Source organism: Wyeomyia smithii, chromosome 2, assembly GCF_029784165.1.
Source record: "Wyeomyia smithii strain HCP4-BCI-WySm-NY-G18 chromosome 2, ASM2978416v1, whole genome shotgun sequence".
NCBI lineage: Eukaryota > Metazoa > Arthropoda > Insecta > Diptera > Culicidae > Wyeomyia > Wyeomyia smithii.
This window is the reverse complement of record NC_073695.1, coordinates 23,764,620-23,836,708: the sequence shown is the minus strand read 5'-3', so window position 1 is coordinate 23,836,708 and position 72,089 is coordinate 23,764,620. Positions and strand designations below refer to the sequence as shown.

At 38.3% G+C, this 72,089-nt stretch overlaps 4 protein-coding genes across 4 annotated transcripts in view; 3 read left to right on the top strand and 1 right to left on the bottom strand.

The window, feature by feature from the left end:
- Nucleotides 1–6,917, top strand: part of LOC129719526 (all trans-polyprenyl-diphosphate synthase PDSS2-like) — a 17,839-nt gene extending 10,922 nt beyond the window's left edge. Inside the window, exons 2-4 of the mRNA XM_055670920.1 lie at nucleotides 5,003–5,329; nucleotides 5,394–5,803; nucleotides 5,864–6,917. Of these exons, the coding sequence (XP_055526895.1) occupies nucleotides 5,003–5,329; nucleotides 5,394–5,803; nucleotides 5,864–6,135 (1,009 nt within the window). The 3' untranslated portion in view covers nucleotides 6,136–6,917. The remainder of the gene's footprint in view (nucleotides 1–5,002; nucleotides 5,330–5,393; nucleotides 5,804–5,863) is intronic.
- Nucleotides 6,918–37,499: 30,582 nt separating this feature from the next.
- On the top strand, nucleotides 37,500–55,484 carry LOC129724630 (all trans-polyprenyl-diphosphate synthase PDSS2-like). The gene is made up of 4 exons (XM_055679678.1): nucleotides 37,500–38,084; nucleotides 54,339–54,665; nucleotides 54,725–55,137; nucleotides 55,199–55,484. Exons 1-4 carry the CDS (start codon nucleotides 37,753–37,755, stop codon nucleotides 55,468–55,470), a joined length of 1,344 nt encoding a protein of 447 aa, XP_055535653.1. The 5' UTR covers nucleotides 37,500–37,752; the 3' UTR covers nucleotides 55,471–55,484.
- A 23-nt stretch (nucleotides 55,485–55,507) lies between these two features.
- LOC129724628 (all trans-polyprenyl-diphosphate synthase PDSS2) lies at nucleotides 55,508–59,959 on the top strand. The gene is made up of 4 exons (XM_055679677.1): nucleotides 55,508–55,916; nucleotides 57,679–58,293; nucleotides 58,579–59,312; nucleotides 59,369–59,959. The coding sequence occupies exons 2-4, from the start codon at nucleotides 57,947–57,949 to the stop codon at nucleotides 59,638–59,640; spliced, it is 1,353 nt and encodes a 450-aa protein (XP_055535652.1). The 5' UTR covers nucleotides 55,508–55,916; nucleotides 57,679–57,946; the 3' UTR covers nucleotides 59,641–59,959.
- Nucleotides 59,960–60,116: 157 nt separating this feature from the next.
- Nucleotides 60,117–61,398, bottom strand: LOC129719525 (histone-lysine N-methyltransferase MECOM). The gene is made up of 2 exons (XM_055670919.1): nucleotides 60,887–61,398; nucleotides 60,117–60,826 (listed from the first exon to the last, which is right to left on the bottom strand). Exons 1-2 carry the CDS (start codon nucleotides 61,380–61,382, stop codon nucleotides 60,117–60,119), a joined length of 1,206 nt encoding a protein of 401 aa, XP_055526894.1. The 5' UTR covers nucleotides 61,383–61,398.
- Between the last annotated feature and the right edge of the window lie 10,691 nt (nucleotides 61,399–72,089).

Here is a 72,089-nt window from a genome sequence, read left to right as displayed (position 1 = left end):
ATACTTAAAATAAGGAGATTTTGTCTCATTTTTGGTTCTTCAGTTGAACAGATGTGCTTCTGTTTATTTATACACAGACTTCGCAGCCGACTATTTAGTGTACAGGATAATTGCGGGGCTAGTGCTACGATCCTACTGACACTAACAGTCTCTCCCGAGACGAGACTCGAACCTACAACGACTGGCTTGTTAGGCTAGCATCGTACCTCGAGACCATCTGGGAGATTAGCATCTTCTTACCCATCTTAAAAAAACAGATCTTAAATCGGACAAAAACTGAGTTCAAAAACGGAAGACGGTTTTGGCATGGTTTTAGTATGTTTCACAAAACAAAAAAAAAATATCGAGTATGTCTGAGCATTATTGCTAATGCCTTGATATCTAAAAGTGATAGTTGAATTTTGTCCTATATTGAGTAAAAAAGTCTCAGGAATCGATTGGTGGGTGTCTGATCCACATAAAATGTCAGCAACATATCAATTTTGCCCCAATTCCCATATTTGGGGCGAAACCGACATGTTGCTGACATTTTACGTAGATCAGACACCTACCAATCGATTTCTTAGACTTTTTTACTCAATATAAGGTATAATTTGACTACCACTTTTAGATACTAGCGCATTACCATCAATGCTAGGACATACTCGATATTATTTTGTTTCGTGAAATATACTAAGGCCATGCCAAAACCGTTTTCGTAGAATCACCGTTTTGAACTCAGTTTTTGTCCGATTTTAGATCTGCTTTTCTGTTATTGTTTTGGGTAAGACGATGCTAATATGTGGACAAACTCTTAGAATTTCGATGTTTGGTCTTAGAACAAAATGGTGTCAAAATAACATCGAAAATTTCCTATTTCTCGAAAATTCAAAATGGTGCCATTGTTGCCCCTTGAGTTAAAATATGTTCAAACTAGGGGAAATTTATTTTTGCATCAAACTTCATCAAAAAATCATATATAGAAGCCAAGGCAAAAAAAATGTTGCACTGTGTTATCAATCAATGTTTTAAGCAGTGTTGTTTGTCTCGCTCGTAAGCAGCATACAACACCTCATGTGAGGTTCTCGGTGTCGCCGCTTTCACACAGTATAGAATTCTCCATTCAAGCTATTTCTCGTTCTTTCCTGCTTTCTTTCTTACTCCCGAGATCATATGCACACACTTTCACACTCTTCTCGTGTGTACTCGTGTATACCTACTCCCCAACTCGCGAGAATGAACAGCCGAAGACAATTCTCGCGTAATTTTCCAAGGGGACCTAAGTAACAATGACAGATTCTCTCCTCTCTCACTTTGTTTCGTTAATTACGTCGTCATTATATATATTTTCTATGCTTTCTTCCCCTTAATCGAGAGTTAGTGATACTGTCTTGCTTATTTGCATTGAGTGTTATGAAATATGAAAAAAAAACATTATTACTGATCAAAGAGAAAGTAAACAAAGAGAGACTCTCAATGCTAGATAGGTCGCTTTGAAAATTTACGCGAGAATTGTTTCAAGATGCTTTGCGATGGTTGCAGAGGGACAAAAAATGATAGGGTATTGGACTACTTCGGCAACGGTTCGCTTCGGCTGGTTTTCATTAGACTGCTGTGAAAAAAACTTACCGAAGCAGTCCGATACGTTGCCCCCAGGCCTTAGACGCGCCTATGCTTTTGCACTGGGTTGTATGTGACTTTTTTGTGGCTCCATTTCCATTTCGAACCCACTGTGGTTCCAATATTTTGCTTGTTATTTTTCGGTCATAGAAAAATGGCGTCTTTTCATAGGCCTGGTTGCCCCACTGTCGGCTGTCGGTGCATGTCGGGAAGAAAGCATACCGTTTCGAGCACAGTTTCTCAAGCACTCTTCCAAGTCAAGCAATTTTGGTCGAGTACTCCTACTCACTAGCAGGAACTCGCGTACTATTTTACAGTAGCTGAGAAGCAATACGGAAGAGTTTGTTTGTGTCGGTGCGTGCTTGCTGCCACTCAGGGGAATGCAAAAGACTTGAGAAGCGTAGCATATGTCTCGTTCTCAAGCAGAAAAGAGAAAAAAGGTTTTGCTTCTCGCTCGATTTGCAACGCTGGTTTTAGGTAGTTCCAAATTTGAAGGGTTTGTTTCAAAATTATCTTCAAATCTAAAAAGATCATTCCACCAGAGCACAAAGCGGTTGATATGGGAAGTATGGGTAGTATTACCCACTCAGAAAATATGCCTGTGGATACTTACCCACACGGAATTAACGGACAATACCAAAAAAATGTATTATTTTCTATGTTCGAAATATTGCCACGCAAGAAATTAACACTATATATTTTGTATTTTGCACCAACCTGAATAACTTTTATTTTCGACATTTTTTTATTGTTGATTACGGTTCCAACAAAAATCGATCCTTCATTTTTTACTTTCTAAAGTTTTGTCTCCTTGAAAAAATTTCCTGTCAAAATTTGAGCTCGGGAAGTAGAGCCTCAACGCGGTCTAAGTTTTAGTTTTTTGACCGTCTTTTTCACAAAGAACCACTCATCTAGCATCAATCATAGTGAGCCATGCGTCAGCAGAAAAAAATTGACTCGAACTATAAATGTGATGGCGAAAACAGTGAAGTTACTCCGTTCAGAAGTGTGCGCGTTTAAAGAACGGGGCGGCAAAGGGACGCCGGATACGTTCGTTCCGGCATCTAGAACATCTTGGTACTACTTAACAACAATCAAAGCATCGAAAAAAAGCCTGGTTCCGGACGGCCGACGACCCTGAGCGACATCAAATTCCAAAGGATGCTGAAGAAGAAGACCGGACAAAAGTGGCTAAATAGCTGCGTGCGCCAAACAGTGAAATAGTACCTGGCGTTCGCATCCACTGGCCCCGGAGCTACAGTTAATGTCGCAACGGCAGCGACTGAATAAGATGGTTAAGTCGATTTTCCCAGCGAATCACAATGTGATGGTGGTGATGGATGTCGAGACCTATCTCACCCTGGATGGCAACGACTGGTAGGGCACTTCGTATATTGCTTCACCCACGAAGGAGGTCAGCTCCGAGGTGAAGTTCATTTCACACTCGTTTGCAACTTCCCCAAGAAGATGCTGCTGTGGCTGATGTGGTACCCACGTTGGCGATCTCGTCCAACGTCCTCCAGCTGAAAAAAGCCATTTTTCAATGTAAATCTCACTACAGAACAAAATTCGAAAATTAATTTTTTTCTCATACATTCCATTGGCACTCTATTGTTGATGCGCTGTTGATTTTTTGAAAACAAATTTTCAGCTATCAGTAGGTCGCCCTCCTCTATGGCTACGCCTCTGTCACCCCGAACCATTTTACTCCTCACTACCCACTCGGGATAATAGTGTGACGCCGGCCCTACCAGAGCAATAGAGTTTTGTAAACCTAATACATAAATATACCTAAAACGTGAATATTATAATTTTCATCTTCAAGTTACAATAACAATTTTTGTGTTTATTGTGTTTCGATAAATTGATCCTTCCAAGAAGATTTATTTTGCACCTCGATCCCCTTAAGACTTAATTGACGCATTTCTCTTCGGTTGTGGCGATAAACGGAATCCAACGAAATGTAATATATATGATAATTTTTGAAACATTATGCCAACAGATTTGTTTATTATGAAATGAAAAAAATAATACATCAGAATCAAAGCTGGTTTATTCAAATAACTGAATATTTGAATTTTAATTATTTTATATTTCAATGATCATAAAAATCCGTCTTCTGCGTCTCTAGTACACACTACAGCATCGAACGTTCCTGTTTTTTTTATATCCTACACATTGTATAATACCTCTTCCACTACTTACATAGTTTATCAACGATTAGACACGTTATAGTGGTCATAATTTAGCCTGTCCGATTTGGTCAGCTCTTACGAACGAATTGCATGCAGCATGTTTTGTCAGATTGCTTTTTTATGCCACAAAATTCCCATCAAAATTCGGGGCCAAGACAAATCGGCGTCGTAACGTAACACTGAGGGGACAGAGTGGACAACATTATTCAATATCTTTACTAACTTTAGGTTGTGTTTTGAATAGCCAAGTTTACAAATTGCATTGTTTACTGAAGAGAAAATTACATTATTTTGGTTCCGCTGCTGAAGTTAGACAATGTTCAGCTTTCCGGCCAGTCTCGCCAGCAGCAAATTTGGTTTGATAACTACCAAACAGATCCGTGACCGACAAAAAGTAGCGAGCGTTTCGTCTTTCACTACTACCCACAGTGCTGCAATGGACCTGTGCTAATGACTATACGCGTTATTGAAGCACAGCGTTGTGTGTGCGTTGTTTGAAAGTGTCCAAACGGTGATTGAGAAAAAAAACTACTGACCTCAAGGAGATCCTCCTCATGAACACCGAAATGCTCAATGGAATAATAAGTAGTGTTGTGTTGTGAATAAAGTTCGTTACAGCTTCGAATAAGCAGCGTATGCTTCCGCATAGTTGACACAATTGAGACCCAGTTGGATTGAAATCAATTCACTTAACAGAATAATTGACTGTTCGACAAGGCGATTTTATTCATTTCTAACAAAAAAAAGTCGATGAAACCTATTCTCTTCCTTTGTTGGTTCTAATGTGATTTTTTTTCTACACGAAGCTTGAATGCGTGCAAGACTTCAAATTATATAGGGCTGCTGCAGTTGGCATATCAAGTAAAGACTATGCAGTATGCCTTTTACTTTCAATTAATCGTATTCTAGGAACCTGTTTGGCATATATTGGCAAACTGTTCTTCGACGCGTAAACCGTAGGCGACGAAACTTGTTTTGCGTGAATAGGCAAATCAATTCGCAACCAACATCTGAATAGCGAAACAGCATGTTGCTTTGACTAAACGGTAGAATATTCTCTGCTAAATGATAAACAAGTTTTGCTATTCAGGTGAAGGCGAGACAAATATATCTTATCCGTTTACTACAATGTTTTGCTAAAAAACTAATCATAGAAATAATTCACTTCTACTGATCATCGCGACATGAACTTCCAACTCCTTTTCCAGATCCCTCATCTACAATGACAAAAGTCAGCAGGCTTGGGGACTGATTATTCTGTTGATTTCCAAAGCGGCCGGACACACGGCATCGGTGCCAGAAACAGACCATGACCTTAGCGTAGGGGTGTTGCACTCTCAGCGCGCCCTGGCGGAGGTTACGGAAATGATTCGCAGCTCTCAGCTAATTCATCAGGGCATTATCAACCTGCAGTCGATGGATAACGCCGGAAACGATCTGAGTGGAGACAGTGACATGATTTTCGGGAATAAAATTGCTCTGCTGGGGGGCGATTACCTGTTGGCTCATGCCAGTAAACAAATTGCCAGTTTGAGGTTGAGTCTAGAACAGTGCGTAAACCTTGAATCTTGATATTAAACTGTTTTTGTTTTTCTTCAGGAATCAAGATTTAAACATGTTAATGACATCTGCCTATCGAGATCTGGCTGAGTCGGCCTTCATTGGGGAGAGTGACGATCAGAATAACCCGCTGCCCTCAAAACCACAAACACCTCCCGGAACGATTACCCCGGAATGTACGTTGGATGAGTTAGATTTTGGGGATGTGCAAAACAACCAGGAACCAATGAAAATAGATGGAATTATAGGACACCCTGAGAAGGAATGGTCACTCAGGCATGTTTTGGGAGGTGGCAGTCTGCTGGGAAAAAGTTGCCACGGAGCGCTGATGCTGGCCGGACATCCCGAAGAACTACAAAAACAAGGATATCTGTTTGGTAAGCATATGTCTTTGGCGTGGCAAGCATCCATTGAGATGCAACCGTTTCTAATGAATCAGCTTCCGTTAGGTGAGTAAACGTTTTACACTAACAATCCATTGAGAGTTATAAAAATTTGTTCCGCCGTAGGAGCACAATTCAGTCTGGTATCCGCCCCGGTTCTGTTCCACTTGGAGTATGATCCAAGCATTTACGCAATCATCGAAAAGGGGCGCAACTCGGTGGAGGATGTTGACTACAATGCGCTGCACAAAGAAGTTTGCCGAGGACCGGGACTAGAGCGAACCAGAAACCTCCAGAAGAAGCATAGCCTGGCCGCTATGAACGTTCTGGATCGATTTCCTTCAACCGATGCCCAAACGGCACTGCAAAACATCATCCTTGCGATGCAGCAGTTGTAAATATTAGTGAGTAAACAGTATAGGTCGACAGGTGAGGAAACTAAAACCAGTAATTTATGATAATTTTGAATCCATAAACACATAGTATAGTTTACTTTACCCACTGTTTGTTTCCGTTAAAAAAATATTGTACAGGGTCGTAATTCCATACTCGAAATCGACTAAAACAAAAAATATCTCCACTATATTGGCCAAACTTGCAAACAAATATCCGGATGTATTTGCCAAATATGGCATCTACAGTAATACTTGTTATGTTTTTTTGCTTATCCAACATCCTGGTACGAAACAAGAGATAACGCGTGAAGAAGAGAACAAGTGTGAGAAGATTTTATATCAATACTATAATGTACATTAAGTAGGAATAGAAAATATCTAAACACTATCTGTATATTACTGTAAATTAGATTATTATTTTATTTCTCCAGAATTCTCATTCTACCTCCGTTGCCTCAAAATTCTAATAATACTGAGCTGTAGTTTGTCTTTCGCTTACCTTTGGTTTTTTGTCCGCTTTGTATTGATTGCTTTGTTATGTTTTCATAGTTTTATCACCCTGTATTCGATCTAAATTATTACGATTGCCTCTTCATATTTTCTGTGCTTGGTTTTGTTTGATCTTTCTTTGTTGTACACGATTAACGTTTTTTCCGTTCTGTCTCATCGCATTTGATCGTTTTATTGATTTTCATTATGTTTAAATTCTTGTTTTCGCTGAAATTTCTAACTTACGATTTAAGCACGTTTAAACATTTTCTATCTACAATTTGCTGTATTGTTCCTTTGTTTGCTTTTTTATCTACTTGTTTTTCTCAGGACGCTTAGTGTTATTATTTATACATCAGTGTATCAGATAAATCGCTAGTCTATCCATGAATATTTGTTTTTTTTTTTTTCCTTTTTAATACAGTTTTATCGCTTTTATTTGGTCTATTCACATATTTTATCATTTTTTTGCTTTATTTCATGCTCGAATCTTTGATTACTACCTATAGTTTTTACAGTTGAACTCCTTTAAATTTGTCTATAAATACACTCCGCTATTTTAATCTTGTTTTCTACTTTGCTAAATATTACTACCGCTCTCTTGTTTTTTTTTCTAATTTTTTCCTCTTGATTGCTTCTCGTTGTTATATTAGTTTGTTGAGTTTATTTGTTCTATGTGTTTTCTGTTTTTTCTGCGTTTTTTTATTCGATATTTATTTTCTCTAATTTTTTAAATATTTTAGTTTCATTTTTGGTTCATTCTATTACTATTAGTGTAATGTTGATTTGAGTTGAGGGCTCTCTTTTAATATGTTCCATTTGTTCTTCATTGAACGTATAATTTACTTTGAATTTCAGCGTTGTTTTCATTTTTATCTTCTGTTTAATTTCTGCTTAACCGGGTTTCTTTGCCATTCCCTCTTGGTTTTGTTAATTTTCTTTCTGCTTGCGTTATATATTTTTATTATTTGAACACAGTTTTTAATCACTCCTTGTTTTGATTATTTACATCTTTTATCTCCAATTTTGAATTATTTCCATGCTCCAGTGTTTGGTTGATATCTGTTGCTTTTTTGTCGATTTAACATCTTAATTTTCTTTCTATTCTATCTATTCCTTCATGCTCTTTTTTTGATATTTCAAATTCGAATTTTTCTTCTTGCTTATTTCTTATTGTTATAGCTGTGTTTTATTTTATTTGTTATTTGTTTGGCCTATGCCTCTTTTCATAATATTTCTATTTCTTAATATTCTGGGAGTTTAATACTTATTTTGCTACTTTTCTTTCACGAGTTCCATAATGTCGGTTTCTAGGGGCTATCATTTTCGATTTCCTTCAAATCTCTAACCGAATCTTCTTCGAAATTTTTTATTTGTTGATTTCTACTCATCCTAACTTTTCTTTCATTCGTCATTGTTTACTCTCTGCTTGCACTACTCGTTTCAGTTTATTCACATTATTATCTTATTTTTATGTCTCTATTCACAAACTATACTCATTTGGGTTTCTATCTGTGGTTGACTGTATTGAACAACTTCAATTTTATTTTTCTTTCGTTTGTTTCAGTCACAACACTGTGTAACTTTTCCTTTTAATTTCACCTCTATCTTTCTTTGAGGTTTTTTTCTCTTTTTCAAAATTTAATTACTTTATTTCCTGTATGGACTTCCTCACTGCGAACAGCATCGTTCATTGTAAAATCATTGTGAAAATTTAATACTTACTTTGTTACTCTTCTTTTGCTATTCTATTTTTGATTTCTTTCAACTGTCTCCTAATGAATCAACTGATTTCTTTTTAATAATTGTTCCTGTCTTTCTGTTAGGCTTTCGTTTTGTTGGTTTCTATAATGTCTATGTTAGTTAGCATCTTCTCTTTGATTGTTTTCAACTTATTTCTACTAAATCTATTCAAATATTTTTATCTTTATTTCTTACTTTCATTCGCTACTGTTTCATTGTTTACTTTCTGCTTGCTCTTTTAGTTTCCCGCTCCATCTCTTTGTATTTTTGTTTCCTATTTTAGTATTTAATACTCACCTTGTTACATTTCTCTCGCTATTCTTCCTCTGAATTCCTTCTATTTTTTTATTGCATCAACTGTTTGTTTTAATTCTTTTTCTTTCTGACTCTCTTTTGGCATTTATTTTTTTTCTTCTGTTTTATCAAACTTCTCTTAGTGATATTTTTCAAACTTGTTTTGGTTGGTTTTGAAATGATTTTTTCAATAATTATTTTTTTAAATTTTTTTCAAAGTTTAACATTTTTTTATTTGGGTTTTTTTTTAATTTTATTCAATATTCATCTTTTCTTTAATATTTTTGGAATTTTAACTATGCTTGACTATTTCTAGTGTGTCTGTTTCAGTTAGAATTTTCCCTTTGATTTATTTCAACTTTTCTATACAAAATCTACTCTAATTTTTTATCTCTATTTATTTCTGTTCATCCGAATTTTCCTTTTCATCACTACAGTTTTTTTACTTTTTGCTTGCTCTATTAGTTTCCGACTCTATCTCTTTGTAATCTTGTTTCTTATTTTAGTGTTAAATACACACCTTGTTACACTTCTCTCGCTATTCTTTCTTTGATTCCCTCATTTTTTTTCTGTTGAATCAACTTTTTTTTTGTTTCTGTCTTTCTTTGGCAATATTTCAGTTGCTTTGAAAATGTTTTTTGTTCAATAGTTAATTTTTTCATTGTGCAATATTTTTTTAAAAGATTTTTGTTCCAAATTTATTCGATATTTAACCTTTTTTCAATATTTTTGGATTTTTAACTTTCCTTAACTATTTCTAAGATGTCTGTTTAGTTAGGATCGTCTCTTTGATTTATTTCAATTTTTCTCTACTGAATCTACTTAATTTTTTATCTTTATTTATTTCTGCTTATCCGAATTCTCCTTCCATTCACTACTGTTTAATTGCTTACTTTTTGCTTGCTCTTTTTAAGTTCTATCTCTATGTATTTTTGTTTCCTAGTTTAGTATTTTAAACTCACTAAAAAAGAAACAACTTTTCTTTTTCCTATCTTTCCTTGATTTGCTTCAACTTTCCTTTACTGAACCAACTGTAATTGTTTTAAATCTTCTCTTCCTGTATCTCTGTTGACATTTGATTATTTCAACTTGTTTTATCTAGTGTTATTTTGCGATAATTTTTAAACTTGTTTTGATTGCTTTTCAAATAGGTTTTGTACATTTTTTTCAATATTTTTTGAGTTTTAATTTTCCTTGAACATTTCCACAAGGTCTGCTTAAATTATGCTCTTTTTCTTAATTTCTTCCAACTCTTCTCTCTTTTTCATTGCCTTTTTACTTTCTTATTTAAGGTGAAATCTCATTGAATCCAAAAATGGTCGACTTCGAGTCACCACTTCGAATTTTCAAAAGCACAAGACTCAGAAATACTCATTGCGTTCCCTATGAAAATTCTATTTTATGTTTGCTTTACCACAGCAAACATAAAATAGCATTTTCACAGGGAACGAATTCACTATTTCCGAGTCTTGTGCTTTCGAAAATTCGAAGTCGGCCATTTTTGGATTCAATGGGGTTTCACCTTAATATTTCAAAAATTCTTTCTCAGTATCAAATACTTTCTTCGTGACTCTTCTTTCGCTATTCTCTTTTTGATTTAGTTCAACTGTCTTCAACTCTACTGAATCAAGTTTAGTTGTTTCAAATCTTCTGTTTCCGTCTCTCTTTTCACATTCATTTTTTAAAATTTTAATCAATTACAATCGTTATTTATTTAGTTTTTTTTTCATTCGGAGACCATTTTTAATTTACTCTTCATCCTTTGCCAATATCTCATCAATTCGATAATGTTTTCCTCAATTGGTTCTTATTATGAACTTTCTTGTCCTCTATATTCTCTTCTCTCTTTTTACCTAATTGCTCTCTCCATTATTTCTTGTTTCTCTTTATATAATGTTATGCGCAAATGACTCTCTTCTTACTTTTCGTTTAATAATTATGTTTGTTTCGATTAACTCTGTGGTATTATTTCTATTTTGTATCCAGTAATTTTTTTATTAATAATGAATTTCAACACTATTCCCTTTAAATCTTCATACTTGTCAAAAAGTGAAACTATTTTCCTTTTTTATATCTAATCCGTTAATGTATTTTGATTATATTTATTTATTTCTTAGTTACGCTTCTGGATAATTTTCTATTTTTGCCTAAACTTCGCATGATATTCAGTCTAATAGAAACATTCTCTATAAGGCGAAAATCTAATACATACTGTTTTTTTTTTCTTCATATGTCTGTGCCATGCTACTCTACTAGTTATACTTTTATACAATTTATTCTGTTTTTTTTTTATATTATCTCATTTCATCTTCTGTTCTATTATTCGCTATTTTCGTTGATTTCTTGTTGCTTTCATTTAAGTCTTTTTCTTTTTTTGTTAGATTTAAATCGAAATAATATTTATCGTTCTTCCACCACCATTGACTTAAAAAGACAACTTCAGTTTGCATCTGTTTCCATTTTGATCACGTTTTTATTTCTTTCATATTTTATTTTGTTTAAATTCTATGTCAGTTACTTTATAAACTACTTCTACTTTATTTATCACTTTTATCATATTTGTCTCCATTTCTGTTTTCGACCTGTTTCCTGTATGCTGTTTTTATATTGTTTTAATTTGAGCTCTGATTGATTCTCATTTGCTCTTTGAATATTTTTGAATGTTTATATCTGCCCTCCGCATTTTTTTAATGTTTAGTTGCATGTATTCGCAGTTGAATTTCTTTGTTTTTTTCTTTACTCCCCATTTACTATCGATTTATTCTGGATCATTTTTCTCTTTGTTTATTTTTTTCGCTCAAGTTTTTTGTCGAATTTTGTTTTTTGGTTTTTTTCAAAGTTCAATTTTATTTTTTTTTAAATTCTTAATGTATACTGACTTCTTAATTATTGTTATCACCTTTATTTCTTCGATTGGTTTCCGTAATGGTATTGGATTTCTTCTAAGGCCCAGTTCATTTCCCATTTTTACTCTTTTTACTAATCTTTTTCACTGGCTGTCTGGCTAGTTTTAATCTTTATAATAACTTTTACTAAATAAATAACGGCTACCTCTACGTCATTTTTTCCCTTCTCGTATTTAAAATATCCCTTTATCCGCGTTGAAATATGTTTTGTCACTCTTTGTTTTAGAAAGTTCTGCTTAAACATGTTTAATTTTCTATCTTCCTCTGCAATCTGTTGAATTTATATTTTTTTATTGTTTTTTCTTCTGATATCTCTACATTTTATTATTTTTTCTGCTACATTTCCTTCTCGGAATCCTTTCTTTTTCCTTTTTTTCATCGTTTTTTCATATGTTTATTTTTTTTTTCATTTGTATATGTTATTTTTAATAAATATATGTATATGTTATATCTGATAACTTTTATTACGGGTATTTTTTTATTATTTCAGAACTCCTTTTATCATATTCACGATTCAAATGCAAATATTTAAACTGTGAACATGGCAACTTTGTCCTTCCACAATAATTAATCTCGGGAGTAGCTTTGTGCGAACGACCTTGACTGGTTCTTGTGCTTTTAGCCGGTATTGCATGAGCATGAGCATGATTGACCGCCCGCGGTTGCTACTCCTTTATTGCCAGATCAGCTGTTATTACACAGAGAACCAATAGATGATGCTTGGGATTAACATTCATACTCAATGTGTAAAAACTGGTGACCTTAATCTTTATATTAGGCAATACCAGCGCCGGCCGCATCCGAATGCAGGTCAAAGAAGGAGTGTGTATAGGAATATGTTGACGTGATACTCGCTTTATTGGAAGCCGAGAACACCTCTGCACTTCCACGAGAAATCACTGGGATGTTGGAGAAAAGGGTAAGGTTTGCAGCAGATTTCGTTTTGGTAAACGATGCGCTGAGTTCTAATACCGGGTTCATAATACCAAATATCGCGCGTACGAGTTCATTATATCTTTTACGGAAATCATAACGCGATCCGAACTCATTCCGGTTGATGATGTAACACCGCAAATATAATGCGCACGCAAGGATACCGGACCTATAACCTATTCAAGACAGACTCAAATATTCGAAAATCTGTTTATGAAGTCATTATGCAACTACCGAAACGTATCTCTCATTAATTTATCTAAGCTGATTACACAATGTTACGAAGCAACCAGATATGCATTAACCGAAAACAAGAAAAAAGTAAATATATAGGCCCTCAACACATACTGCAAGCGGTCAGCAAGAGAACTTCAAAAACGGCCTATTTGCTTGGCCATCGCCGTTTGAAACGAACGAAAAAAGAAAGAAAAAGAAGGATGTGTGCGTTGACAGACGAGTCGCGTATAATCCTGATATGAATTGCAAATAATTGCGATATTTGGTGGCGATTAATTACGATGTTTTGTCGCGATTAATTATTTACGATATTAATCGAACGAACGGAACCTACTCCGAATCACTGCATGCTGAAATAGAACCTACGGGTGGACAGTCTGCGAATAAATGGTTCGGTACACCTCGGCAGTCACAACACACCGAAAATCCATAGTTGAGCAAAGCTCACCTGGGCCGAAAACACGTTTACCCCGGAAAGTTATGCGCGACCGCTCTATTCCCTCTTACCGACGCATACGCGGAGACACGGTATTTCGCGTTGATTACCACATACTCCTTGAATAATGAAGCGAAGATACCTACTGAGTATGAAAAACTGGCAAAGTTTCATGCATTCATAGCTAAAAAATTTAAAAAATGCAAATATGCATATCTAACAAGACCGAGCACTAATTAGATTCAACAAAATGCCAAAACAATCGCAATCAAAATTTTTTTGCCATGCTGACCGACAAGATTTCTACTTAATTAAATTGAAAATTGTCTATGTGTTTCAGTATTTACTCAAAAGCTAGAAAAATCATAAAACAAAGGCATAAAACTGCTCAAAATGAAAGCAGAGAAAAAAAAAACAAAAAAAAAACATTGCTTCCCTTTTGCCATGCAAATCAAACAAAAAACACAGGCAAAACGTCACTAACACTAATACTTATCCTTTAATTCCCGCGTCCTCTCTAAACCATCATGCTAGTGCGAGAAAGTGCCGCACGCAAGAGCAACGGTCATCCTGCACTCGCACTTCTCTCGCTTTTCCTTGTTCACCTTGCACTTACTCACACACACTTATGACAAGGCAAGGGCTAGCGGGAAACGTGCTCCGCCACTGAAAAAGAAATGCAGCTCTCACAAATTAGCCACAAAATTGCACGAATCTTTCACGGATTTCAACATTGACGTCACTCTCACCGATAATACGAAACCGCCACATTTCGTATTACCTTTTACTCCACCCTTTGCACTTAAAATATAACGATTACGCGACGGGAAGGCTAAATAAAATACGTCGACATTATTGCACTAGCCCCAACCGTACTCGACAACCCTCGGAACACTTCATCGCGATTCAAATCAATAACTCTAGCCATAATAATCTTAAAACCCAACAACAACAAATCAAAAACTCGGAATTCACACCGAAACAACAGCAGCCTTCATTCAATAAACGTAGACACATTCCTTTTCCAGATATAAAATATATAACTTATAAAAACTTGAAAAAACGATGAAAAATTCCGACGAGAAACATTTTCACGTCCGTTCTTGATCACAGCTTGCTTCGATCTATCCTTGTGCTTTTAGCCGGTATTATGAGAGACAAACAAAATTGTTGATTCAAAGATCGGACGTGCTGTACTGACCTTCGATTGCTTACTCACTCCATCCAAAAACGACGAACCTATTCTCTGATATTATATACCACTTTGTACCCAAGCTGTTTGTGTATAAACAATAAAATAAGGTTCGAAGTCTCCATAGTTTTTGATTTTTTTCAATCCTGCGAAAAAAGAATTAATAATCAAAGTTAGTTTCGACCTATTGAATCGTCTGATGTAAAGTGCATCATTCAAACCTTAAGAAAGGAAAAAGTATTTATTTCGATCGCCTTTAACAGACCCAGGAGCGAATCCAATCCTTCTTAGGCATTCAACCAATATTGCGTTGCAAGTCGCTACATTAAAATTCAAGTATCAACATTTTTCATAATTGTCAATGAATGAACAAATAACCTAACTATACAACGTCACGCATCAACCGCTTAAAGGCACAAATAGAACAATTCCGCTGAACACAGCCCGTATTCGAAAGAGAAATTGCAAATTTGCATTCAAAAGTGGCGTTTCTTCAGTGCGGTGGCTTGAAAAAATAATTCAACAATGACAGCATGACTGAAAGCGTAACGCGTATGGTAGATATTATTATGACCAAGCGTCCCCATGTGTGGCATTGTACGTAAAAAGCACTTTCAGGTCCGTTCAGCTCGGAACTGGAATTTTGTATTGTTTACTTGTAACGTATACACTTTATTTATGGATAAAGCCGGTTAAAAAACAACAACAAGCACATGTCAAAATAAGTTGAGGTCTTTGAAGTGAATGATAGCACATTTGCAGGCCATCAATCAAAAATAAATTTATGACTCACTGACCATAAAACGAGTAATTTTTATTTTTGCACCGTTGAAGATTTATAGGATAACTGTTACGATATAGGACTTTTGAAGTAGAATACTTCTCTCAGGAAGTTCGGCTACATAGGGATGTGAAATGAAAATCTAAAACCGAAAAATGTGAAAAATATGTCCAATTTCAAATGCTAATAAATCGGTTAGTATTTGATGGATTTCCTTCGTGCTTGCAGCAATAGATTGGAAAATCTTCTAAGATTCTTCCCAAAAGAAGATAATTGTAATTTTATTATTTACACTATTGTACTATTGAAAATAGTCAAGCCTTGCCAAACCAAAAAATCCGACCTCTGATTGGTCGTTATATGATTGCTTCCCAAGCACGGTCGACAGAATCATATACCTTGCAATTCAAAACATGCTATTTGGCCTATATAAGAGCCTGTTTCAGCCGAAGCCGCTCATTATAGTTCTAGACAGCGACAACAGCAGTCGTCCTCCCTTAGCAACAGCACTAACAGTGCAGTGGATACCAGCGATGGCGAAAAGCGGCCACAGCTGTGGCGTAGCAATGGATAGCGCACTAGTTGCAGCGGATTCCAGAAACGATAGCAACTGGGCCAGCTAATGCAGGGACAGTGGATACCAATGGCAGCGTATAGCGGCTACAACTGTGGCATGGCTATGGATAGCGAACTAGTTGCAGCGGATCTCAGCATCGATAGCGGCTGATGCAGTGAGGCACTTTAGTGAAATGCAGTCTCTGTGCGATAGTGGGCACTAGTAAATGCATTCAATGAAAAGTTGACTTATTTTGACAACACGTGAGCCGTCTAGTTTTGAGTATTAAATCAGCTTTTCACTGTTTATTTTATCACAAGGAATAGTTAATTCACACTGTCAGTGATAACGCGAAATGTGATCGGCATCTTATCCGATACTGACAGTTTCTAATAAGAAGCGTTGCTTCAATATAAAGAGGCTGTCAGTGGTCAATGCAATTATAGCACTGCAAAGTTAGCTCTCGCGCTTATAAAAATAATAAAATTTGTCACAACGTGGGGTACATAGCTGCTAGAAATAAAGAGACAGTCTCTTCCCCATCGAAACGCGAAACGGTTCGGAGCTTCAATAAACGTTGATCTCCTCAGTAGTTAGTTTAATTTAAATCCTGTGTGGTGCTTAACGAGAGCAAAGCCGAAAACCCCGATTCTGCTTTGAACAGATACTAAAATGAACAACAAATTGTCCTTTTCAGAATGAAATAAAAACTTGAGTTAAAATTTTCTAATGAGTTAATTCACATTTTTTAATTTGTAAACATTATAATTTTACTTTAACGTACTGAATTATCTTTTCGTTCAGTGATGAACACGACAGCCGAAACATTCATTATCGGCATAAAAATCAATTTTTCGCATAATCAAAATTTAAAAACAAGCCCCAATAGCAAGCAACTTACTATATTATTGAAAATGGCCAATCCTTGTTGAAGCGCAAAATTCGATTGATCTGGTTGGTCGTTAACATGATTGCTTCCCAAGCACAGTTGACAGAAACATAGACCTTGCAATTTAAAATGTGCTCTTTGTCAGTATAAGAGAAAGGATGGGAAATATCGGCTGATATGGCTATCGATAGTTATCGATGATTTCTTACTAATATCGATAACAATCGATAAGTTTAGCATCTCTCCCTTAGCAGCAGCACTAGCAGTGCAGTGGATACCAGCGATGGCGGAAAATGGCAACAGCTGTGGCGTAGCAATGCATAGCACACTAGTTGCAGCGGATCTCAGCATCGATAGCGGCTGATGCAGTGAGGCACTTTAGTGAAATGCAGTCTCTGTGCGATAGTGGGCACTAGTGAATGCATTCAATGAAAAGTTGACTTATTTTGACAACACGTGAGCCGTCTAGTTTTGAGTGTTAAATCAGCATTTCACTGTTTACTTCATCACAACGAATACTTTGTTCACACTGTCAGTGATAACGCAAAGATGTAATCGGCATCTTATCCGATACTAAATTGAACAACAAAATGTCCTTTCCAGGATGAAATTAAAACCTGATGAATAAATTTTATCTCAAAATTTAAAAATTGTCAAGCCCTAACCATAACAAGTAACTAACTATATTATTGAAAATAGTCAATCCTTGTTGAAGCGCAAAATTCGATTGATCTGATTAGTCAACGTTTATTGACTAGAAAAAATGACTGACAGCCGGGTTATCTTTCTTGAAAAAGTATTCTACTTCATCCTTGCGGTCGTGGCTTTGCACACAACCCTCCTGTTTTTTTTTCGAAACTCCTCTGAAAGTTATGTTAGTACGAAATCTTCCAGACCACCAACAATGTAGAAGAGATAACCAATTAACTGCCCTGGTCCGGCGGTGCTGTTCGCTGTCCCACATGGGTCGTGCAAAAATACAAACATTATTAAGTGGTAGCATAATTGATGACTGGTTTTTAGGTTTTTTGTGCGAGCGTGAACACCTGGATGCTGGTGAGTCCGAACGAAGAAAACGACCGAAATCGAAAAAAGCACTGCTTTCAACCCGTGTAAGTTTACGACTGATTTTGGAGAAGAGTTGCTCGATAGTCAGAAGTTCAGAATTGAGTTGCGAATATACACTTTTGGTTTTAAACAATTATAGTTGAAGAATTTTTCACTTAACTTTACTAATTCTCATTAAAAGCTGACAGTGTGCGCGACTGGAAAAGTGGAAGCTAATTTTAATGCTGGTGTGCGCGTTAAACACTTTTTCACTTTGCAAATAATCAATTCAAGGATTATCTATGAAGTGAACATAATATGAAAACCTAAATTAATCCACCTAGCGGTCAGACCCAGCCTTTCTCATTTAAACTTATTATTTGTAAAAATAGATTTACATGAACGCTGCAATCCAATAAAGGAATATTCACTCTTTGGGTACTAAAATATTGATGTTGTAACTAAAGTATAAAATTTGAAATTTGAATTAAATTCAATCATCAGCAATATCAGAAACGTTTAAATTGAACGATAACATATTTAAATTATGTTGAGGTCACATATATTGATTAAAGCAGGTATAGTTTTGAATAGTCTCTTAATTTCTTTACTTTTCATAACTTCTGAACCACATATCAAATTGTTATGAAGTTTATCATTTGTAAGTTTGAGAGATGACTCGTTCGTATGACACAAGTTATGTTCAAATAAGTCATGTAATCTTTGAGATAATAGACTTTCGTTATTTTATTAACAATTTAATACAAAACGGTTGCTTAAGTTCGATCATAATCAAATGAAAAGGGAACGTATGAAGCAGCCAAACTTTGAAACCACGTGTTCAATCATAATTCATCAGTTAACCCTTAACTAGCCCGTTCATCTGATATCAATATTGTTCAAATCGGTTGTGTAGTTTCTAAGATAATGAAGTTTCGTGATTTTCACATTTCGATACATTACAGACGAAGTTACAATCCGATTACAGCAAAATGCAATAGGGTGTTATGAGGCAGCTAGACCTTTCATTTGATACTAATTCTGTGGGAATCGGGTCAACCATCTCTGAGAAAAGTGAGTGAGTCCAGGAATATGTTTCTTTCAATAGCTAGATTTCACATTTTTAAACATAACAGGCAAAGTAATAATCCGTTTGCAAAAAAAAAATCATTAGGGTCTTATGGGGCAACAAGACCTTCCATATGACACTGATTTAATGCAAATCTGTCCAGCCATCTCTGAGAAACATGAGTGAGATTTAATAGTATCCAGAACACGTTTCTTTCCATAACTTCTGAGCCACAAAATTCAAAAGTTAAGGGTTTTTAGGTAGCCCGTTCATTTGAAACCAATTTTGTTCAAATCGATTGTGCAGTTTCTGAGATATTGATGTTTCGTGATTTTTACATTTTGATACATAACCTCTAAACTAGAAATCTGATTACAATAAAATTCAATAGGATCTTAAAGGGCAACTAGACCTTTCATTTGCAATTAATTTCATTGAAATCGGTTCAGCCATCGCTGAGAAAAGTGAGTGAGAAAAAAAGTTTCCAGTGATCGTTAGGAGAAAGTCAATATGTTTACTTTCATTATGTGATTTCACATTTTTATGAACAACGGACAAAGTTACTATCCGATTGCAATAAAATTCAATAGCAACCTATGGGGCAACTAGACCTTTAATTTGACACTAATTTTGTGAAAATCGGTTCAACTATCTCTGAGAAAAATGAGTGAGTTTAAACAACCTTAGGATAACTTTTCTTTACATAGCTTTTGAACCATATGTTCAACCATAACGAAATTTGAAAGTTAAGGATTCTGGAGACAGCCCGATCATTTGAAACCAGTTTCATTGAAATCGGTTGTGTGGTTTCTGAGATATTGATGTTTCGTGATTTTTACATTTTGATACATAACCTCTAAACTAAAAATCCGATTACAATGAAATTCAATAGCAACCTATGGCGCAACTAGACCTCTCATTTGCAATTAATTTCATGAAAATCGGTCCAGCCATCTCTGAGAAAAGTGAGTGAGAAAAAAAAGTTGCACATACATACACACACACACACACACACACATACATACACACATACATATATACAGAAAATGCTCAGTTCGTCGAAAGGGGTCGAGTGGTATATGACATTCGGCCGTTGGGACCACTTTTATACCTTTGGTTTTTCCAGTGATTGCTATACCTTTCTAGGAGAAAGGCAAAAAGCGCCTTTTCTGTCTCTACTATTAATATGCAGTGGGTAGTATAGGAGCCGTTGCGGAACAGAGTGGTCTATGTGCCATCGAGTAAATTGTTCAGGAGAAGCAATTTTCGAAAAATCTCTGAATAAAATTCTGTTCAACGGATTCTTTCAAACAAAATGTTCTAATATAAAGGTTAGGAAGTGGTTTAACATTGGGATACATAAAATTAACAGTTTCTTTGCGAAATCGGTGATTTTATCTCACCAATGTACATAGACCACTCTGACTTCATATATATATTAGGGTGGGGAGTCGTTATATGGAAAAAAACGAAACTTGATAGTAGAAAGCCAGAACCAAGTTTTTTTTTCGTCTATTCAGGGCCCCAAACAGTCCTGAATTTTTTGGAAGTCGATTGGTCTCCGCTTGGCGCATTGTATTTCAAATTTGTATGGAAAAACAAACTTTTTTGCATTTTCCATTCTAAAGAGCTCAAAATGGCTCAAACCATAGGTTTCATAACTTCAAACGGTAGGTTTTTTGATGCCTAACAACTTGGCCGAAGACACTGAAGAGCTAGGGTGTGCCAAAAAAATACAAGAGCTGTTCAAAGTTGAGTATGTCGAAATTTATGTTGCAAATCATTTTTTCTGCCAACACTGCCAGTGTACCGGCGTCAGTCAGATTTCCATCAGAAGTAACCTCTGAAACACGCAGGCTTTCGAATACACCAACTCCTTTAACATTTTCGCCTTATGAAATAATATGCCAGAGCTATCAAGTTAGCTGATGAAAATATCGCAATCGTTCGCTGGGGAAAACTGTTTGGTGCTCAATGTCCTACTGTGCTGTTTCGCAGTATTGATCCTAGGTTCGCTATTATATCGTTGCTCTTTTTGAACGGAGGTAGGAAGAATCGATCAGAGTAACATCTGATAACAATTTGTGTCGATTGAAAGGATAAACTCTGCTCACAAGTGTGTAGTGTCATTTTTTGCTCTGCCAGCTACTGTGCTAACCATGATGCAATGTAATCTGGTTTTGTAATTTCGCGTTGACGGTGTTTCTTTAGTTTTTACAAGCGAACAAGAAAGAAGGAAATATTTTTGCTCATCACGCACATTTTGATAACTACATATGTAGATGCGAATAGCCTTCAAAATCTCTTAACATCATGTAGATGCGAATAGCCTTCAAAATATCTTAACACCGTCAACGCGAAACGTTATAATATCAATCTTAATTAGTAGTCCAGCTATGCCAGCTGCATTATTTAGGCAAAGCAAACGAAATCCTACGACACCCGAGAGCAATTTTATTCTATAAAGGATTCGTTCGGAACCACAATTTGATTTTAAATTTTTACTCCGTCGAGAACTGAGTACCTAAAATCTGTGCTCACTCAATCGGAGATGTGTAAGTTATCGTTTTGACGTTGGACTAACGTCTATATCGAAGTTAGGCACCTGAATTTGAAAATCTAGTAATTCAACCGGGGAAAACCAGGGAAAAGTGGTCAGGTTTTGAGCGCTTATACATCAGTCATTTCTTTTCAGAATTTCGAGGTTTTGGCATCAACCGATCAGAAATTCTTTTACGGTTGAATTTATGTAACAAAAATAACCTATTTTTCGAGATACACTATTGAAAAATTGATAAATCACATCGATTGTCTAAATCATACCGAGCAACCAATCACCACCTCTCTTCACAAGCACAGTCGACACTAACGGATACAACCGATCTGACTTTGTAAACAGTCTCACAGCTTTCAACCAATAACGAGCTCGCTTTCGGTAGCTGCAACAGGTGTTTCAACACCGTTTTAAAATGCTTCTTTTATCATTACCACTGAACAGATTCTAAACACCAATGGCTTGATTGATAGGGGAAATATTGCGCAAGATTGTCATATAATAATTTAAATATGTTTTCGATACTAAACTAGTTAAAAGTTGTGTTAAAAGTCGTGCACATTCAACCAATCACAAGCTCGCTTCTTGTTTGCTCGCGGATGGATTTTTGCTTTGGGCTATATAATAGCCTGTGTCGTCTCATAGCAGTCATCAGTTAACATGTGAAAGCCCACCAGGCCGGTCTTGTATAATCAGCAGCGGTGGCTGATTCCAGCGGCCAAACTGAGCTGCAGCAGAACCAGAGCGGTGGTATCAGGCAGCAGCGGCGGAGGTAGTGGGAAGCTGCATTTCTTTATTCAGTTCGGTGCTCCTTCGATCTGAGTTGGACCCCACCAGCGGTAATCCAATTCAGATATCGTTGGGTGTGTGTGCAGTGTGCACATATAGCGTATGTGCATCTGTATTGCTATGACATTTGCGATGATAGGGATGGCGCTGTTGCGTGTGTATGGCTAGCTATAGCGTGTGTAAGACACTAGCATGTGTAGCATATTATGGCTATTGCGTGTATATCTTCAGCGTGTGTACGGATAGTTATAGCTTGTGTGTGGATAGCTGCTGCGTGTGTAATGATTAGTTATAGCGTATGTATGGATAGTAATAGCACATGGTTGGATAGCTTATGCGTGTGTATAGATAGTTGTATCGGATGTATGGAAAGGAATAGCGTGTGTATGGATAGCTATAGCTACAGCGTGTGTATGAATAGTTTTAACGCGTGTTTAGATAGTTATAGTATGTGTGTGAATAACTATAGCGGGTGTTTATCGAAGATTATTATTGTCATTGAAAATATTAAAACGTCTTAACGAACACAGTTGTGAATTTGATTTTACAGCAGCGATTTTAACTTCTTCAGCCAGCCTTTATTCATCGAGGAAAAATTACTACCTATGAATGATCAACACTTATTTACTAGAAATTTGATTTAGATCAAAACGGGTTCTTTTGAGTATCATAAATTATTGGTAAAAAGAGTTGCAAGTTTTCTCAATGAGCATTCATTAAATTTTCGTTTTTGTTTCTCGGTGCGCGGTTTTGATTTTGTTTCTCGCACACAGAGAAAGAAACAAACTTGTCGCTATCGTGAAAAATAACAAAACAATTAGAAATGCTCTAAATCACAACTGAAGAAGTTAATATATTTTCCTGTCACTCGCCCAAACCTTGATAACAACTACCGAAAAACGTGTGATTGAGATCTTGCTACATTGAGTTATTGAACCAAACGTTTTTTTTTTCAAATACATGAAGTTATATGCTGGGCTGGAACTAACCTAGCATGAGTTTTATCGATTAAATGTCAAACAATTTTCAAATTTAAAATTTTCGGTTGAATCGTTCTGGGCTCCAATTTCAGATAGTTTCGTAAAGTTTGCTTTTTTCTTAGATAGGAAAATTTTACCAATTCGCTCAATTAAATGATTGTCTTGGTAGTGCAGCAAACAAAGGGTTGATTCGAATATGTATGAAATGACAGCGATTAAATAAAAGATATCCATTCTTTTAGTATATATTATTATTTATAACGTTTTAACGTCTCAGCATCCAGAAATGCACTGTTAGATAAAATTGCAGCAAATACTAGAGTTGCAATTCTCTCTATTATTTGTTTTAATGGAATATAAGAATACCGTAGTCCAACGTCATGCGGTCGTGTCTTGAATACCACCCTCCTACTTTTTTCTGTGCACCATGAATCACAGTGCTCTTTTTTGCATTTTGTTTATAAAAGTTCGTGGTTGTGAAAATGGCTACCTTTGATTTTTTGAAGTAGAATACTTCTCTCAGGAAGTTCGGCTACATAGGGATGTGAAATGAAAATCTAGAACCGAAAAAGTGAAAAATATGTCCAATTTCAAATGCTAATAAATCGGTTAGTTTTCGATGGATTTCCTTCGTTTTTGCAGCAATAGATTGGAAAATCTTCTAAGATTCTTCCCAAAAGAAGATAATTGTAATTTTATTATTCACACTATTGTACTATTGAAAATAGTCAAGCCTTGTCAAAACGAAAAATTAGACCTCTGATTGGTCGTTATATGATTGCTTTCCCAAGCACGGTCGACAGAGTTATGGACCTAGTAAATTGGGAATGCATTATTTGGCCTATATAAGAGCCTTCATCAGATATTAAACAGACATCAGATATCAGAGATCAACTGAAATTTGAAGAACATAAATGAATATTTGAAGAGTTAATGTTTTCTCGTTTTGCGCTATAATCCAAAGTTGATTATCGTCATCTACATGCATGCTCTGGCTATTATTACGTGTTTGCGTCGCTAAGTGTTTGGCTATGGTTATGCAGAACACAAATGACGGCGCGATGCGATTCGGCAAGACGAAATGTGTTGAAATGTATAGCTCTACTTCGCCTTAAGAAGAGCTGTACAATTCACCACGGTAAGGCGAATCGCATCGTATGTGCATATTACAATTCGGCAGCACTTCAACTTCTCATTTGCGCAAAATTTTAAAAATATTCAATAAAATAGATTCAAAATATCAAATAAAGTGAAATTACAATACTGCCAATGAACGGTCAACGTTTATTTACTAGAAAAATGACTGACACGCAAGCAACCGGGTCATCTTTCTTGTAAAAGTATTCTACTTCAACCTTGCGGTCGTGGCTTTGCATACAACCTTCCTGTGATTTTTTCTCTTAAGAGCTGCATCAAATCAAGCAAAACTATGAGTTGCATGCATATGCAACACGTGTTTACTGCCTACTGGTATCAAGAGCAATATTTTACATCTACACATTTCAACGAAGAGGAGTATTCCGAAGCCTGGAAACACGTCGTAGATTCTATTTACGCCTATAATGTAGACCTAAATTCGTTTGCTTGGTCCAGCTGAGTGTATAAACTCGTTAAGGCAAATTACTTCTTATGGGAATTCTACTGACGCCGGTACATTAATAATGTTGGCAGAAAAAAAGATTCTCTGCATTTAAATCGACATACTCTACTTTGAACACCTATAGCTCTTCTTAGGGACATTCTATCTCTTCAGTGTCTTCTGCAAAGTTGTTAGGCATCTAAAATACTATACTTTGACATAATGTAGTGCATTATTAGAGCATTATTGAGCTCTCTAGAAAGGTAAATGCAAAAAAGTAGGTTCCCATATAAATTTTCATACAAATTTAAAATGCAATGCGCCAAGCGGAGATAAAACCAATCGACTTCAGGTTTTTCAGGATCCCAAAAGGAACCAAAAAAACTTGGTTCTGGAAATTCGATCACTTTTCCCCACCCTAATATATATTCACTGGAATCCTCGAATCGTTTCGGAACAGAGTGGTCTATGTACACAAACCTGGTAAATGACAATTAAAATGACGGTAACCTTAGGGTGGTTTAACGGTAAAACCAAAACCGGTTAAACCGGTAAAACCGATATTTTTTTCAATACCGAAATACCGGTATTGGAGAGGCGAAAAAACCGGTATTTTCGGTATTTTTCTTAAAATTGAAAAAAAAACTTGTCACAATTTTCATAAATCATTGTAGGGCTAATGAATGCTGCCAACTTAGGTAGGCGTTAAAAATCATATGACGGTGTATATAATAAATACATTTACACAAAAGCAACATTGAACATAAATTTATTTACTAAGTAAAACAGCTAATCTCTATACACACTCATACTTACAGGGGCAACTAGTGAGTTTCGAACCTACTAGTCAACTACAAATTCTGAAAATCATAGCTTGAAGCAGCAATCACAATCATGGTCGCGAAAAACGCAAGTCATTATTAGTTTTGTGCTATTTCAGGGTAAAACTAAAAAAATAAGATTAAAATATAAATTTGGATTAGGAATTTATTTTTTGTTTGGCATATCCGTGTGCGTTGCACAGGTTGAACCTAGTTATGGACAAGTTGCTCCTGATACAAAGTGTTAACAGCATGAAGTAATCAATCAATGAAGAATTTCATCCTAAAAATAACTGTCCCTTGAAAAATTACATTTAAATAGCTATAGCATGGTCAAAGCTTCGTCGCCCATACTACAGTGGATTTTATTAACCATATTTCTAGCTGCGAAAAATGTTTTCTCAGGTTCAACTGAATTTGGACGAACTGTTCAAACAGACAGATCCGAATAGAGAAGTATTTACCTTCGGTTCCTTTGGATTCTTGTCTGATCATCATTTTATTTTCTTCTTCATTCATTTACTCTTCTCAACAGTTCCAGTTTTTCTAAGAAGTTTGAAGTTATTCACTAACTTGAAACTATGTTTGGCGATGTGAAAGAAAATTGAAATAAAAATCTGCATGTTTTTTTTTTGTTCCTATGAGTTTCGAAATTATGTTCTTCGTAATTATATCACACGATTCATTCATTTAAATTTTCCAAACACTGGTAAATGTATCTGGATCGTATACCACAAGAGATCAAAACAATGGTCCCAGTGCACATAGGAGTATTTCAGTCAAAAAGCTGGCCAAAATACGAAAAAAATAATTTGAGTGTTTCTCGTGCTATTGATCCTTTTTGCATTCTCTGATACTTACTACATTGTGTGCAGCCCATCTTGAAATTTTCTGAATTGTTTACAAACGACCCATGAATAAATCACAAAATGTTCTACGAAAAATATAAACTTCTACTCATGTTATTATAACTTTAAAGTGATTCTTGAGCGTCAACGGAGTCGCTTTAGTTCAAATAAAATCGACAGTTTCGAAATATGACAAAATTGGTATAGCTCAACCCTTAAATGCGCACGACGTTAAAAAATCATCTTAAAACATAAAATCTTTGTTTAACAGGTTAACTGCTCTAAAACTAACCAATATGCATAAAAAAATTGAAAGATTTACTTTTTAATGTGCAAATATTACCATGTTGTTTACAAGCAACACTGTGACTTTATCGCAGAATAAAGTCGAAACAATTACTTTTGTTAACAGTAACTTTTAAATTGAGCTTTTGTTAGTATAATTACTGATAATTCAGACATTTCCACTAACCACTAACCTTATTTTAAAATTTATTTACAAAGACAATCAGCACCAGTCGGGAATCTCGCCATGTGTTTTTTCGTTTACGAGATTTTGACAGCAAAAATAAAAACAAAACATTCAAAACAGTTCTTCCAGCTGTTGAGTTTTCTTCGTTAGAGTCAAGAGAGCTGGTCTAATGAATTATATTTCTAAAAAATACTAAAATACGTATATTTTAAAACGTTTTTAGAAGTGTTGTTTTAAAGCAACATTGCGCATTTAAGGGTTAATCATGAAATTGTAAAGTTGGTCGGAAGCTTCACATTCATGTCGGCCAAGGAAAGGATTGATTGCAGTGATCGAAGCAAGAGACGCAAAACGCAAATGCTAAGAGAAAATGTACCATTGGATGAGTTGAGTTACGCAGTTAACATGACTCAATGATCTACAGGAAGCACTGTGGTTTCCAAAATATTCATATCCTTTTGAAGCGAGTGATTTAAAAAACGCTTTAAAAGTAGCAGGATCAATTATTGGCAAAAAAGTATTCACCAGAACAAGCTCTTACTATTTTTGTACTTTTTTCGAATTTCAGAGTAATGGTCATCTAACTTGACGAAAACTTGTTAATAATAAGTTTTTATGTCTAAATATAAAGTTTAATAGAGATAAAACCACTTTAAAACATATTAGAAATGTAAACGATAAACAATGTAAATGATAAACATTTCAAAAGGTCCTATCTGCTTTCATCGTTTTTCCGAAACGTCTTTTCATTTTGGAAATGTTTAGCTTAAGTAACTCTCCCAAGCGTGTTTTTTGTTCAGATGCTAGAGTAATCCCTCCGCTATCAACTTGTGCAAATAACGTGTCAAAAAAGATGTTTAATAAGTTGCGGTGATTGAATGAAAGTGACCGATCAAAAAATCGATCAAAGCAGATAGACCTTTTGAAATGTTTCTCTAGATTTGCTATCTGAAAACTCATTAAACAAATTTTGGCCAAGTTTTTGTTCTACGTACTCCTATGTGCAATGGTCTAAATCTTCCAAAAAAATCTGGATCGTAATAAAGCATAGGTACTCATAAATGCAAAACCATAGTTCACGTTCATAGATGAAACCTGAGACGCTGAGCCAAAAAGAAATTCAAAATCAGAAATAATGTAAACTTTTTAGTTTTATTTAAAATAGTACAGTGAGAATAACTTGCGTTTTTTGCGACATGATTGTAATCACTTCCCCAAACTATGATTTTCAGACTTTTGCTAGTGTCACATGTTATATGATACATATAGCATGTCACATGTCACGTGTAACAATACATGTAACACAACATGTTAAATGTTACATAATATTTTATATGTTACATTTTTCGTGTTACATTACGTGTAACATGTTACATATTACGTGTGACATGTACAGAACAAGTGACATGTTACTTATCACATGTAATATGCTACATGTTACGTGTTACATTTTAGTATTACACCGATTTATGTACATATACCACTCTGTTCCGAAACAGAATGGCCATTCTGTTTCGGATAAAATTTCAACACGATATAAATCAGCTTCAAAGTTCGATTTTTCGCAATTTTTTTAATCTCCCAACTTCCGTTTTTTTGAGTAGATGCGGTTCATGCAAAAAACTCATTTTCGAAAAAAAATGTCTTTAGACCACTCTGTTCCGCAACAGCTCATATATTTATTACAGTTTTAATAATAACAGAAGTAATAATAGAAACAGTAGTATGTAGTAAAATCTTAAATAAAAAGTAATATGTTCACTTGAAATTGGTACAGTATATTCATTAATATTTTTCCTTTCTCTCCTTCAAACAATAAATTCGTAACAAAACTTGTTTAGTACCCGCATAATCAGTACGAAGATCGATTTGGGATCGTTTTCTGCACTGAAAGTTCCAATTCACAGCCGTTTTCTTAACTCAGTTTTTTCAACTTTATTTGTAGTCATTTCCTTTGTAACGTTTTTCTGGCCTTTAGGCGCAGAATTATTTTCTGTTTGGTTTGGTTTGGCGCTGGGCACTAGAGGGTTAATGGGAAGTTACTTAAGGGAGATTACTTAAGAACAGAATGCAATACGTCAATATATTTAACAAAACATCCAGCACCTTTAGTGTTCAGTCAGGTGCCACTTTCAACGAAAGCCCTCTTCGGTTTTTCTTCGTCGTCGGAGGGTCTTTGATACTCCATTGAGAACGAGGAACTACAACCAACACCCACCAGCAGATTTATGAACGAGTTCAATGAACTGCAGGGCGTAATCTCTATTAACATGACTCCATGACTTATAAGGTTATACTGACGCTATGAAACGTCGCTTTCAATTGAAAAACATTTGTTTCATTTTCGAATACTATATGCGTCGAATAAAAACTACTCGAATACTTTTGCTTTAATTTGTCAGCTGACTGGATTAAAAAAAATAAACGATTTTCAATTGAAAGCGGAGATTAACAGTATCACTAGCGCCAATGATCAAGAGCAAAGAAATCTCCGAAATATTAATCGGAACTTGCGTGACGTATTTATTGGATGTCATTGTCGTTCAAAAAAACCATCGCACCAAATCTTTTTAACCTCACTTCTTTGACAGATTCAGGATCAGGTAACTTTGTTTACGATTTGGGCTTTGTGCTTTTTCTGGTGGAGCAGTCGTGTGCGTAGTGGAAATGCCGCTTGAGTTACCTATAAATGTGCCTAGTGTACTGGCGCCTAACAACCTGTTCACACTACAGCGGATATCATGTGATATCGCCAACTTGAAATCAAATGGCATACACCAAATTTCCCGTAAAAACTAGGTGTATGGATTCTGATATCAAGATACGCGATATCAAATGATATCCGCTATAGTGTGAACAAGGCATAACACACATTTCTGAGGGCCATTTTCGTCACAATTGAAATGATCTCCTAAAATCAAGAACTAAACTTCATCGCCTGAGGGTAAACGAATTTACCAGTATTTAACAAATTCAAATGCGTAACGTCACCGTACGCTGGTCTACTGCGTCTTGCAAATGATGCGGTGCGAATTTAAAATGACACGGTGAATCAAAGAAAAGTATCATAATATGTTTCAGTGTCTGTAGCTGATAGGAATTAAATGAAAATAAAACCTTCCAAATCAGAATGGCTTCGCAAAAAATTCAGTTTCATTGTTATGTTTCGAAAATGTAGAGTCCTGCTTGTGATACCTAAGTGTACGTGTAGGAAAAATAACATCCTCACGGAATGAAGTTCCATGATTGAGTTTATTAAGTAAATTAAACTTAGTCCTAATCTGCTGGTAAAAAAGTAGAAAAACAATCCTCTTTTCCTATTTTCCTCCCTGTCTTTTTCAAGCCTTTTAATTTTTGGCTTTATCCCTGACACTTTCTATAGTTATTCTCGATACTTTTTCTTTGTTTTCTCCTTAATCGCTGCCATGCGGCTGTCATTGTTTTACATGGGAAATGAGGTGTCTAGTATCATCGCTTTATTCCGACGAAGGAATGCACATGATTCTAGGAATGAGATCTGTGTAGTTGTTTTACCCTTTTCAAATCTACTTGAACGTCTTTTACACCGTTTTGCGCTTTTTTCAAATTTTATGTTTTAGTATTTTCGACATTCTTAACGACATTCTGACCTGTGATCTTTAAAAGCATAACTTCACGAAATGTATAAATGTAAGGTGTTGCTCCAGACGGTAGTCGAATTCGTAATCTCCAACATTAGTTAAGGAAACTTTTTTCTAAGCCTTAGTAATTCATTCAGTTCACGTCAATTTTCCGCAATCTTGTGGAATTACATACATTTCTCGCATTACCAAACGATAGCTCTATTTGGGATCATTTTTTTCATTGCTGAGAGTTCAGCTCTTGGAATGTTATATGCGTTAGGGGTGTGTTTCGGCTGAGCAGCCTCAAATACGTATAACGACTTTATTTTATGCTGTCCAACGTTTCGTCACTGTTAGTAACTTTTTTTAAGGAATAATTTTCTTTTCAATTTTTAAATATTCTATGATTAATTTGGTAACATTTTCTCATCCCACATTTTTTCGATAAATTCTGTGTCTCGTGCATCTTCTTCCTCCGCGCACATCCATCGAGTGCGAGGCCTACCACGGAATCGACGGCCACTTTCTGATTCTCTGCTGAAGATAATTTTGGCAGCCTTCTCGCCAAGCATTCTGGCTGCATGTATAGCCCATTGAAGCGTGCCACGCAGAACTATATCAGCATGTTCGTTTATCTGGTATAACTCGGGATGCATGCGCCACAATCTAAATTCTAATCGAGCGCAGGACTCCACGCTCAAAAACTCCGAGCGCTCTTCGACCAGCTTTCTTCAGCGTCCATGCATCATGTCCGTAAAGAGCCACTGGATGGATCAGCGTCCTATACAACGCTAGTTATATGTGAGTTTGCAAACTACGGGACCTAAGCTGGTTAGGTAATCCGTACAAGGCCCTGTTCGTAGCTGCAACTCCTCGTTCAATTTCACGGCTCATATTGTTATCACATGTTACAAGCATATCAAGATAAACGATTTCATCAATCACCCCAAATCGTTCACTATCAATCTCTTTTCTCGTCAATTTAAGCTTTATTCACAGGGTGAAAAAAAGTCCGGTCACACAGGAAAATCTCAATATTTCAAAGAATAAGAAGAAAATCTGAATCTGGCTTTCATAGCTCTATTCAGTAACTCATAAAAATACTTCACAGACGATATCTCGGAATTACACCGCCTCTCTCTGATCGAACCAGCTTCAGACGTCTCGGAAAGTCGTCGCAAGCGGCGCGCACGTGCTCCATCGGCATCTCGTCCCAGATATTCGTGATAACTCGCTTGAATTGCTCCAAATTTGTTATTTTATAGTCGTCGAAATAATCCAGTGGATTCAGATCCGGAGACGACGGAGGCCATTCAATCTTCGAAATGAAATCGGTCAAGTTTTCCTCACACCACGCCTGAACAACCTTTGCGGTGTGGGATGGGGCGCCATCTTGCTGGAAGCAGTAGTAATCGTCTTCAAACAATAGTTCAGCTTGAGGCAGAACATTTTTAATCATAACCGTGTCCAGGTAGTACGCTGCGTTGATTTTGACCTCTTTATCGATAAAAATAAGAGGTAGTTTATCTCTCTTGCAAATGGCTCCCCAAACCATCACTGACATCTTATTTTGGAGCCGGGAAACGTTCAGCTTGTCCGCAGGAGCTTGCTGGAGGCTCACACTCCAAACTCGATCATTTTGGCGATTGACTGTTTGCTCCAAAACGAACAGCTTCTCGTCCGAAAAAATAATCTCGTCATCTGCGCGCCAACCGAGCAACTCCCACGACCGTTGGTACCTCTTGTCCTTTGTAGCTTTGGTAACCCCATGAACCACCTGTTTTTTGTACGGTGTAAGTTTTAAATCCTTGCGCTGAAGCAGGCGGATTGGTTCTCGGTTCATTTTAAGGTTCCTGGCCAGCTTCCGTGCAGATTGGGCGGGATTCCGGCGAATCCGGTCTCGTATAATCTTTTTCAGCCTTGGAGTTCTCACAGACCTTGGTCGTCCAGATCGTGCCTTGTCCTCGGAGCCTCCGGTCTCTAGGTACCGCTTTACGGTCCGGTACACGAATTTCCGGTTGATTCCGAGCGGTTTTAGGTGTTTGAATATGTGTCCGGGTTTGTACCCTTTCATATATTCAGCAATAACAGTTGCTCTCAACTCTGCCATGGCTCACAACTCAATGTAAACAAACTGCACAGAAACGAAACTTTGCCACTTTTGGCAGCAAAGTTAGCCCTTTCATTTGACATATAGATGGCTCCAGAGAGATGCAACGTGTAGGCTACAGGCGACCCCAAAAAAGTGTGACCGGACGTTTTTGTCACCGTGTAGGATCATTTTATTTTGTGTCCTTTTCTGGACTTTAGAATCGTTTTTGAAAAATTTGTTTTATAATATAATATTTCATTCGTGACCATCTATTACAAACTAAGTTTTTTTTCGATGATGGAAATTAGAAATGACTGAATGTGTACATATAAACTAATAACATACAACTAGTTGATATTGTGATAAATGCACAAAAAGTCTTTTTAAAATACAAAAAGTCAAAAAGTCTTTTAAAAATACAATCCCATTTTCATGGTGGAAGTATATCGTCTACCCCTTTAAATTTTCATGCGCCCTCCGAAAAATTAGGTTTCAGATAGTATTCCGAAAATTTTAAGTATTCCAGCAACAAAAAAGTAAATTTATTCCTCTCTTCGATCATATTTCTGTTCGGATGCAATTTCTGTTTTAACATTGTTACATATTTGAAAAATTTCGAGGAAAATGTATAAATCATATTATGTTGTAATTTTATAACTTATATATTTAATGTTTTTAGTTATCACCGCCCCCATCTTAATGAACCAAAAAATTATAGGTGTTCTTTACCAATTATTTTTGAAGACTTCTGTAAAAAAGATTCATTCTTTTCGATAATGATTATTTCTAGATTCTTTAATTAAGATCACTTAATACGGGGACTCTTGTGAGACAATACTAATCGAACGTTGGACTGAGGACATATTCCCAAGCAGTATCATTTGTCGGTCAAAGTCCAATGTTTACTTTTCCTAATATTTACTCAAACTAAAAGAGATAATTTACAAAGTCACTGTGACAACGCCAATAACTTTATATAAGGTTTTTAAAAAGTCACAAATTCGTTTAAACAAAACTTTTGATGTATATTTTCTGATGACACCCTGTTAAGCATACGGACGCGAGGCATACGGACGCGAGGCATAGTACGCTAGGCATAATGGACGGCAGGCATACGGACACGAGGCAAATGGACGCGAGACCCAATGGACTCGAGGCCGACTGGACGCGAGGCCGACTGGACGCGAGGCCGAATGGACGCGAGGCCGAACGGACGCGAGGCCGAACAGACGCGAGGCCGAACGGACGCGAGGCCGAACGGATGCGAGGCCAAATGGATACAAGGCCGAATGGACAAAAGGCCAAGGGGAAGTGAGACGGAATACGGTATTATCGTCATCATCACAGCCTTCTTTCAATAACATGTATTTCGTTTCAGAGTGTCATTTGGAAAGCAATACACTCGCGGCCTTCAACCGACTCACTGTTCGAGCGAATGCTGTCCTTACTCGCTACCGCTCGTTTGGACTTAACTAAAGGAAGGAAACTCTGTTTGAGTAGACCTATCAAACCAGTAGATCAGTCGTTTGGGTGCGAGAGGCCGCCGCTTCCGACGGCGGGTCGGCGGCCGGCTCGGACTGCGGAAACCACGGCGGTTCAGTGCCGCCTCGTTTCCTTGCCTTCGTTTATGCGTCTTCACTGCATGATTTCAAGAAAAGTATTATACCCAACTTAAACTCTTTAGAAATATATTTACACCTGAACTACATAATTGGATCTCATGCGATCGTACAACATCGCATTCGGCCTCGCGTTCATTCGGCCTTGCGTCCATTTGGCCTTGCGTCCATTTGGCCTCGCGTCCGTTATGCCTTGTGGCAGTGTGCTTCGTATCCATTATGCTTCGCGTCTGTATGCCTAGCATACTATGCCAAACATCCATATGCCTAGCGTCCATATGCCTCGTGTCCTGTCCCCATATTTTCTCACGAATGTCACAGTGACTAACTGGGAAAACTATTCCTATGATATGTCACGATGAATTTATCAAAAAAATTCAACCGTACCTCCTAACGATTTGGTGACTATTCTATGACAAAATATCTTTTGTTCTTTAAATTAATTCCGTGACTACCTTATGAAGAAAAATATTTATGTTTCCGAAGCAAAATAAATCTTTCTGTGACTCTTTAGAGAAAAACTAATAAATTGTTATTCAATTGTCACGAAGACAAAAATAAGAAATATTTTTTTTTGATCGTAGCATTAGTGTCTTTTGTGAGAAAATTCACAAAAGTTTTTCTATGAAAAATAATAGTTACTCTATTACAACAATTGCTTCCATAACTTTTTTGAAACGTGTGGGGGACAATATTGAGACAAAAGGCTTATGTCATTTGTGAACCTCGTGCGGATTGGGACATGATTATTATAATTCGTGTTTGTGGGTATGCTTTTTTATCCCTTCTTTTTCACGCTTACGAACCTCTTACAATGTATCCTTCATTAATCGCACATACAGTTCCCTGGAGAGGTTTCAAATGAATGGCTGACCAGTTTTATTGTAAGTAAAGCAAAGCAAAGCCTTGGTGCTTCATTTAGATTCGGAACTTGACCTTCTGTTTACTATACACGGACTTCGCAGTCAATCGTTAATAGGACAATTACGGGGCTAGCACTACGATCCTACTGACACTGGGGAGGAGGCCAGTTTTATTGTAACGGGGGCTTTTTTCTTCTGTGTGGACTCATCACTGCGACCAGAGATATATTGATCTATTGTGATATTGCCCAGGTGTTTTCTGTACTCCGCACTTTATATTATTGGCAGTATCACTATTGAAGTGAATGATACGCTTTTTTTTTATTTATATCCGTGCTTGTGTGTGAAAGTTTTACCCTTTCATTTCTAGCTTACTGCTCTACTATACCGAGCCTCTTTTCTGTTCTACCAATATCGCCAAATTACAATTCCCTGATCTGAGGCCACACCTAACGTTCCTCTCTGGCCAGGTTTATTTTAAGAGGGATTTATTATGTCAAGAGGAAGGAGTCTTATCGAAACCTCGTCCCTCGTGCCAATATCGCCAATTACAATTCCCTGTAGAGGGTAAATATTTCTGAGATCAGTTTTATTATAAGAAGGACTTATTTTGTCAAGAGGAAGGAGTCTCATCGAAACCTCGTTCTTTCAGCCAAGACCGCGTCATAATTACAATTCCCTGAAGAGAACTATTATACGTTACTCAGAACAGTTTATCATAAGAGGGACTTTTTTGTTAGGATGAAAGTCAGCAAGAATTCAGTTTGAAAGAAGGGTATGTAGTGGAGAGCCTGAGAATAAACCCATGTTAAAGTCCTTTGACAACCAAATGGCCTGATTCGAACCCACGACCACTCGCTTATCTAAGCGGACTCTGTAACCTCGCGGCTACGAAGCTTTCCTGTAACGGGGGCTTATTTTTGTCAAGAGGTATTTGTCCAAGTTTCGTAAAATTTACCGAGTAGGAAGAATTAGAGGGTGAGGAGTCTGAGAATAAAGCTATGTTCAAGTTCATTGACCGATGGCCGGATTCTACTAAGATTCGACTCCATGACCACTTGCTTGTCATGCCGGTGTCTGTAACCATGCGACCACGAAGCTTCCTCATCTGAGCTTACTTTGGAATCATTTTAACCTTTAGCCTTTTCTGCCGTTTAGGAGTGCTTTTACACTATTCTAACCCCAAATTAGGGTCAGTTTCTGTTCTAGTTGTTTAAAATCCTAGAAGTGTTTTTTTTATCATTTCAAGCTCAATTTTTCACCCAACTTTATATAATTTTTTTTACCGTTTCTGGTCTTTTAAGCACTTTTCCAGCATTCTGAATCAAATTGAAATTGATTGTTTCGGCCTTTTCGAAGAAGCGTTTTTTTTTCATCATTCGCGCTCTATTATAAAAAAATTTCAGGCCTTTTTGAGATCATTCTTTTTGTTTAGCTTTTTGTGGGCTTTGGAAACGCTTTTTGTCGTTCTAAGCTTTTGAAATTTTTGTCTTTCTTGACTTTTCTTTGCCATAACGATCCTAATCGGAGATAATTTTGTCTTTTTGTTTGCCGATTTTAAACCATTCTTACTCGGTTTTGAATTTGACGCTTGAAGTAATTTTCTGGCTTTCAGAAACATAATATTGTGAGCTCGAATTGGGATCGTCTTTTCTCAAATCTCTAGAAGCATTCTTCATTATTATTCTGATCTTAATTAAAAATCAGTTTCCTCTTTATATTTTTGAATCTGCAGTTATTCCTAATTCTTTACTCTGTATCAATTTGTTTAACGTATCCGGACTTTAGAATCGATTTTACACCATTCTGGATAAATTTCAGCGGAATCATTTTCATTGTGGGATTTTTCTGGCCTTTGAAATTACTTTTCGCTATTTTGTATTCTATTTGAGATTATTCTGTTTTATTTTTTTTCTGGTTTCAAGAAGCATTTCTTCGCCATTCTGAACTTAGTCTGGGATTACTTTGTTTTTTCAACCTTTCTCTATTATAATTCTTTCTTTACTAACTTTTAGAATCGACTTTTTGCTACTTTGCGCTTAATTATGGATTATTTGTTGCAGCAGTTAGAAGCATGTTTGCTATATAAGGCTTAATTTGGGATTCGTATTCCGGCATTCTTATCCTGTTTTGGTATCAATTCTAGGTTTTATCTTCTCTCGTCATTTTTTATTTTGGCTGCAAACATTTTTCGTCATTCTAAGCTATTTTTTCGTGTTTTTTTCTGACTATTTTTGGTAATTTCAGAATATTTTGGCGGAATATAGCCGCGAATTTAAAATACTTTACAGTGGATTTTATTTTTCACTAGAGGTAAAGAGACAATTTTTTGTATGAAAATCAACCCCGGAACTAAATAATTTTTTGTGATTATGAATTTATGCGACGAAAAACCATAAACCGCTATTACAAAATGAAATATCTCTGTCTCAGCTCACTGTTCCTCCGGCTTCGGCAACAAAACAAGCTACTATTTTGTTCACAACTTCTGCTCGGGTAAAGCTGGTTTCGAAAAACGTACTATCCTGATGACCGCGAGCACGCACCAACCAAAGAAGGGTAGTTTGCTGGTGGCTCTCTGCGTTGACGGTTTATAAACGTGCGCGCGCTCGAAGGTAGCAATGACGGACGGTCAGCAGTGAAAGCCTTTTTGGATTTGAACTGACCCGCTGCCTCTGTTTTTGATTGGCTATCAGTCGTAAAAGAGTTCCACGAGCGATTAGTTGATTTGCATAGTGGATCAAAGTTGAATCTGTCCACGTGGTCAATAAATCAGAGTGGCTAGTGTGCATAATAGTGTTTTAAAAAAGTGAAGCAAGAACCAAACAAATGGCCCTCAGTAGAATAGTTCGTGTCTGCTGCCAGCAGCACATGCGGACGGGTCGGTTCACGTTAGCGACAGGAAGGTCCGTCGACTTGCAGCCAAAATGGTGTGAAATCCGACAAATTAGTTTCAGCTCGGTGATGAGTGATAAGTTAGCGACTGCCAAAGCAGTTCAGAAGCACGACTGGAACCGAGCCGTGAGTGAAGCGGAGAAGATCGTAGGCTATCCGACGTCGTTCCTAAGTCTGCGGTGGCTGCTCAGCGATGAGATTGCGAATGTGGCACTTCACCTACGGAAACTGGTCGGAAGCAACCATCCGCTGTTGAAAACTGCCAAGTAAGTTGGGCAAACTAGAACCAATGGAGCTTTCGAATAAACCTACTAACGTTGGAGTTGAATTTGTTACACACCTGAACGAATTTGATCAAATCAACTTTTAGCGGGTTTTAAAAAAGTTGCTTTCCCAAACAGCAGCAGATTGTAATGCCATATCAGTATATGCGTACCTGCGTACGCGTCTCTCTCTCTCACTATCACACGGCCCGAAAAAAAAAATGTAGGCGATGACCAAAACAAAACACCAACACGTGAATGGTGTTGACCAGCCGATAGAAAAGAAAATTTAAATTGCCTCCGGCCAGCATCGCTTCCACCAGTACTGCCCCTCACCCCCTCGAGGGGGTTACTGGTGGGTGCGAATTCCACGCTCAGCGTTGTGTGCGATGGCATGGAATGATAAACGTTCCGAAAATTCGGGTTCGTCTCTTTCTGTGCGTTTTGTGGACCGAAGAGTTACTTTTTTCGTTGGTATGAAAATCACCTAGGCTAGGGTATTTAAAAAAACTGATACTGTTGCGGTGCTGGATGCGACGCGCGGAGCGTTGGTGATGCGTGAAGTATTTTGTCAATGCGGGTCTTGTTTGGCTAGTGGACTGTGGCAGAGGTTTTGCGATAACAGTGAAGCCTTTCTTGCGATTTTTGCTTTTTTTTTCAGATTGATTACAAGGTTTTTGACCTTACAGAGTTACAGTGGTTGGATCGACTAATAACTTTCATATGAAGCGTTTGATGGTTTATCACGATTTCCAGTTTTCTTTCGGCTGAACTTAATTTTTTTTCTCCAATCTGAATTTAAGTTAGTCTAAGCGGAAGAATAGGAAAATAAATTTCAGACAGTAATTTTCAAATACGGATCGCTAGCAAAAAGCGCCGCAAATCAGGTTATAATATCTTGAGAAATTAACAAGGCTGTGCAGGGATGAGGAGTGGCAGTTTAAAAATAGCGTGGGTTAAAGATAAGCTAGTGTTACTACCGAAGTCTCGCGTAGCTACAGGTAGTCAGATCCGGTGGACAATAACTTCGATTGGCTGAGTTGATTTTACATTTTTAACAATCGTTCTATTTTGGTTGTTCTCAAAAAGAAACCCTACCGAAAGTTCTTATAAAAATGATCATCAACTGGGATGGCACATGAAGTATCAGAATACTTGCAGAATTGCTCATTCTCCAAATTCAAGACCGCATCGTGACAACTTAGGCAAAATCCAAGCTGCTACCAACTGAGACAACTGTGGATAATCTTTCGTATCCCAAAGGAGGGTACCCAAACCGGTTTTCAGCGTTTCTCTTGGTTGAAAGCTCCAAAGAATCTGCCCATTCAAAACTCAATCTTGCATATCAATATGATTACATTAACGAAACGCATACTTTTCGGAAATCAGGGTGACCGCATTTCGTTTTTTGGTTAGTATAAGTAGTTCCTACGTGGGGAGAATTATTTTCGACTCAAGAATAATTTTCCGGCACACTTTAGCATATACTTTATTTGAAGCAACGTGGCTCAGAAACGTTTGATTTAGTAGCAATAATGTTTACAGATAAGTTTTAGCTTATATCAATGGGACATAGATTTCCTACTTGACAAACAACACGGGTAACAAAATGCATAGGGCGCCATTCTACGTTCTAATTTTCTTAGCGTCCAGTTTTCACACAACGGTCCAAAGGTGAGCTTTATAGTATTGCTTTGCGATTACAAGCAATGATATGGGATATCTATGTCATCATTAATTTATGGAGCGAATAAGAAAAAGCAAAAATCAAAATCAATCTAGAATGATTAATTGATAAGTTTTTAGTTTTTTAATCTAGGCGGGCACAGTTTATGCTATCAGTGCACACTGGGCCAGAAATGGAATCTAGCGTAAAGAAATTAATAGCGCTCTCAGGGTTTGACCAATCGGTTTCCAGTCTTCTACAAAATTTCTTGGTATAGTTAGGGCTTCATTTTGGTTGTTTGAATTAGTTCGGAATTTAGCCGCAAAGATGGCGTTGCGATGCCAACTTCTTTCTCTTACACGCTAGAGCTTTGCGGTGTTCGACAAATTTGTAGATGTCTAAATTCCATGAATCTTTACAGAATATACAAAATTTCTAACTCTTCAAGTTTCAGAGATCTGCGAATTTTTTATAAATTTTGTTTGAATTTCACGTTTTATTGTGATAATTTTATGAGTTCACTCGTATTAATTTCTAACAAATTTTTTTTCGATAGAAATTGGATAAATACGTCGTTTTCTTCCGAGTACAGAAGTTTTTGAAGTTCTTAAGTGAAAAAATTATACAAAATTTGAAAAAATACATAATTTTTTGAAGTAGATATCTCAGCGGGTAGCAAGTATTAGCAAACCATGATTTTTTCTCAAAATACTTCATCAAAAAATCTTCATTTTATGAATTTTTGAAAGAGGTGTTTTTTTGGTGTTTTTGTGATATTTCAGTTTGAATATAACCATAGGTTTCATGAAAAAATACAATTGCTATGTATTTATTGCATAGAATACATGGTCCAGTACTTTGATTCTCTATCCAAGCTATGTGCAGTCTTCAGCAAAGTGTTTCAGTGTAATCAGAACTTCAACTTGGCGCTCAGTTTAGTTCGCGATTTGGCCGCAGAGATGGCGCTTCGACACCAACTTTTCATTCTTACACGCTAGAGCTCTGCAGTTTTCGACAAAGTTTTAGATTAGAAAATTTTATGTAACTTCGTAGAAGAACCAAATTTCTGTCTCATTTTTTTTTTTTGGAAATTTACAAGTTTTTGAAAAATTTGTTTGAGTTTTACGTTTTTTGTAATAGTTTTGTGATTCGAAAGATTAAAATCACCAAAGAATATGGAATTTTCTGAATCAGTATACGTTTTCGGTTTAAGTATGCGTCGAGTTTTCGTTAGTAAAGACAGTTTTTAGCGAATTACGACCATTTTATGGTTGTCGTAATCAACCTACTGAGCAAGCTATTCAAGCTATTGTGACGAAATTTCAAACCAGTTTTACTCTTTTGGACATAAACCCAACAACACGTATACATAGAGTGCGTACAGAAGAAAATATTGCTGCCGTATCAGCCAGTGTAGTGGAAGACCGTGAAATGTCAATTCGACGCCGTTCGCAGCAATTGGGCTTGTGTTATTCGACTACATGGAAGATTTTACGAAAGGATCTTGGTGTAAAGCCTTACAAAATACAGCTCGTACAAGAATTGAAGCCGAACGACTTGCCGCAGCGTCGAATTTTTGGTGAATGGGCTTTAGAACAACTTGCCGAAAATCCACTTTTTTATCGAAAAATTGTGTTCAGTGACGAAGCTCATTTCTGGTTAAATGGGTATGTTAATAAGCAAAATTGCCGCATTTGGATCGAAAAGCAACCAGAGGCAATACAAAAATCGCCAATGCACCTAGAAAAAAGCACGGTTTGGTGCGGCTTACACGCTGGAGACATCATTGGTCCGTACTTCTTCTAAGATTACGTTACGGTCAATGGCGCTCGCTATCGCGCGATGATTTCTGATTTTTTTTTGCCAGAATTGGAAGAGCTGGGTCTTCTTGATATGTGGTTTCAGCAAGACGGAGCAACGTGCCACATATCACGCGTATCAATGGACATATTGCTGAATGAGTTCGGTGACCAATTCATCTTACGAAATGGTCCGGTGAATTGGCCGCCTATATCATGCGATTTAACACCGCTAGATTATTTTTTGTGGGGCTACGTTAAGTCTCTCGTCTATGCGGATAAGCCAACAACAGTTCCAGCCTTGGAAGACAACATTACACGCGTTATTCGCGAGATACCAGCCGAAATGCTCGGAAAAGTGACCCAAAATTTCGTATGAATCATTTTTTCGTATGAATCGTTTAAAACGTAGCCGTGGCCAACACTTGAATGAAATTATCTTTAAAAAGTAAATGGCATAAACCAATTTATCGGCTCAAATAAAGATTTTATACAGTTTTGTAATTTTTATGCGTTTTTTTTTTAAAGAAAAACCAAATTCCTAGAAAATCACCCTTTACAATAGACCATCTCACCGAATCTCTTTAACCTCACTTTTCTGACAGTTAGTGGTAACTTTGTTTACGTTTTGGACTTCATGCCTTTTTCTGGTGGAGCAATCGTGTGCGTAGTTGAAATGCTGCTCAATCAATAACTGTTCTTAGTGTTCTGGCACCTCATGTACAACAATTCTAGATAAACATTTCAAAAGGTCCTATCTGCTTTTTTCGTTTTTCTGGAGCGTCTTTTCGTTTTGGTAATAGTTCAGCTTCAGTAACTCTCCGAAGCGTGGTTTTCCTTCAGAAGGCTATAATGATCCCTCCGCTATCAACTTGTGCAAATAACGTACCATAAAAGGTGTTCAATAAGTTGTGGTGATTGAATGAAAGTGATCGATCAAAAAATCGACCAAAACAGATAGGACCTTTTGAAATGTTTCTCTAGGATTAAAAAGCATTTTGGTCACAATTGAAATGATTTGCTTGAATTGAGAACAAAACTGCATCACCCGAAGGTAAACAAAGTAACCAGTAGCTGTCAAATTATGATGCGTGACGTCACCGTGCTCGTATCGACACCAGTTGCTGCTCGCCTGCCATGTTGTCTAAATAGGCCCAGGAGGTCGCCTTCACTTGATCGAGCCACTCCGTTACTGCACGCCTCGTCGCCTCGTTCCAGTCTTGTCATTATCGAGAACCGTTTCCACCGGGCTGTACATTACGGCATGCACAGCCCACCGTAGCCTCCCAATTTTCGATGTTTGGACGATGGAAGGTTCTCCCAGCAGCTGATGCAACTCATGGTTCATCCACCTCCGCCATGATCGTACGCAGTGTCTTCCGTTCGAAGTTGGTCCTCCACGAGCATGGTTCATGTTTCGTGGTCGTACAAGACTACCGGTCTGATCTCGTGCAGTGACGAATTTTTTTCGAGCAGACGGCCTCCGGAGTCCAGAGTAGGCACGATTTACTGCCATCATTCCTCTGCTGGAGTCGTTGTCAGGTGTCACCAGTGAGCCCAAGTGCACGAACTCATCTACCACCTCGATTGCATCACTATCTGATCATATCTTTTTTGGAACATCTTCCTCTCATGTTCTTAGTCTTCGACGTGTTTGTGGCCAATCCAATCCGTCCCCTTCAGCCTTCAGTCTGATATACATCGTCTCGGTAACTTTTTTCAAGGGTTCGTGCCACAATATCAATGTCATCAGCGAAGCCAAACGTCCTGAATATCGTTCCACTCGTATCGATACCAGCCCTACGTATCACACCTTCTAAAGCGATGTTGAAGAGCAAGCACGATTTCATCACCTGGCCGTAACCCTCTTCAAGGGACTCGAGAGTATCCCCGAAACTGTAACTACGCACATCACCCGATCCATCGACGATGAACAGATGGTGTGTGGGTACGTTGTGTTCACTGCATTCGCCTGATATTGCCCCACGAACTTCCTTGCAAACGGTGATAGTCGACGGCAAAGAATCTGGGAGAGTAGCTTGTAGGCGGCGTTCAGCAGCGTGATTGCACGGTAGTTGCAGCAATCCAACTTGTCGTCGTTTTTATAGATGGGGCACATGTATAAAGATCCACTGGAATATAGAAAGGAACGGAGATGGTTTGAGTCTCAGGTTTAAAGCGCCCTTATTTTGTCAACATTGATGACGTAGTAGTTTAGAAACAATGTTAAAAAATCAACGTTCGGTATATTTTTGCAAAAATTTTTCACAAGTCATGCTAGTTCACGGCTGAAAAAGCCTTCCCGCGTCAATAAACAATGCGGAATACAGTTTCAAATAGCATTTACTTGTTTTTGGAGATTCATGTCACAACCCAAAAGCACGTGGTTTTTGCCTATTTTTCACTACTAATACAGATAAGCATCTTTTTCTTCCCCATCTAAGTTTACCTCATGCCCTTCATCCACTCCTCCGGTACTACAACTCTTGGTAATAACCCAGTGTAGCGCCTTAACCACTGCTTCGCCACCGTGTTTCAATAGCTCGCTGAGGACTTGATAAGCTCCAGCTATTTTGTTGTCCTCTTTATTCTCCTGGAGGTGAGAAGCTGATATTCTGTCGTCATCCGCGCGTACACCCAGAGCTACTGCCACTTCTTCATCGTCCTTTACTTTATCGCCGTTAAGGTGCTCGTCGTAGAACTTTTCCACCTTTCAATCATCTTATACTTGTTCATGAGCAGGTTGCCGTTCAGGTCTCTTCACATGTCGGCTTGTTGCACGTAACGACGTAACCTTAGCTAGAACTGTTCAGCTTCTCGTAGAACTTTCGTGTGCCATTTGCACGGTACAGTTACGTCAGCGCCACGCGATCACAATCTTCCAGCTGGCGCTTCTCCCGAAAGACCGAGATTTGCCCGTTCTCAAATATCTTAAAATAACAATATAGTTCACTCTAGAATTTCCCATATATTCCCGTGAAGACAGACAGGGAACACCCCCTCTTGTGGTGAAAAAGGTAACTAAACTCATTGCACAGTGGTACAGTAAGGCAATTGAGGCGGACATAAGCTTTTCGTTGCGATTTTGGTTTGCGATTTAAAGCCATAGTTTTTGTAAAAAGTTGTTTCTTATACATAGTCCTCTATTTATGTGCGAATGAAAATTAGGATGGTCCTAAAATCAACGAAATAAAAACAAACTAACTTGTTTTTATTTGCATAAATAATTGTAAACATTCTTTGGCAAACTTGTAGACCAACTAATTCTAAGTAACTTTGTAAGAAAATTTTTTTTGTAGACATGAAATTTGGTTTCCAAAAACAGTCTTCTATTTTTTCGCTCTATGTTTTCAATTCAAATGTAAAAACAAAGTTTTCTTCGGTAACTTTAATCAAAAATACGCCAATTTTGACGAAAAAACATTGTCGATATATTGTACAGATGAAGAGTTTTCACTATTTCTATTTTTTTTTAAATAGGCCCTTTTGATATATTGATGGCTCCGTTTAGGGCAAACATAAATAATATTTTTTGGTATCATTTGAAAGAACAAATATTGTGAAGAAATACCGAAAGTTGCTTAAAATTGGTTGATCCACAACTGTGCCGATGAATGTATACATTTATTTATGCAAATGAAAAGTTAGTTTTTTCATTTAGTCGATTTCAGGACAACCCTAATTTTCATTTGCACATAAAAAATAGACTAAATATAAGAAACAAGTTCTTAGAAAAATATTTTACTCCAAAACCACAAAATCGCATCGAAAAACTCATGTCCGCCTACATTGCCTTACTGTACCACTGTGCATTGTTGTTGAATTTCTGTGGGCGTGTGACATTCTCACACACGAAACTGAATTTACTCAATTTTAGATTTAGTTGACTCAATTTCATACTTTCACAGAAAAAAATATGTTGCAGATTTCGTGCGTATATTGTTTGTATGTAAAACTAACGCCATTCCGGGAGTTAAATATTGATAATATAATACATGTAGCTTATCGAGGCACGAAGAAGAAATATTCAAATAATTAGGCCACGACGTGTAAATGGTAAACTAATCCCAAGTTACTATATACGTGGTTCCCTCTGTAACTTCACTAGCTCAGATCCATCATGGGAAGCAACTACGAAATGTGTGGCCTTGACGGCTCAAGCTCAATAATCAGGCCACGAAGTGTACAATTAAATGAATATTTCAATTACCTCGTGAAAAGATAGAAGGAGAAACCGCACGATGGTTGTCAATAGTCGTATATGGTTGTTGTGCAACTTTTAGCTCAGATAACACTTGAATGTTCTATCAATTTAACAATTGAAGTATTGATACCTATAGTGTTGTAATTGGTTTAAAAGCTTTATTATATTATGCATAAAAGATATTCAACAAAACAAACGTAATTAGTGATAACAACTGTTATGCAAAAACTATTATTTAATGTTTAGTTTTCTTCGTTTTGAAAGTATTTTTTTGTTTTTTTTTTATCCCTCCGAATTTTTTGCTCTCGAGTTCTAATCTTCGTATTTATCACTTGCAGCTTTGCTTTAACCAGCATATTTATGTATTTACTATCTGACCCGCAAACTTCGTCCCGCCTATTTTTGTGTTTAATTTAATAATTTTCAACATTCCAAATGCATTGATTTCTTGCGATTTATTTATATCGTTCGAAATTATTGGTTTTATCGGAATAACAACATCCTCGACTTTTGCCTTTAGTACATCACCTATATTCCGAAAACACTCATATTGGTGGTATGTGTATTTGGGGTTGGTGGGTGGTATTCAGTTATTTTCGTTGTTTTCCAGAAACTGAAAGTGGTCATCTTCGAATTCAAGATGGTGTCCAGGGTCAATGCTTGGCTTCTATACATTATTTCGATTACGGAAATATTCATATGCAGTAGTATTCGGCTGTTTCCCAGAAGTTGCCATCTTACAATTCAAAATGGTGTCTGAGGTCAATTTTTAGCTCCATGCATCATTCTGGTAAAAAAAACACTCATATCGGGTGGTGTTTGGTCCCTTTCGGCTATTTTACAGAAACCGGAAGTTTGGAGACAACTTCTGGCTCCTGAGCGTCATTCTGGTAGAAACACCAATAATAGGTGTTATTTAGTCATTTTCGGCTGTTTTACAGAAACCGAAAGTCACCATCTTAGAATTCAAAATGGTGTCTGTGGTCGATTCTAGCTCCTGTGTATCATTCCGTTATCGAAGCATCTCATATTGGATGGAAATCGGCCGGTTCAAGAAATACCCATACAACAATATCGCACGCTCAGCCTTGGGGCTAATAGCGGTCTCGATTAACTAGATTAGTTGAGAGAATTCGTTATCGATATTGTTTTTGGCTCATTTTGTATGTGTAGGATAAGTACAACAATACACCGTGCCCGAGTGCTGAGTCGAGAAAATTTCCAGCTAGGAAAGATCCTCGACTCGATCGGAAATCGAACCCGATATCACAACCGTGTGGGAGAGCTAGCCGACCGACATCGCTAAGCACAGAGCCACGGGGACCACAGAAAATACCAAGAAATACCCATATTGGGTGGTATGTGGTCATTTCCGGCAGTTTCCCATTCACCGGAAGTCGTTATTTTACAATTGGGTTGTTTGGCTATATCAGTTTTTATATCATCTGAAAAGTCTGCATTTTCTGAGTAAAACGTGATTTAAAATTTTTTTCTATCGTTGTCCTTCGCTTTTTGAATCAAGATTTAAAACTGCTCGAAATCTGCTCGATATCGCTACGATGACAATTCGCCCATATACCGACTGTCATTGTAGCGATTTGGAGCGAATTTTAATTCTTCATTTAAAAATCGAAGGATAATGATATAAGGTTTTAAAAAATCACGTTTTGCTCAGAAAATTACACTCTTTCAGATGATATATAAAAATCGGATCTTTGAATAGCTAAACAACCCAATTCATAATGTTATCTGAGGTCGATTTGTAGCTTCAGTGCATCATAACAATCCCGGAAATACCCATAATGAGTGTTATTTGGTCTTTTGTCACTGTTGTTTAGGAACCGGAAGTCGCCATATTGGATTTCAAAATGGCATTTGGAGACAATTTCTGGCCTCTGAGCATCATTCTGGTTAAAGAAACACCCATATTTGGTTGTTTTTGGGTCATTTTCGGCAGTTTTCCAGTCACCAAAAGTCGCCATTTTACTACTCAAAATGTTGTCTGAGGTCGATTTGTGGTTTCAGTGCATCATCACGATTTCGGAAATACCCATATTGGGTGGTATTTGGTCATATCTCACTGTTTCTCAGAAACCGTAAGTCGCCATCTTGGATTTTAAAATGGTATTCAGAGACAATTCCTGGCCTCTGAGCGTCATTCTTGTTAAAGAAACATCCATATTAGGTGGTATTTGGTCATTTTCGTCTCTTTTCCAATCACTGGAAGTCACCATCTTACAATTCAAAATGTTGTCTGAGGTCGATTTGTAGCTTCAGTGCATCATAACAATCGCGGAAATACCCATATTTGGTCATTTGTCGCTATTTTTCAGAAACCGGAGCCGCCATCTTGGATTTCAAACTGGCATTTGGAGACAATTTCTGGCCTCTGAGCGTCATTCTGGTTAAAAAACGCCCATATTAGGTGGTATTTGGTCATTTTCGGCAGTTTTCCAGTCACCGGAAGTCGCTATTTTACAACTCAAAATATTGTCGGAGGTCGACAAACGTACAAACCGTGGAACACCACCCATGGATTGCCTCATAAATAGGCGAACTTTATTATTATAAAATATTCGGCTGAGTCCACTTCACAATAAAATGTGCAATTTTTTTCAGTGTACCCATTAGGGTAATATTATTGTCAAAAGTTACTCTTTTTCGCATGTCGTGTAGAACAAAATCGGAAGTGGCGCACCTAGCGGTCGAAAAGGTGACTAACGCTTCTGTCATTTTCAATTTGTCTTCATAATTTCACGTAAGTGAACTATATTGGTATTTGATATATTTGCCGTTCTGTAAGCGTTGGTAGCGCTTCATGTTCGCAGAATTCTCGCTAGTGCGGCATTCTTATCTTCCACTAACTGTTTACACTCGTCGTCGAACCAGTCGTTTCTCCTGTTCGGAGCCATTGTACATTTTACAGTAGTGGTTAAAGGTTCCTTCAGTCATCTTCAAGAATAGCTGCGCCGTTGATAGTGCTGCTGCGCGTGCTCCAGTGTAACTTCGGTGTCCCATAGTTCATCGATGTTTGGTCGCAGCGGGCAACGTGTTACGCACTATCGAGAGTTTCGAGTGCATGCATACCGACCAGATCCGGCCAGAATGCCACTTCTGGGCCCTTACGGTATTTCTTGATGAACGACGCAACTTCCGGTAGGTACTTTGTACTATAAATTTTTCCCGTTCACAGCCAGTTTGGAGCGAAAGAAGAGCGGCTTTGACAACCCCTTCTCACTGATTGTCAGCAGCACCTTGTTGCGGGATTTGGTGTGAAATAAACTTCATCTTGGAGCTCATTTCCTTCGTGGGGAAAGTAAAATATGGAGTGCGCTGCCAGTCTTTGCCTTCTAGAGTGAGATAGGTCTCGTCGTCCATCACCACCGCCACGTCGCGATACGCCAGGAAAATCGACTTGACAATCATATTCAGCCGTTGCCGCAACGTCATTGCCTGCAGCTCCGTGACCAGTGAACGGGATTGTCACTTCCTTAGTTCTATGTCCACGTTCGCCAGGTACTTTTTCACTGTTTGGCCGGTGACACCGACCTCCCGACCAAGCGCAGGCAGCGATGTAGCCACTTTTCCCACAGTCTTCCTCTTCAGCAGCCGGCCGTCCGGAACCGGGTTTTTTTACGATGCTGTGATTGTTGTCCAATAGTGCAAGATGTTGTAGATGCCGAAACGGGCGTACACAAAGTGTCGCACGATGTTCGTTCTCGAGTCGGCGGGGTACCGTTCTTTGAACACGCACACTAATGAACGAAGTAGCTTCACTGTATTCGCTATCACGGTTAGAGTTCGACTGATAGAGCTGTCAATTTTTTTTCTGCTGACTAATGGATTACTATGATTAATGCTGCATGTTTAGATTCGTCGCGATGGGCAAGACGGCTTTTATCTGAGTTACTCTTATGCTTGAGAGCAGGGCTGTCATTTGCACACTCATTGCGCTCAGTGTGTTAATTTTACGTCAAGGCACAACGAGAACGGTACCTACACGTTTTGACAACCAACAGGCACAAAGAGAAAGAGTGAAAACGAAATGACTATGAAAGATATCACCAAGTGAGAAATATTTCAAGAGAGGGAGAACAGAACAACACTTTGTGCTGCTTTTTGTGACATATCGTGTGAGAGAAAACAGCTTCAGTTTGAGCAGTTTGCGTTGCGTTGCGGGTAGAAAAAATAGCAGAGAAAAGGAACCAAGAACATTTTTGAGAATTCATTTAAACACGATTCTCAATGGCGTGGACGTGTTTCTTAGGACATATTACGCACGTCCAGACATGTCCCGGTATTCATACACAAGCGCTACATGCATTCACTACTGATACCGTTCATTAGGGTGGTAATGACTTGTATGGAAAAAAAATTGTTCTTCATCGCATTTAGCAGTTCGTTCAGTCGAAAAGTGAAACTTTAACCGATCGATTTTTTGAATTTATTTTTTGATAACACCAATTATCGATGTTTCATGAATTTTTAAGACATTTGGCATCAGAATTTTTTGATATTCACAAATTTATGAACTACCTGTACATTATTTCATTGGTAACAAAATAATGCTTTCGTGTTCCCGAAGTCAGATTAAGCTGAAGTTTAGTATGGGAACTTTTTTCGAAGACGAAACTATTGAGCCCTACTTCTAAACAAAATTCGAAAAGTCGATTTCTATTGCCACCCTACTGTTCATGTACGTGACATATTGCGAAGAAACCATTTTTAGTTTTGAAACAAAACCCATTGAGCGGCACTGAAAATTAGCTCCTAAATTATTTCAGTAAGAGTCAAATGAAGTGCGAAAACCGAAAAAAATAAATAAATACTATAGTCGTTTGTTTGTAAAATCCGATAATCATTGCCCCAAGCAACACACAAAGAAAGGCACAATGTGTGGTGTCGCACATTTTGGAAAATGCACAAAGTGTACTCAGTCGCATTTTTTCAGTGCGAAAGAAATGCAAAAGAGCGAATGGGGAAAAGAGAACACAAACGAAATATCGGGAGTGGCACGCACGGTTTGATAGCAAATGTGTTGTGTACAAATTTGTGTGGTTCTGTCTGCACTGAGGTGAATTCCAGCCCTGCTTGGGAGTAACTCTTATTTATTCAATATTACTCCGACATATCCAGATGATTCACATCTTCGATTACCTTGAGAACAAGAATAAAATATATGTGCGGTGAGACCGAGAATCATTCATATTTATATTCGCGGTGGGGAAAAGGTTTAAGGATGAATGTTCAGAGACACGAGAGTTACTCAGATTTGCTCTTTATTTTTCTCGTTTTTTCAAAAAAACTCAAATTTACTCACTTTCATCTGAGCTACTCTTATGCTTGGGAGTTACTCTAATTTACTCAATATTACTCCGAAATTCTCAACATTCACATCTTCGATTACCTTGAGAGCAAGAAATATATATAAACGGTGGGATCGAACAACATTCATGTGCATATTTGCGGTGGAAAAAAAAGTTTAGGGATGGATATGCAGAGTCACGAGAGTTACTCAGATTTGCTCTTTATTTTTCAGGTTTTCTCAGAAAAACTCGGACAACCTTAAATTTACTCACTGTCTTACCCCTCGATTCAGTGTTAAAAACTTACTGCTGTAATCTCATGCCTGTCCCTTTTTGTACCATGTTTTGTAAATACTTTAGAGAATAAGTTTCTACATATAACTCAGCAGACGGAGATCACTTTGCGATTTTCGTCAGCTCGCGCAATTTGGGTAATCGCTCCATTATTCATCTCATCAGCATGCTGTAGCAGTGTTGCTGGAAAATTTCAATTGTGAGCCGACCGTCAGACATTCAATCAGTTTGGGGTGAATAGCTGTTTCTACAAGCATCGTAGCGCCTTACGGTCTTCAGAAGAGTTTTTTCCAGGAAAATTTCCTATAAATATCATGTATCGATATATTTTTAGGACCCAACTGGGAATTTATAGAGAACAAGTTTTGAAAAAGTGAATTTTCCCATATGAAATCGCATGGAAACTTTGAAAATCGGGCGCAAATCGGGCGTTTCACCGATCGATCTGAAAAGTTACACAGTTGTTATGGGACCCATAAGGAACACGAAAAGTGCATGGGAGCTAACATTTATTTTTTGTTCCACCCTAGTGTACACCCTAAAATAGCATATATAATGTTTCGATAGGTACCAAATTCGAACTATTGGAAAACATTTGTCTGCTTTAGAAAAAGAACATTCCTTACGTCCTCAGTAGTTGACAAAATTGGTGAATTGTTTTTCATAATTATTAAATGTTTGTTTGATTATTTTGTTCAATTTTTGATCCTTTTTTACATCCATCATCCACAGAGCTTCTTTTATTTTGATCATGACACTGCACAGTGGTTCAAAACGCGAAAAACGTGATCGTCAGCCTTTTGAGTATGAAAATGCCATTTAAATGCTATAGTGTATTCGACAAAGTTTTTGTACATCTTAAGGGGCATCTTTTGCTGCAAATAAATTTTTGATTAATTCACCTAAAAGTGAGATAAATTTTTTTTTATTTACCTATCAAATCAAAACGAAGTCTTCAGCAAAGTTGTAGACAATCTTTTGTAGAAAAACTTTCCTGAAGACACTTTGATTCTTTCTCTTGAAAATCGACCACATACAGGTAATTTTATAAACATACATTCTAAAAGTTTCTAAAAATCGAAAAACACCAATAACTTTTTCTGAAGTGATTTTAGAGGCCAACTATGTTCTAGACATCTTTCTATATTTATAAAATAAATTATTTTGCCGAACATACCTTGGGCAAATTTTCAACTTTTTCATAGGGTTTAGGACATTTTTGATAAAAAATGCACTTTTTCAAACTGAAATTTCTCGAAAAGATGCAAAAATTACAGTCTTCACTCGAAAAATGGGAATTAGTACTAGCTTCCACAGGTGGTTTCACTAGTTTCTTGCAGTCTCTTAAAGCCTTGGGCGTGGGCGTTTTTTTCTTGTTTTTTCTTCAAAGATGTACAGAATCGAAACGATTTTTTACTTTCCATTAAAAAGTACGACAAGCATTTATATTTACGGCACCGTGCATTATTTGAAAACTTAAAGATAGAAAAAAAATTTTTTTTTCCGAAAATAATTGTTTTTTTTTCAACACAATGAGAAAACATTCTTTGACGTTTTTCCAATGCTTGAATTCTGTAAAGAAAATGACAGCTCAGAGATAGATACCCTTATTTTTTTAAATGTTGTCCACCTTGGTATGTGCATACACTAGTGACATAACAATTTTTTTCGGAAAAAAATCTTTTTTTTTCTTCATCTAAAATATCTTTTTTTCTATCGTCATGTTTTCCAAATAATGCACGGTGTCGTGAATAGAAAAGCTTTTCGTACTTTTTAATAAAAAATCAAAAATCGTTTTGACCGAAAAACCAAACAAAAATTTATTTGCATCAAAAGATGCCCCTTAAGACGTACAAAAACTTTGTCGAATACACTATAGCATTTAAATGACATCTTCATACTCAAAAGGCTGACGACCACGTTTTTCGCGTTTTAAACCACAGTGCACTGGTCGACAAAAGCGAAAAAAAATGCTGCCCTAAAGCTTTGAAAGTTGCCCTAGAAATATTATAGCTTTTTAACCATTCTTAAAAAATCTGGTGCCTCTAGCCAGTGTAGAAATGCGTCAACTTACGTGAGAGTGTCGCAGAGTAATTGCTCGCTGGGTTCGTCGCTTCAACGTTATGTTTACGAGAAAACTCATTTGAGTCTCTGGAAAAATTTTGGTGGCTAGGGGCACCAAAATTTACAAAAATCGTCAAAAAGCTATAATCTTCAATTTTTTCCAGTTTGAGCTACACCTGTGTGACTGTAATCAACTAGCAGCAAGAGAAACTATAATGGAGCCAAATGACTAAAATTTACGGTTGTGCATTCCTGCAGCGTGAACAAAGAGACAGGATAGGTGTTATAAATATGTTATTGAACAGCTAATTTTAACCCGTTACTAGGGCCCTATTTATTATCTTCAACAGTACTCAAACTGCAAAATTTGGTACACAATCGACTAGTTTCGTTTTTGCCAATATAATGACTGTGATTCCTGTAACGAAACATGAAAGTCGCATATGCCTGATAAAAGTTGTGTCAAATCGCTGCTCAAATTGCACTGCCTCCAGAAACTTAACCAAGTACTTGAAGGCTCAATTAATAACATCTACTAGTTCAGAATCAATAAGGAGCATTCTGCCTCCTTCTGTAGTATTAATCGTGTAAATACAACGATATAATTCTTTTTTAATATATGTTGTTGCTGATAAAACGTGACGAAAGCCAAATGTTGTTAATTTCCTATCGTGTTTTAATTTGATGTATGTTAATTAAATCTACACGACTTCACGGCTTTTGTTTTATCTGAATCGTACCCCTTATTATGTCATTTCAGCGTTTCATTGAACCCATGTAGTTCACCTTGAACTACGCATATCGGTTTTCTCGAATTTGAACCTTTGAAAATCTGTAAAATTTGAAGTTATACTTTTCTCGACTTGCAACAGCTCCAATATTTTTCCTACTGAACTGATCACAAATTCTTCACCCTCGTTTCAGAACCCTCGTCTACAACGACAAAAACCAACGAGCGTGGGGTCTAATCGTCCTACTGATATCGAAAGCGGCAGGTCATGCCCCGTCTATACCGGAAATGGAACAGGATAAAAGTGCCGGTGTTTTGCACTCGCAGCGGGCCTTGGCAGAGGTTACGGAAATGATTCGCACTTCGCATCTCATCCATCAGGGAATGATCAATCTGCAGGCGATGGACGACGCCGGGAACAATCTCAGCGGTGATAGTGAGACGATATTCGGTAACAAAATGGCACTGCTCGGGGGAGACTATCTGCTGGCCAACGCCTGTAATCAGGTTGCTAATTTGCGGTAAGTTTCAATAATTTAAAAAAAAGTGGAAATATTTGATCCAAAATCTACAATTTCAGCAATCAAGATCTCAACATGCTTATCTCGTCCGCCTATCGGGATTTGGCCGAATCGAATTTCATCGGTGACCGTGACGAGCAAAATCATCCGCTTCCCTCGAAACCAGAATCGACGGTGAAAGGTCACTCCTCGCCGGATTGCAGCATTGAAGATCTTTGTTTCGGCGACCTGCAAGATAACACCCAGCCGATGAGTGTGGAAAAAACTGTGGGCAACCCGGAGAAAGAGTGGTCACTCAGGCATGTGCTCGGCGGGGGAAGTTTGCTAGGCAAAAGTTGCCAGGGAGCACTAATGTTGGCAGGACTTCCGGAAGAACTTCAAACGCAAGGTTATCTGTTCGGGAAACATTTGTCGCTTGCATGGCAAGCCTGTATCGATTTGCAACCATTTCTGTTGAGCACGTTACCAATGGGTGAGATTTCATTGAATACTATACTTTACTTTTTTCATTAACTTTGTGTATTTTCCTTCAGATGCTCAATTTAGCTTGGTATCGGCTCCGGTTCTGTTCCATCTCGAGTACGACCCTAGCATCTACGAGCTAATCGAGAGGGGACGCACTTCAGTCGACAACATTGACTATCAGCAGCTGCATCAAGCCATCGGCACTGGTCCCGGACTGGAGAAAACGAAAAATCTAGTGAAAAAGCATAGCCACGCTGCCATGCAGGTGCTGGATCGGTTGCAGCCGTCCGACGCACGTACGGCGCTGCAGAATATCATTCTGGCCATGCAGGAGCTGTAGCAACGGTCATTTTGAACAGCAGATTTTTTAAGCTTCTGTCGAATTGTGCGAGGTGTCGCTGCGAGGATGAATTCAGAAGTAGTGTAAATAAGTGTGTATGTGTGGGTTTAAAGCAAAACGTCAGAAAGCATCGGAATGAATGAAGAAAAAACAGTCAGTGAACTTACATCACCGAATCGATTGAAAGGGGAACCGCTGGAAAAGTTAGCTAGCGGTGTTGATTAGTGTAATTTGTGACAGACTTTTCATTTAGGAATTGTTTCGAGGTACCAGTGAATTAGCAGTGATTTCGAGGCGGAGGAAATAGTTAAAAGCAACTGAGAGTACGCTCTTGTACCAATTTAGGACGGTGCCAACGTGGGTTCATTGCAGAGTTTACGATGTAAATAAAAGAAATCGTGCTTGCAGAAGTGTTGGTGAAGCCGAACGAAGTTCAACAGATAACGGTATGTTTTGGTATTCGTAAGCATAACTGTTTGCTTTGTATTGAATTCATTCATCGCTGGAAACTAATGCATGCTGTTCTCTAGTAGAAGTAGTAGTGTAGAGTTTGAATGCAGGGTTGATAATTCAGCACCAGAGTATTCCTCGCCTAAACTAGCGGCATTATTTTTTGAAGTAGAATACTTCTCTCAGGAAGTTCGGCTACATAGGGATGTGAAATGAAAATCTAAAACTGGAAAAAGTGAGAAATATGTCCAATTTCAAATGCTAATAAATTGGTTAGTTTTCGATGGATTTCCTTCGTTTTTGCAGCAATCGATTAGAAAATCTTCTAAGATTCCTACCGAATGCATAAAATTGCAATTTCATTATTCGAACTATTGTTCTATTGAAAATTCTTAAGCCTTGTCAAAAAACAAAATTCGACCTCTGATTGGTCGTTACACGATTGCTTTCCCAAGCACGGTCGGCATAGTTATGGACCTAGTAAATTGGGAATGCATCATTTGGCCTATATAAGAGCTTCATCAGATAATCAACAGACATTTCATTTGATATTAAATAGAAGAACTAAAATTTGAAGAACACAAATGAATATTTGAAGAGTTCATATTTTCTCGTTTTGCGCTATAATCCATAGTTAATTATCTTCATCTACATGCATACTCGGACTATTATTACGTGTTTGCGTCGCTTAGTGTTTGGCTACGGTTATGCAGAACGCAAATAACGGCGCGATGCGATTCGGCAAGACGAAATGTGTTGAAAAATATAGCTCTACTTCGCCTTAAAAAAAGCTGTACATTTCACCACGGTAAGGCGAATCGCATCGCGCCGTTATTCGCGTTCTGCATAACCGTAGTCTTTGTTCCGTACCCGTTTAATGATGTCGTATTAAATGTGCATATTACAATTTGGCAGCACTTCACTTTTCATTTGCACAAAATTTGAAAATATTCAATAAACTTCATTCAAAATATCAAACAAAAAGAAGTTACAATACTGCCAATGAACGGTCAACGTTTATTTACTAGAAAAAATGACTGACACGCAAACAGCCGGGTTATCTTTCTTGTAAAAGTATTCTACTTCAACCTTGCGGTCGTGGCTTTGCATACAACCTTCCTGTGATTTTTTTTCTTTTTTTTTGAAATCGTAAATTTTTTTAATAGCCTAAAAAAGGTTAAGATAATTAAACGTAAAGTGTCATTGAGAATTATTATAACATTTTGCCAACCTACACCTATTTTTCATAAGAACACCTTCACTTATGGAAAGAATTGCAGCAGTTTTTATATATTATTTTGAAAAGCTGCATTTTCTGTGCAAAGTGTAATTTTTATTTGAATTTCTATTGTCCTTCGGTTTTAAATCACGAATTAAAACTGCTCGAAATATATTGAATGACAATTCGCCCATAAACTAACAAGTACTTACTGCCATTTAACAGAGTTTTATTCTTCATTTAAAAATTGAAGGAGAACGATACAATTTTTCTGAAAATAACGCTTTGCTAAAACAATTACACTCTTTTAAAAATATTAATAACGTTATCGGACAGTCCAAAAATGTTGGTGCAATAATAGCATAAAAATCTGTTCTATTAAAAAAAAAACACAAAACTAAGCCAAACCTTAGTGTATTTTCTTACTACATTGTTTTTCATTTATAGCACCGTGTTATGAATTGTACTAAGCAAAAAATATTGTCCCATATATAATTGTTTAACTTTTTCCAATCGTCTTCTGTTTCTTCATACAACAGAAACGCTGACGCAAATCGAGCCCAAGCGGTAAACGGCAAGGAATTTACAATATTTTCCTCTCGCTTATGATTTCTTGCCCAGCAGCAGCGAGAGGCAGAAGCAGAAGTAGCGACAATTGAGCAAGCACGCCGATACCAGCTAGCCGCCGTACCCAGCGAAGAGAAGAAGCGCGCCCACAAAACTGTGCCACTTTCACGTTGCCGCACACGTATCATCATCACCCGTAAACTGTTATCGCCGAAAACGAACGCCAGCATTCCGTGAATTATGTCACTCAGTAGGATTTGCAACCTTCAATCATCGCTCCGAGCAGCCGCGAAAGGATTTCAGCTGGGTGGACAAACGGCTCGAAGTCTTGCCCCACCGTTACTCAACGTACGGCCAATCAGTTCTACTCGAGTGATTCGAGACAAACAAGCAGCAACAGCCGCCGTGGTGAAACCTGTCCAGAAGCAGCACGACTGGAATCGGGCTGTGAGTGAGGCGGAAAAGATCGTCGGATATCCAACGTCGTTCCTCAGCCTGCGGTGGCTGCTCAGTGATGAAATCGCCAATGTGGCATTGCACCTGCGGAAGCTGGTCGGAAGTAATCATCCGCTGCTGAAAACGGCCAAGTAAGTAGAACTGGTTTTAAGTGAAAACGATGGTGAAACATACCAGCGCGACCTTGAAAGATATACGTCAGCGTGGCTCTTGTAGATTGACTTACGCAAGGGCGCACAAGGTGTAATTTGTCTGTCTGATTCAACCTTATTATGAGGTGAGAAATGGAGAGTGGGATAAAACCTGTTGGGGTTATGCTTTGTGCTCTTTTTAATATGACGAAGAAATAAAAATAGTGACGTCAATGTACGTCTCGTTATTGATATTAAAAATATTCAAATTTTTTTATCTTTCAGAATATTGATCTACAATGGCAAAAACAACATGCAGGCATGGGGTCTCATCGTGCTGCTTGTTTCAAAGGCCGCAGGTCACGCGGCTTCGGTTCCGGATCTGGAGCAGGATAAAAGTGCCGGAGTGCTGCACTCACAGCGTGCCTTGGCTGAGGTGACGGAAATGATTCGTACCTCCCATCTGGTTCACCAAGGGCTCGTTAATCTTCAACCGTTGGCGAATGCCGGCAACGAACTGAGCGGGGATAGTGAGATGATTTTTGGGAACAAAATTGCTCTGCTCAGCGGAGATTATCTGCTGGGGAATGCCTGTTTGCAGCTAGCCGGCTTGCGGAACCAGGAGCTGATTGAGTTGATTTCGTCCTCGGTGCGGGATTTGGCGGAGTCTAATTTTGTGGGTGATCGCGATCAACAGAACAATCCACTACCGTCGAAGCCGGAACCCAAAGCGGCGAGCTCCGAGCAGCCGGGTGATGATTTGGGATTCGGAGACTTGGAAGATAACACGCAACCGATGAATATCAAAGATGTGTTAGGAAATCCGGAAAAAGAGTGGTCGTTGCGGCATATCCTTGGAGCTGGCAGCTTACTGGGAAAGAGTTGTCAGGGTGCATTGATTCTGGCTAAGCAACCAGTAAGGCTTCAGAAACAGGGTTACTTATTTGGAAAGCATCTATCTCTTGCTTGGCAGGCGTGCATCGATTTAGAACCGTTTAGTGGTACCAACTTACCGGCAGGTATGTTTTCTTATTGTTCGAAAATTGAAAAAAATAATAAAATTTACCCTTTTCAGGAACACGATTTAGTCTTGTTTCGGCCCCCGTTCTCTTCCATTTAGAGCACGATCCCAGCTTGTATGAAGAAATTAAAAAAGGACGCGAGTCGGTCGATAACATCGACTACGCTAAAATCCACGCCGAGGTTATCAAGGGCCCGGGCTTGGAAAAGACGCGCAACCTGCAGAAAAAGCACAGTTTGGCAGCGATGGCAGTATTGAACGAGTTACCGCCCACCGATGCCCGGACTGCGTTGCAGAACATAATATTAGCAATGCAAGATTTGTGAGTGTCGGCAGTCTTCACTTCCTCCGAACGATCGCAAGAAATCGTTTCTTCAATTTTCTTTGGTAGTAAGGAAAGAGAATAGCTGAAGAAGCGTTGCTTGTGGAAAATAGTGACTAGAAAAACCATTCCGTCCGGTTGTAAAAGACCTCTATAATCCGTTAGATCGCCGGTAGCCCTAATCGAAATGTCGTTCGTTCTCGTACTAGTTATTATGAAATATATCATTACTCAGTGAATATATTATTTAACGTTGAGCTTAGCTTGTAAGTGGTGATAGTGTTTCTTCTGAATAACATTGAAAACTGTTGATATTTTTCATAGAGGGGACTTGCTCGATTATTCGATTTATCACATTAAACCCCTAAATTTTCGGAATACACGATAGAATCTAGATAAATTTCATAATACGTATATATATATTGACACAACAATAATTATCAACTGTTTTAAAACTATTTCTTTGGTATGATTTTCAACTTACACTACTTCCTCTTCATCCTCCTCGGAGGTGGAACTTTCTATCACCTGATTGCTGTTGTGTCGAGACTGGAGGTGCCTCTGTAGATCCCTCCTACGGGCCAATTTCTTCCCACACAGGTTACACTCGTACAGGGAGCTGTCGTGCTGCCGGTGGAGACGAATGTGTTTGTTCAGATTGCTCGGATCTCCGAAGGGCCGGAAGCAGTATTGACACTTGAGCGGTTTGAAACCGGTGTGCGTTCGGATGTGGATTTTCAGTCCGTACTTTCGTGAGTATAGCTTTCCGCAGTAGATGCAGATGTGGCCCTGCTTCGAAGAACCCATATTGCTGACGATCGTTTCCAGGTGGGCGGCCGTAACCATCGTTGATTCGTCGGCCAACGGATTGTGCTGGTGATGACGATGATGCAGATGATGGTGGTGTGATTGTGGAGTTGGTGGGGATTTATTAAGTGGAGGCATCGGAAGTGGTGGCGAAAGCTCCACTTTGATAGCGGTGGAAGTTAGAACGGGCCGGAAGGCGGAACTTCGCCACGGCTGAAACTCGCAATCCAAGTTGAGGCTGCTGAAGCGTGATATGCTATGGAGGAGCCGCTGCCAGAGCATACCAACAGGCTGCTGACTACAACCGGTAGCGATATGAATTTTTAGCGGGTTTGGGTATTCGTACGACTTCCGGCAGATATGGCACACGTAACAATTTTGCCCTAGAGGTAATTAGAATATTTATATAAATGCATAAATTTTATAAATCACATTGAACTTACTTTGAATATTCCCAGGTGTTAGAAATGGAATCTGCATGTGGGCACTGATATCCTCGGAAAACCACATTGTAAGCTCTTCGTCTGCACTAACGTCCCTAGTCAAACGCAACCTAACCAGCTGGTTTGAGGTCAACTCCAGCAGGGCGTTGTAACTTCTTATATCACTAGCCAGTTTGATCGATCGAATCCAGTTGCAACTCTTCATAACACTATCCGCCTCGTTCGGGGTCAACAGTCCAGTCGAGCTCGATTTTCGAATATTGATTGTTCTTCCACCGGGCATAGCAGTCTTTTGGCAAATTTCTTCCACGGAGTATGTTTTGGACACCGAATCAGCCGGCAGGTATCCTAAGGCACTAACACTGACCGCACTTTCGTCTGGATGAGGAAAATTTATTCTTAGCTCTAGATCACACTTTGGAGCAAAAGGACTCAGCGGAGCTCCAAGAGTGTTTCTAGGAAACAAAATAGGCGTCGAAGATGTAGCCGGGAACATCGCGCTTCGCGTATCATTCGAGAGACGAACCGTCCACTTGCAACTCGAATTTCGTTCTGAGGTTCCTCCTAGAGGTACAAGGATACTTTATAGTTTTCCCCTAATCGCCGACTTTTTGGCAAATAGGCCGACCTCTCCCTGCACCTCACCCAGCGTGAGCTAAAATCCCGGTCGATTAAGGGGAGGGACGTAGGGTGGAAGCAGTTTGTGTGCAAAGCGACTCTAATTGATCCAGACTGCCTGTAACAAGTGCAAAAAATCTCACGACATTCCACTGCGGCTTCCTTGCTGCATCCAGCCTCCTATCCGAGTGCCGAAAAACATATAATAGTTTTTAAATGAATTGATAAAGATCAACACGAATCTGATTCGGAACCCTCCCCTCGATGCTGTGCCACTGTAAGTGCGCGCGTACCACTTCTAGCACTTGCTGCAACCCTCCATCCATTCGAATCCTGGGGTGTGTTAAATCACCGCATGTGCATCCACTCGCACGTCACAGGATGTCACCCTGCTGGTGCACTGTACTAGGCTTTCGGTTTCCGATACAAAAAATATCATTTTGGTTCTATATTTGACTATGCAGCATAAAAAGGTCCTTTTTCCTACCCAGTGCGTCACGTGAAATCAGGTTGTCCCTTTCAATGCTGGCACATCAGAAATCATCTCTGCGATAAACCATCATCGCCGCAATCATGCTTCGGTTCATTATGAGCTGACCCGGCGCTCCGTACGGTGTGGAAAGTGCACCGTTTGGTAGGGGCCAGTTAAGCTGCTAGTCGTGTCGCATGCACCACGTGGTGGCCGATGGTGGATGGTTTTAATGCTCTGGCCAATGATGTACCTAGTAGGAGAACTCACCTACTATTAGGCACAGACTGGGAGAGGGCGTTCGCTATGAGATGATCTTGCCCAGCCCAGCTCAGCGCAGCCAGTAGCAGAGGGGAAAAATTGAAATCATATGTTTTTCGATGCCCGCCGCGCGCGTGCCGTTCTTGCTTTGTTTGTACATACATGGTGCTTACCAACATAATTGCAGAAGAATGGTTTCAGCAGAAATCAACGGACACGGGATGCTGGCAGCATAAACGATAGTAGCCCCTTCGAAACTGGCGTTGATCTTGTGCAATGTGTAAAGTGCGATAAAACGCACTTTTGGTAGGCTTATATTTCGTTTGCAATAAAATATAATAATATTTATTATTATGAACAAACGACAATAGTAACATTTTTTCATAATGTTTTATCATTTTAATTTCTAATTTTGTATCTTATTAGCTGACCTTTCAAACTTTGTTTTAGCACAAATTGCACTTAATCCTTCATTGTAATTTTCAACAATCGACCGAATCGGATTGGACGTTTTGGAGTACTTCTCTAGAAATATTTGCACGAAAGTCTAAAATTCATTGGAAATTCAACATCATTCACTTTAGATATTTCTGATATAGGTATAATAGCCTTAAAAAGCATTTGGTCAAATGTGTGTCAAAGTTGCCTGCACCACTCCAATCAAACTCTTAGGTATCATTTTCCAGTCTAGATGTCAGCCCACAAATCTTTGGCAGTATTTAAGCATTTTCCCTAATTTGACCAAGTTGGATGCCAAAATGGTGTCACTGATCGGTCTCTGGACGTCGTTTCAAACAGATAATCATTGGGAAATATATGATCGATTTTTACGGATTACATGAACACAAAATTTCAAGTGTCGTCGGACATCGATTCCCTGCCATTCTAGTACTGACAATACCAGTACTCGAAGGTATTAGTATCAACTTTTGGTCCCCAAAACATGACCAAGAACCTGAAATTATAAAATTCATTCCAAACGTCCTCCTAATGTAAAAAATATGACTTTCTTGTCTATTAGGACCCTTTTCTTTACGGGTTACTACTTCCTTTTGTCCATTTTACTATGTCCATCTCCTTTACAAAAATACGTATACCAATTATGCTATTATCGGCGATGTAACATACAATACAATCTTGACTTTTATTTAAATAGATTCATAAATTTACTCCAATTCTAATCCGAATGTAGAAATATTAATATTAGGGAACATTCAAACATTTTTCTTCTTTTTAACAAGCTTTCTAGATTCCGGATTCCGCCATCTTTGACGTCATATTGATTCCAAAAATATTTATACTACAGGGTGTATGAGCGATTTCTGTACTTTTTTTTGGAAGCGGAAGGGCTTCTAGGTGTTGGTCTGGTTCCGAAAATACTAATATTGGGAAGTCTTTGAGCTTTCTCTTTAATTTACTTTTCAAAAACCAACTATCGTCAGCTAGAACAGAAAAATAAACATTGAATTAACAAAAAGAAAATTGAACATCGATATTAGGTGTTTGGACGTCATCCCGATTACGAAAATACCCATCTCACAGAGAATATCCGATCCTCGGTCGTCATCTTGGAGTTAAAAATGGTTTCGAACATTTAATTCCGGTTTATAGACTTTCAGATTTTTGGCCTGAAGGGGTGACCAACTCATATATTCCCAAAAAACATTTACGAAAAATTTTGACTTTTTTATTAATATTGACTGGGGGGTTACCCCTTACCCTTCCCAATATCGCCTCCATTGTGAACGGAACATGTATCCTAAGTTTGGGTTCCGGCATTCAAGAGTTATGCTGGAACATGCATACTAGGGTGGGGAAAAGTGATCGATTTTCCAGAACCAAGTTTTTTTGGTTCTTTTCAGGGCCCCGAACAACCCTAAACTTACCGGAAGTCTATTGGTTTTGTCTCTGTTTGGCGTTTATATGGTTTATATGGGAAAACCTACTTTTTTGCATTTACCTTTCTAGAGAGCTCAATAATACTCGAATAATGCATTACATTTTGTTAAAGTATAGTATTTTAGATGCCTAACAACTTTGCAGAAGACACTGAAGAGCTAAGATGTCCCCAAAAAGAGCTATAGCTCTTCAAAGTTGAGTATGTCGATTTAAATGCAGAAAATCTTGTTTTCTGCCAACATTACCAATGTACCGGCGCCAGTAGGATTCCCATTAGAAATAACCTGTCGTAACGAGTTCATACACTCAGCTGGATCAAACAAACAAAATCAGGTCAATATTCTAGGCGTAGGTAGAATCTACAACGTGTTTCAGAGGTTACTTCTGATGGCAGTGTTGGCAGAAAAAATGATTTGCAACATAAATTTCGACATACTCAACTTTGAACAGCTCTAGTATATTTTTGGGACACCCTGGCTCTTAAGTGTCTTCGGCCAAGTTGTTAGGCATCAAAAAACCTACCATTTAAAGTCATGAAACCTATGGCTTGAGCCATTTTGAGATCTTTAGAATGGAAAATGCAAAAAAGTTGGTTTTTCAATACAAATCTCCATATAAATTTGAAATGCAATGCACCAAGCGGAGACAAAATCAATCGACTTCCGATAAGTTTAGGATTGTTTGGGGTCCCAAATAGAAAAAAAACTTGGTTCTGGCTTTCTGCTTTCAAGTTTCGTTTTTAACGAAACGATAACGATTCCCCACCTTAATGCACACATACACAACTTTTCTTTTCTACAAATAATTGTTCCTGTATGGATTTTCTCACTGCAAACAGAATCGTTGATTTCTTGATCGCATCACTTTTCTTACGTACTAACAAAAAATCTCCTTTTTGTGATCTTTATAGAGATCATGAGTCATTCTGAACAGCTCACAAAAATGAACCACGACTTTTTGAGCACCCCAAAACTGATCGTTTGTCAGCTATTAAGAAGTGGCATGCTTATTCTTTATCCGTGCTTGTGTGAAATGTTTATACCCTTTATTTTTACGTTTACTGCCCTACTATGCCGATCCTCATTCCTCCTGCTTACATGAAGAGCATAGCTTGAAATCCAACTTTCATATGTATGTAGCTTAGTCAGTACGTAGAATAGTAGGAAAGCGACCGACATGTTTATTGAGAAGCATAGATGGATTATAAATTCTCAGGCTTTAGGTAACGTACAATTTCCATAAATCATAAACGAGGCGAAGCAGGTGAATATTATGCGGAGCTAGTGGATGTCCTTCATTAATTCAACCTCGTTTGATTTGAAAAGGTGAGGTGAATCATTTTTAGAAACTTGTTTTCGAGTGGCGAATAATTTCTTAGGCGTTTTTTTGAAATTTTTTGAATGTTTATTATTAATGTTGAACCCTCAAACGATTACTATTTTACGTATTGATACAGTTTTTGGGAAAACGTTAAAAAATGGTTTTGCGATTTCTATACATACTGGGCTTCTAACGTTATCATCGTGTCGGAAACTAATATGTGTTTTATTTTTTATTTTTTTCAAAAAGAATTAGACTTTTTTTTTTGGTACTAACCCAGAGGTTTCTTAAAGTACTCATGAAACGACACGTAAGAGGTAACATACTTTTTTATTAAAAAAATGGATAAAATAGTACGAGAGTGGTATCCAAGACACGACCGCATGTTTGACGTAGGACTACGATAGTTTTATATTTCATTTTGAGATTTGAGACTGTTCGGCACGGTTCAATTTTGGCACGGTTCGACTTTGGCACACATAAGCCAAAAACGAGCGGTTATGTTTAATAATAATTTATAGTTTTTTTGTTTTGCTTTTAACCAATTCAAGCTCAACAACCCCCAAAAGAAAGGCATTTTGTCCATTATGTTGCCGAAATGGAATACCGGAATCAGTAAGACAGTTCTGGATATATGACCGGAACAAGTTTCGGTAATATAATAGACATGATCAAAGCAGTACTTAGTACCGTGCTATACCTCTAATTACTCGAAAGGGTCATATCAAGTGTCTAGGTCGTTAAAGGCTTCATGCGGACTTGTCTCCGTCGCGTTCCGGATACTTCCAGATTAGTGAGCCTAAATCCATCAAGCGACACCTCTAACGACTTACAATCCTAAAACTAGTTCATTGGTGGCCACATATTGTTAAGGTCATATGCCACCAGAAAGTCATAAAAAGAAAAGTGTTTATTTTTAACATGGTTCGATTTTGACAACTGAAAAAATGCTGATTATTTATTTGCAGACCTCTATTTGAGAAGAAAAAAATACTGTTTTTAACATTGATGAATACCTTTCATCCTAATGCAGTCAATTTTCTTTAAAACTCGAAAAGGCAATTTTTTATATAAACCTTAAATAAGAACGATTTAGTAGGAAGTAAACTTCCTTTCATCTTCAATTGCGCTCGTGAAAGATAGCTCGCTCACCGATTCCAAAGCAGCATCATTGTCAGTTTCTTACAACTGCTTAGCAAAGATGTCACATAAAAAAATCCTGTATTTACATGTTTGTTGGAAAAGTAACGATAAAGAGTAGCAGTTTTTAGTGAAAAATCTAGATTTACAAAAAATTTAAATTGACATTGAAATTTATGAACATGTTAACATTCATTTTTTTCATTTTTGGCCAATTGAAACATTTATTCATCTAACAGAACCAGAAAAAAAGAAACAGTTTTAAGATACCAATAAAAAAAACAACAAAATGCCATATGTGAAAGTCACCTGTCTATTCCCTTTAAAAATAAACCTAGCTCGGTTTGATAAACAACATTAACCTCTCCAACTGATGTTTGCATAATGTTGTTTAATTACAAGTCCGGCAATGAAAGGTTGTGTTTATATGTTTAGTATCTAAATAGTTTCTTGCAGATGCTGATGTAATATTTTTGTAATTGAAAAATACGAATATGAATGTGTAAAACCTAACGTCAAGATGCATATAATTTGGTTTTACGCTATACCACAACCGCGCAATGCAACTAGGATTGTCATATTGAATTAAATTTATTCAACTGGAAAAATATAACCATCAGCACAGTTTAAACGAGCTATCTGAACTATCTGTTTCAAAATCTTAGCAAAGCATATTGCTTTTTTATTGTCTTTTATATAGCCTATTGGCCATTTGAATATAACTGAGAAAAACCAGAGTGTAGAATTCAAAAAAACAGCAACCCAATGCAACTTCAAATTTTAGGAATTTGAAAGAAGTTTTTATTATTAAACATAGATATGAAAATCACTACGGTTGCAGTTCTAATGCCATCTACTCGATTTTTAACACAACTTTTGTTGAAAAGATTTTTTAATTATTATATTACAATCTTTCGCAATATTCTACCTGTCGATTAAGACATCGGTGTTTAAAACCTGTTCAGGGGTAGTAATACAATGACCACTTTAAAACGATGAGAAAACATCTGTTGCAACTATACAAAGCGAGCTCGTCTTTGATTGAAACCTGCGAAACTGAACTAGAAAAAGTGGATTTCAATTGAACTTTTTACTAATCTACTTTTCAATGATATGCCAATTAATGTATCACAAGCTTTGGCAACGTTCGTCGTTTGATCAAAGCATTGCTGGTCAAAATCCGTGCAGATGTAGTCATATATTGGATGCAACATCCAACATCATGATATACTCTTGCGTACAGAATTATTTTATCCCCGGCCGCACAGCCTAGTGTACGAACACGCACCACTGTACGTCAACAGCAGCTACATTGTTTTCACTTGGCTTGACTGCACACAAATGGCAATTGAGTGCTACTGCACTGACGGCGAGCGACCGTGTTCTCATACATGGCTCGGTGCAGTACTGTTGCCTGTGCCAGCATGTTTTCCTTCAAGACATCAGTTTTAATAACATTCTCACAGCAGATCGCTAAATTGTCTGATAAAGGAGGTTGTTACGAACTTTCCGAAAAAGCTTCACTTTCAAGACATCAAAATAGTCTAGGCTCATAGAAACAAATATTAGTTGACCTGTTGGGACGGGGAGACTCTGTCAATTTTTTTTTGCCACTGATGTAGAGGTTATCATAGCAGGCAGTTGGTATCCACTCATGAAGTCTGTGCCAGGCGTGCTCGCATGTGATTGGTACATTGTTAGTGAAAATACGACCTTGAAACTTTTCATCAATTTTCACTGTTTAACAATCAAGTAACAATGATATATGAAGAATCACAAAATTGTCCATCATTTTATCATTTCAACGGCATATTGATTACTTTGATCCGTCATGTGGTTACATCTGTATCACCGTTTGAAATCTTTCATTCCAACGTTACACCTTGGTTTTAGTTTTCCGCAGAATGTATCTCGATATAGTGCGGTTAGACGTAGTCCTACGTCAAAAATATTGCTCTATCCTAAAGTACCAGCTTCTTGAGGCCAAATTTTTTTTACCAAATTTCCATAGAGATTTGAGCAACAGGAAGAATGACTGGCAGGCCACACGTGGTCCTGAGCCTCTTATCCAGTCACTACTATCCCGACCTCTACGCGGTGCCAGCTGGGATACGAGCAAACAAGGGACCCGGGTAACTAACCTCGGTGGGAACTTGGTCGTATGCTGATAGGGAAGGAGGGCTCTTTTGAGTTTCTGAGCGTCTGTCCTCCATTTTAGAAGCGGCTCAAAACGGCGTCTGTACTTCAGGTTAGGGGCGGCCGGTTACCGTCCTCGTACCAACGTGGGACTCCAAATAGTGGTCTGTACAATGGTTCTCCGGCGAGACAGGGGGTTGGTGCGCAGGCCTTACAAGCTGCCACCGTAAAACGAGTAATGAATGAGGAACAAAGAAATTCGGACTGGAACAATCGGCACAGACCCATGCGAAAACGGACTAACGATTGGAAACTCGGAACGTGGAACTGCCGATCTCTCAATTTCCAAGGGAGCACTCGAGTGCTCTCTGAAGTATTGAAATCCCTCAGGTTCGACGTCGTAGCACTGCAGGAGGTGTGCTGGAAGGGCTCAATGGTACGTATGTTCCGGGGTGGTCATGTCATCTACCAGAGCTGCGGCAACACACATGAGCTGGGGACAGCTTTTATAGTGATGGGCGAAATGCGGAAACGGGTGATTGGGTGGTGGTCAATCAGCCCTCGAATGTGCAGGTTGAGAATCAAGGGCCGGTTCTTTAGCATAAGTATCATAAACGTGCACAGCCCTCACTTCGGAAGTACCGAAGACGACAAGAATGAATTTTAAGTGCAGTTGGAGCTTGAGTGCGACCGCTGCCTAAAACATGATATCAAGATTGTAATCGGGGATTTCAACGCTCAGGTCGGCCAAGAGGAAGAATACAAACCGGTGATTGAAGGGGTTCAACGCGCAACAGCTGACCAACAAAATGGGCCTAAGACTCATAGAATTTGATAGCTTGGCTTCCAGCACAACCTCCTACACAAGTACACCTGGAGGTCACCAAATCAGATGGAAACACAAATCGACCACGTTCTGAAAAATGTAGAAGACGTGCCAGCCCCAACGATAAGCAAAGTTAAGGATGCCATCAAGCATCTAAAAAAACAATTAATCGCTTGGCAAGGATGGTCTCGGAGCGGAGCTTACAGAAATGGGTCCGGAAAAGCTGGCCATTTGTTTGCACCGGTTGATTGCAAGAATTTGGGACACAGAACAGTTACCAGAGGAGTGGAAGGATGGGGTTATCTGTCCCATCTAGAAGAAAGGCGACAAATTGGACTGTGGAACTATCGTGCGATCACCGTCCTGAATGCCGCCTACAAAGTGCATTCCCAAATCATTTTCCTCCGCCTCTCACCCCTAACCAACAGATTTGTAGGAAGTTATCAGGCCGGCTTCGTGGAAGAACGGTCTACGACAGACCAAATCTTCACCGATCGACGGCGATGAGTTCGAGGTAGTCGACGAGTTTGTCTATCTTGGCTCACTGGTAAACGAGGACAATGATATCAGCAGTAAGATCCGGTGTGTGTATTATCAGCGAAAGTCGTGCCTACTATGGGCTCCAGAAGCAATTGCGGTCGAACAGACTAAGCCTCCGTACGAAGTGTAACCAGTACAAAACGCTCATAAGACCGGTTGGTCTTTACAGGCATTAAACGTGGACAATGTTCAAGGAGGACCTGCGAGTGTTCGGAGTTTTCGAACGACGGGTACCAAGGACGATCTTTGGCGGCGTGCAGGAGAACAGAATATAGAGGCGAAAGATTAACTATTAGCTCGCCCAACGCTACGGCGAACCCAGTATTCAAAAGGTGACCAAAGCTGGACGAATACGCTGGGCAGGGCACATTGCAAGAATGCCGGACAACTACCCTGCGAAGATGGTGTCTGCCTTGAATCCGGCAGGAAAAAGACAACCAGGTGCGCAGCGAGCAAGATGGGTAGATCAGGTGGAACGTAATCTGGCGGAGATCGGACGGTTTCCCAGGAATTGGAGAGCAGCAGCCAATAACCGAGTGAATTGGAGAAACTTTGTTCATCAGGCTATGTTAAGACAGAATGCCGAATAAATAAATTAAAATAAATAATCGAGCAAATGGAACTAAACGTGCAGGTGCAGGATTTTGGGAGTAAATAATGTTTTTATGATGGGTTATTACCCATGGGCGCAACTAAGGGGGGGGCTAGGGGGGGCTGAAGCCCCCCCTAGAATTTCCCAGAGAATGATTGTATTCAATATATATACATTCCATACTACTTATCAGAGCATCAAAATCAACACAAATTAAGATGTCGTCATTCATTGGCTAAGAACTAGTTCTGCACCCAGGATCGATTCTCAACCCTTGCTCTCTTACTCACTTTACCAGTCAGACGAGAGCTGTAGTAACTCGTGCTGTATCAAGAAGTCGCCAGTTTACTCGGTTTTGGGCTGTGTTTCACCAGTTCCCCAGACGTCTCATCACTCGCAAGTCTCTTTCGATCTGGTCGAGCCATCATGCACGCTGCGCCCCTTTAATTACTTGTGCCGGTAGGGTTGCTGAAAAGAAGTGATTTCACATGGTTGTCGTCCGGCATTCTTAAGATGTGACCGGCCCACCGCAACCTATTGTCTTTCGCCAGGTGTGCAATGGGGTTCTCTCCAAGCAGCGATTGTAACTCATGGTTCATGCGCTGTAGCCATTATCCGTCGTCCGCTTGTGCTCCTCTGTAGATAGTCACCTTCTGTTCGCCGATAGGCACCTTCTGTTCGAAAATATCAAAAGGACTTCCATAGAGGACTACCGGTTATCAGGGTTTTGTAGTTTTTTGTATCGAAGTGGTCATGTCCGATCATCACCGTGATTGGTGCGTACGTTTGTAATGTCTGAGAAGAACGGGCCGTCGTTGAGAACGTGGTCAATTTGTTTTGCTGTACGTTGGTCGAGGAAAGAAGTGACTTTGGCTGTGCGGGCCGATAACCGGCTTATATAAGGCTATCCTTCCGTTCATGTCCCCAACGACGATCTTGATATCTCTACGCGAGCAGCTATCGTAGAGTTTCCCCAGCTGTGCGTAGAACGCTTCTCTCCCTGCATCAGGTCTTCCTTCGTGAGGGCAGTGCACATCGGGAATAGTGTGGTTGTGGAACCGGCTCTTAATTCTCAACAAACACAACCTGTCGCTGATTGCCTGCCGCTTTGGTGGTACTGTGCCTTGCGGCGTCAAATCCACCGTTCCTTCTCTCCTTTCAGGCAAAGCTCCTGGAGCGCGACGATGTCGAAGTGGCGGGGTTCTTGCTGATCCAGCAGAATTCGGTCGACATCCGGGTCGTTAAGCGATCTACTGTTACATGTACTGAGCTTCTAATCGTCGTCCTTATTTCGTCGGCTGGGTCATTGCCGATTGTTCCGGTTCGTTTTGAATTCTTGATTCTCCGTAGTATGTTTATTTTAGTATGCTGCCTCACTAGGGCTGCGATACCTAGTCTCGCG

Bases quoted from the DNA above. Each gene is read 5' to 3' on its own strand.
- LOC129724630 (XM_055679678.1), top strand. From the start codon at position 37,753: ATGGCCCTCAGTAGAATAGTTCGTGTCTGCTGCCAGCAGCACATGCGG. The intron at 54,666-54,724 runs GTAAGTTTCAAT...CTACAATTTCAG, and splicing joins AATCAGGTTGCTAATTTGCG to CAATCAAGATCTCAACATGC. The intron at 55,138-55,198 runs GTGAGATTTCAT...ATTTTCCTTCAG, and splicing joins GTTGAGCACGTTACCAATGG to ATGCTCAATTTAGCTTGGTA.
- LOC129724628 (XM_055679677.1), top strand. From the start codon at position 57,947: ATGTCACTCAGTAGGATTTGCAACCTTCAATCATCGCTCCGAGCAGCC. The intron at 58,294-58,578 runs GTAAGTAGAACT...TTTATCTTTCAG, and splicing joins CCGCTGCTGAAAACGGCCAA to AATATTGATCTACAATGGCA. The intron at 59,313-59,368 runs GTATGTTTTCTT...TACCCTTTTCAG, and splicing joins TGGTACCAACTTACCGGCAG to GAACACGATTTAGTCTTGTT.
- LOC129719525 (XM_055670919.1), bottom strand. From the start codon at position 61,382: ATGTTCCCGGCTACATCTTCGACGCCTATTTTGTTTCCTAGAAACACT. The intron at 60,827-60,886 runs GTAAGTTCAATG...AATTACCTCTAG, and splicing joins AACACCTGGGAATATTCAAA to GGCAAAATTGTTACGTGTGC.